Source organism: Psittacula echo (assembly GCF_963264785.1).
Source record: "Psittacula echo genome assembly, chromosome: Z".
NCBI lineage: Eukaryota > Metazoa > Chordata > Aves > Psittaciformes > Psittacidae > Psittacula > Psittacula echo.
Window position 1 is genome coordinate 40,908,824 of NC_137742.1, and position 72,089 is coordinate 40,980,912.

Consider the following 72,089-nt stretch of genomic DNA (forward strand, 5'->3'; position numbering starts at 1 on the left):
TATGTCATCAATAAAGATGTAGTGTATTTCTTTTTTAGGTAGCAAGATCCATCTTCCAGATTCCTTATATTCTACAGTACCTATTATAAAGTTGAAGTGGGAGAAAAATACTTTATGGATAAGAAAATACAATCAATTACATACTGGATGTTTGCACACAGTTACTTTTTTAACTTTGCTTTTGCAGTCCCTATCTGGCAGTCCATTACACTCACATTGACATTAGTAAAGAATTTGCTCCTGGTCCTTTCAGTTTCCAGGTGAAGGGTACGGGCTTTTCAATCTAAATCATTCAGGAATCAGGCCTGCTGTCACTGATTCACTTACATATATCACAAGACTGCTGTGAGGCATTAGTTAAAATACGTAAATATAAACCAAAAGAAATGTTCACAGAATTTCATTCTCTACCATCCTTATCTTAGATGAAATGCTTTTAAATATAAAGAAATACTCTTGAGACTGACCTCTGTCTTTCCCTAGAAAATGAGAAAACATCTTTAAAGTAGTATAAGGTGGCACTTAGCAATAAGCACAAACATTTCAAAATATTCTAAACACAAGACAAAATATGCTTATTTACAAAAACAAGCATCCGTTCCTCACACTGCAACTGGAAGAAAAACAAAATTGTCACATTTAATACTTCTCTGTATCAGTCCTCGATGATGATAAGTAAAATCATACTGAAACTACAGCTATTCACACAGGGAAAAAGTACCAACATGGGTTTGCTGGTATAGAAATTGTGAAGAAATCTCAGCTTTGTCTTAATATTGTACTGATAGTATGCACCTAGCATAAAAAAAATTATTTCCCTTTCAGAGAAATTACAATAAATAAATTACATTTAAACAGAGGAAAAGTAAGGCAACAGATTTACAGTAATTGATTCTGTTGGTTGTGCATGGTTTGCTGATTCAAGTGTATATTGTACTCAACTGCTGCTAAAAACCGTCTCAACTCTGTAGACAGGGTAGGTGTACTCAGATCACTTGGTAGCACACATATACAAGTGCTGCTGGAACTGCTCCAGATCAAATGCAGATCTTAACAAAAATAAATATACAGTTTGATTTTAAGAAAAAATTTGACATTACTTAACGTGGCAGGGACACTTTCACCATATTAAATATGTACTAATAAAACACACGTAGAAGTTTATAATAATTTAACATTTTTTTTCCTTAAGGTTACTCTGGAATTAAAATCAAAATAGCTTAAATTGTTACATAACTTCATACTATGCAACAGAAGAGAATGAATAATTCAGCATATGCAAGACAGTTTTTTCTTGGCACATCAACTTCATTTACTTATAACAAGAAGAAAAGAGCATCTGGGGAGACAAACACCCACAAATGAAGTTTATTATACCTAACTGTAGAAAGTATGCGATGTTTCTCAGAAACCTTCTATCCAAAACTTCTTGGCACATTTCAGTGTGATTTTAGCCTACATACCTTTTCTCTTTCATCCACATGAGGACCACATTTGCACTGCCCCTCAATGGTGCCATCTCGACTAGGCCACTGATGTTCAGTGACCACAGGATGAACTAAGCCCACTATGCTAAGAAACCATTATAATAAAATACAATTTATTGCAGCAAAAACATTATATTAGAATATTGAATTTTGACACAATTATAACTTACAACAGGTTTTTTGCATGGACTAGCCTCCTTGCAGCGAAACCGGAAGTAACTGGCAATATCTGACCACTGTTAACGGTGTCAAGGGAGAATTACTGAGAGGAGTAATTGTTGTAGGATTAGCCAAAGGTTTTATTAAACAATGATTATATGGCAGTAAAACAATCTATTACTTCCTACATGTCAAATAATCAGCATATATACAATATTCTTTTAGATCTTTTAGATCATCTCACATGGCAGCGTCTGATGCCTTCTAAAGGATCTGTCAGCCTTGAGAGGTAACTTTGAGAGGTGTCCCTGCCCAAGAGATCACCATTCAGCCTGCTGCCATGCAGGAGAGCTCAATAGGCTCTGTCTGCTGCACATATTTGTAGCATCAAGCGATTAGCTTGTAGTCAGACTCCCTTTGGTGTATGCTCAGGTGTGCAACCACAGCAATTTTTAGTTCTGTATAGTTCCAGCTCAGACATGTGTATGATGGTTTTGGCTCAGAGCATTAGTTCCTGATGAGATGTGACTTAGTGCAAGTTTACAAGGTTTGCACAGAGAGCTGATTTCAGTCATGCCTGTCTGTCAGTGATGCCTGAACCAAAGTACTGTTAACTCAGTCAGAGTGAGTATATCCATCGCAAATGAATGGTGAAAATCTTTTTGCTTGCTAGCTTGAAATGCAAATGTATGCAGAACTACTAAGTATAAAACTGTATGTGTGCACACCCAGTATTTTTGGATGTTAAACAAACATCACTGAAAAATCTGAAGAATAATGCTAGCTATTTTATGAAAAAAAAAAAAAAATGTGCTGTGCCTTCCTGCATTCCCAAACTATGTTCATAATAAATAGCAAAGCAAGGACAATGGTGATGCAACTCTTCTCCTGTGGCCATGCAATATGGCCTATTTAGAAAAATCTTAGGCATAGGAGTTCACTAAGATTGATGTGCCCATTTTCCTGTGCACTTGTTTCCACTTTCCCAAAGCGGAGGACAGTTAGCACTGTCAGGGGTTTTCACACAAAACATACTTGTTATCAGTAGCATTAAGGTCAATTGTTCATAGAGTTGCAACAAATACAGTATCTGAAGGGCATAGAAACAAACCAACAAACCAAGATCATCAGACAGACTTTGCAAAGGTGGCCATGAAGACATTAACAATTATATTTCACACCTTCTGAACTGGATCTAAATGAAAGCATTCTAACCTTTTAGTAATTTATTAAGGTAGGCTTAATGTAACAGAAGTTTATCTCACTTTATATAACTACAAGGATATCTTATTCTGTACTCATCACAGAAGAACTACCTCAGTTAATTTGTTTCCAAAATTTTTGTCACCTCTCCAGATGTCATAGGAATGGATTACCCAGGGAAATTCCTTTTTGGTGAATAAGAGATATAGAATTCTTAGATTATTTAATTACGGTGTATTTTCTGCAGTTTATTCTTATGCCATACGTGAAAATTACAAAATAATATTTTCTGAAACAATTACAATAACCAAAATTACAGCAAGTCAGTATGCTTGGCTGACAAATTAATAAACACTCCCCCAAATGACTGTCACTATCACGTACAATATTAATACCAATGTCCACCTTATAAGCTTTGACAACATGTATAAGTACTCAAAGTATACAATTTGAACACATATTTAAATAAGAATAGCAATTTAATGTTCAGTTCTCTTCAAAAGGCATACACTGTATGTCACCGGTTATTTGCACTATTCTAAGTAACTAGTTTTACAGCTTTCAAATATATCAGTAGTTTCGTAACAATTTTCAGTACATTCAGAACAGAACTTTGCATTGCTATGACCAATTTTCACTTGTATCCAATACTAAAACTAGAAAAAAAACCCAACCAAACAAACCAAAACCATCCAGCCAAACAACAACAACAAAATAAAGAGACTTTTAATCCACTGAGTAATTTTGCCATGATTAATGTAATTTTAAAGGTGTTCCTTTTAGGTCTAATTCACCAAAACTTCCTTACAGAGTTAAAACTTCATGTATAGCAGGATATGTTTAATTCATTGCGTTACCTGACTGAAGTTAAATTTGCTGCTTTTAACAAATTTGAAACAAACCTGTACACTGAACAAATTGTACAGGACAAAGTGAGCAGGCAGTAAGTAAACCTGAAAAGATATGCTGTTAACTACCTTAATAAAGTTGGCTTACTCCTTTAGAGCAAGGCACAAATTAAAAATTTTGGGTTATAGTAAACACAACAATCAAAGTTATTGTGAAAAAACAGTTTGGGTTTCTCAGCTAAAATTACCTCTCAGTCCCCACCAAGAGTTCTAATACCTTTTCTTATATTTTTATTTTTGCTTATGTGGCATGCAGAATGCATCAGCTTGCCTCAATAATCTCAGACACCATACATCATCAGATACCAAAATGCTTCTCCAACAACCCAGGTTCTATGACCCTTCTCATTTTATACTTACTGCATACACACATGCCATTGAACAGGTTATCATTGGAGTTATCGATGGAAATTTGGTAACTATGGTTCTTCATTCCTTTCTGCAAGATCTTTAAATCATTCACTTAATAAGTAACAAAGATATAAATGCGGGTTTGACTAAAACCATCATAACATGGACTTGCATAACATGGACTTGCATAACATGGACAGCATGGGTCTGGCAGGCAGTAGTATTGAAAGTCTGGCTTCAAGGTTGGCTTCAAGGCCAGGCTGCATGGGGGTTTGATCAAAACGGTCTAGTGGAATGTGTCCCTGCCCATGGCAGTGGGTTGGAACCATCTGATCTTTAAGGTCCCTTCCAACCCAGACCATTCTATGATTCTATGAAATGGCACCTGTACAGTCTATAACGTGAATAAGAAACTGCAGCAGCACATCCATATAATCCAATTACCTGAAATCAGCATTATTTAATCCAAGTTTTCCCATGTAATACATGGGCTATTGAGAAGGCTACGTAAAATCTCCCAGTTCTAGTGTTCCAGTTCGGGGTTTAACACACTGGACCTTCAATTAAATCTGTGTAAGTCCTGTTTTGTGAAAAACTGCAATCTTTTTAGACACCTATCACGGTGCCATATGACTTTGCAGGCTTCTTCTCTTCTTATTTATACAAAAAGATTTACTGAGTTGCAGCCCAAACGAGAATTAAAGCATCATTTCTTTTCGCAACAAATGCAACAGAGCAGATCAATTCTTCAGTACTGAGAAGACGGCAGGTCGAATCTACCGCATGCTACTGCCGCTCCTTTCCCCTGGGCACGCACGGGAGCATCTCCGCCTGCGAGAGGCAGAGAACCCGCCCCGCCCCTGAGGAGGGGCCGAGGAGGGAGGTGGGAGCGCGGGCCCGCCCTGCTCCGGCCCTCCCCGCCCCGCTGCGCGTTACCCGCGGCTCCCCGCGGGCCGCTGACCCGGAAGTGCTCTGCCCGCCCGGCGCGGCGGTGCCGGCTGCGGCGGTGGAAGATGGCCGAGTCGCTGGAGGAGGTGGCGGTGCTGGTGCAGCGGGTGGTGAAGGACATTCGCAACGCCTTCCAGCGGAACCCCCACATGTGAGTGGCGCGGGCGGCTGCCGTGCCGAGACCGGGCGTGCTCCTCGACCGCTGGCAGTCCCTCCCCCTCTCCGCCCGGGGCGTAGCGGTGCCTGTCGGGGCCGGGGGCTGGGCCCAAGGTCACGCCGAGAAGGGCCGCGGGGACCAGTCGGGTTTCCCCGTCTGGCACCACCCCACGGGGTGCTTGGCTACGAGCGGAGGGGGCCGCGCCGGCCGGCTTCCACGGCAGCTGCGCTTCGCCGGGGCAGGTTGCTGGTTCCCCGACGGTGTCCCTTGTGCTTTCCTGCTGCCTCGTCTTATGGGTACCGCCGCGCACTTGCCTCGGGAGTCTGGGTGCTCCCGGCTGGCGCGCGGCTCGGGAGGCGCAGCCTGCGGCAGCGCTCCGACTGGTGGCGACTCTTGCGGCGGTTTGTCGTCCTGGCGGCAACACCAGGCTCATCGGCGCATGGTACTGAGCTGTGGAAACCAGCGGGGGTTCTAAAGTCTGGAAGCGATGGATATCTTTTTAAAGATAAGTTCTTAAATGAACCGTACTCGAATTCGAAGCTTGACGGTGTTAAACTCACAGCGTAATCGAGATGGGATTGACCTTCGCCTGCGGGCGGGTCAGGCCTGCCAAAGTCCCACTGAAGGCAGCAGGGTCTGTCTGTGTCTGAGGCACAGCGTTAATCCTTGGTGGAAGCACATCTTCAGGGTTGAAGCCTGCTGAATTGCACCCTTGTACAAACAGCATGATTTGATGAATGCCATGTTCAAATCTATCTGTTAATAGAAGTGCTAGTACTTTTCATTGTGCGGTAGGAGACGAGAAGAATGACTGTGTAGATACAAACTACAGTTATTGCTGTCTTGTGAGAGGCAGGCTTTTCTAACAATCTGCGGATCAGATGGTCAGTGTTTCATTTTCAGTTCTGCTGACTACCACTGAGACCCTCATTTAGGCACCTCCTGTATTTCTGTTTCCTTCCCTGTCCTTAGCTGTTTTAAGACACAAACTGTTTAGGGAAGCATCATTCTGACTGTTTATGCAAACTCCATATTGGTCATGGCATATGAGGTAGCACTTAGTGGATAACAACTTCATAACATCAGTACAGTGTATTTGTGTCAGTCACTAAGGCTGCAGTCTCTAAGGTGGTGGCCTATTAATCTGTTCCAGAAAACGGTACACTAACCAACTACACAGGAAAATTTTACAGGCGCTTAATTTGCCCCATTGCTTAAAAGAGAGGGTTAGAGTGAATCCCCTCCTGAATCCCCTCCTGAATCCCCTCCTGAATCCCCTCCTGAATCCCCTCCTGAATCCCCTCCTGAATCCCCTCCTGAATCCCCTCCTGAATCCCCTCCTGAATCCCCTCCTGAATCCCCTCCTGAATCCCCTCCTGAATCCCCTCCTGAATCCCCTCCTGAATCCCCTCCTGTCTCTATAAATGTAGTAAGCAACTTGGGTGGGTGGCCAGGTTTTAAAATACAGCATATGGATGCTGTGTGAAAAAAAAACCCAACCCTACGTTTTGCCATGCAGCTTCATTTTTAGGTTGTGAGGCTGTAAACAGCCAGTATTTGTGAATGAATGTTCTGATTCTTCTTAGTTCCTATTCCTTTGCCAGATTTTTCATTGCTAGCAAACTTCAAACTTTGTTTTGAAGAATATTCCGCTGTTGCCGTTTTCTTTCAGAGGTGCCATCTCAGAGATGAAAGTAGACTATGAGATTTATTGCTTGGAATGGATGCACTGTGCCATGCTTCGAGTGAGGAACCACAAGCTAGTGCTAGTTTGCTGTCTGCTGGATTTCTGAACTGCAGTACTTGAAGAGGGTCTATGCACAGCCAGTGTAGACTGCATGCCCTTTGCTACGATGCCTTTCTACCTCTAGAGCGCTGACTTGCGGCTGTGCTGGCCAGATACTCTCCAGTATATCGGAGACATCTTGTCTTCCTGCTGATGGTCAAGACAGTGGTAACCTGCTGTAGTCCCTGACAGATGTTATGCTCTTGAATAGAGTAGCCTGTCTGTGCTACAGATCTAGGTTTGAGTTCTTTTACATGGTATCCGCCAGGTCCTACTGAAAATAATGGAGCTGATGTGCATAATGTTTCTGTTCACATCTCATTTTTTATCCCCTACTCATTTCTCTTTGAGCATTTGTTGTCACTTGTCTTTGACTGTTTGTTTGCTTGCCCCCTTTGCATTTGTTGTAATGAGTGTTTTGTTCTGGAAGGTTCATAGATCTGTAGGTCTTAAAGGGGCATTGTCTCTGGTTCACAGTAAAAAGCATGTAAAAATACAGTTTTAGACTAAGTAGAACATTGAATTGTTGCTTCTTTATTCTTTTCTTCTTTTTTTTTTTCTCTTTTTTGTTTTCCCCCTTTAAATTTGCAGTAAGAATGTGCATATTTTTAAGATGAGCTTACTTGTAACTAAATATACAACACAAAATTCTTTTTGCCTTGTCTCTGATAGCTCCATTTTCTTCAGTCAATTAACTGTGTCGCCATGCTAGTTCTCAATTTTCTAAGGCTGGAAGATATTTTTACCCAGTCTTTCAAGCATAGTTCCTGATAAAGTCATATACATGAGCTATGCTGCTGGAACTGAACAGATCACCAGCAGTGAGCAGATCAATGTATCTTTCTTTTGTAACTTTGCTGTTCTTTAGAATGTGAAGTCAAACAGAAGGAAGCTCACTTATCAGAAAAGTACACCAATTTGGTACACATAATTTGAAATATGAAGTCTTAGATGGTAGCCCAGGTAATTGTGTACAAAATCTGAGCATACTATTTATGGTTTTCCAAGAATCATTCATGTCACTGTAGCTTAGATAATTTTTTCTGTCTCAATTCATCTCATTCTTAGTGTAGTAAAAATACCACACTATATTTTGTTAGATTTGAAACTGAATCAAGGTTTCTACTGGTGTGATTGCAAATTTCAGGGGATCCGGAAAGAGACATACTTGCTTAAGTCTTTACTGTACCTGAGTATGAAATTTGTCTTGCCAATGTTCTTTTTGTTGAATTAATACTTTTGTGCATCATTGATACTTGCAAATAAGCCAGTAATAAAAATAATTTTCTTGTAATACTTAGTGAGAAGGATCATCAGTGCAGAACTTTGTTATTGCAGCAGAAGTCCAATCAAGTGGAGATTAATCTGAAAGCAAACAAAAGAGAACCCCTAGATATGAAAGCAGCACATCTAGAGCTTCTTTAGAAGTAAATAGTGCATAGAAGTACTTTGGATTTCCATACAGTATATTACTGTTATTTCATTTATTAAATATTTTGGTTATATCACTAAGATAATGACTAATCATAGAATACTTAGGGTTGGAAAGGACCTTAAGATCATGTAGTTCCAACCCCCCTGCCATGGGCAGGGACACACTAAACCATGCCACCCAAGGCCTCATCCAACCTGGCCTTGAACACCGCCAAGGATGGAGCATTTGCACCCTCCCTGGGCAACCCATTCCAGTGCCTCATCACCCTAACAGTAAAGAATTTCTTCCTTAGATCCAATCTAAACTTCCCCTGTTTAAGTTTTAACCTGTTACCGTTGTCCTGTCACTACAGTCCCTGATGAATAGTCCCTCCCCAGCATCCTTGTAGGCCCCCTTTCAGGTACTGGAAGGCTGCTCTGAGGTCTCCATGCAGCCTTCTCTTCTCCAGGCTGAACAGCCCCAACTTTCTCAGCCTGTCTGCATACGGGAGGTGCTCCAGTCCCCTGATCATCCTCATGGCCTTCCTCTGGACTTGTTCCAACAGTTCCATAGTGCGCAAATTAATTAATTAGTTGAAATTCTAAAAGAGAATTATGTGTATGATGCACTGCACAATAAGGGAAAAAAAAATTCAGCTCTTCAGTTCAGGCCCTCTCTTCCCTGCTGTACAGTCTATAAATGTATAAACACTGTAAATTCTTTAGCCATGTAGTCATTTCATGAGACTTACTTTAATATAAAAATATACACGTTTCCAAGTTGTCGTGCTCCAGATTGTCTTACAGTATTAAAAGCTTTTTGTAATTGCAGAAATATTCAACTACTTAGGCCCAATCTTTGTTGTCAGTAGAATTGCAGTTGCTTCATATCCACCAGATATAGATCTCCCAGCCATTATTTAATATCCTCTGTCTAATCCTCTGGGGAGAGGTTGGCTTATTTTAAAGATGATCTTCCAGGAGAAAAAACAGAAAAGGTCCCTTCACATTGGGTGCCTAAAGCTGAAGACCTGTCACGCTCCCATCAGAAGAAATGCCTTCTTCCCTAGTAGTACTGAGATACTGTGGTTCTGTGAAAGGGGGAGCTTTTTGTATCATCGTTTTATGAGTTTAAAGTAGGTTGGCTAGGGTTTATTTTGAGGAAGGCCATTGAAAGGCTGAGACAACAGACTAGGGCTCTTGAAGCAGGTCCTGCAGCAGCTTGCCAGTTACTGTTCTGTCATGGCTGAGGTTTGCACTATGGACCCTGTCTGGGTTGTGCAGCTCCATGGTCTCCTGGGTCTCATCTTGCACAGCATCTCCATTTTCAGCACAGGTTGGAGAAGCTCTGTAATGGCTGCGTACTTCATGACAACTCAGCTAAAATCTTCCACTAAGTTTTGGCTGCTTCCATGGTATATTTTAGGAATGTGAACTAGTGTGGTATCCAGTAAATACGGAGATAACTCATGCAGGTTTTGTAACGTGACTGTGGTGCTTGCTTTGAGGAAAATAAATAGCAAAGCACAAAATAACTCCTAAAATTCAAGAGACAGAAGACCTAGAAGTTTAGAGAGAGAAACTGAATCATACTTTAATAGTAGATGGTGCTTCTGACAGTACAAAATCCTGACAAACAGTAGCCCTCAAATGGTGTCTCCTTCAGTATTGTCAGCAGCATTCACCTGTCACTTGACCTAAATGTGGCATCCTTCATTCTGCAGTGAGTTGAGGTAGTCCTGTCATATGAACAGGCACATCTTTTTCAAATGGCGTGGGGCAATTTGTACAAGATGGAGGGTACTTCAGTCACTTAATTTTGCATTTCAGTGCTGCCTGCATGTGAATCCTGCTGCAGAAGCTTTCTTTGGATAACATGATGGAGCAGAGGCTGCAGACATACTCAGTGTCTCCTGGGCTGACAGACCTGTCCTGTTACTTCAGGAGCAAAAATAGATGGTGGTTGAATTGTTTTGGCGGTGAGATAGGCATCTCATCTTACATAATTCTGCCCTACTGGTACTTTACATCAGGAATTCTGTTGGTTCTCAGGAACTGAGTGCACATGAGACTTCTGAACCAGATGGATCATCAGAAACAATGTCAGGGTGTGGAAACATGTTGGAGACAATATTTCTACCAACTGAGAAGTCCTGGTTTGCATCTTAGCAAAAACTGAGTTGTTAGCAGATAAACAATTTTTTGTATTTCACTGTATATTGGTGAATGTCATTATGCACCAATCTAGTCCCCTGGCAATTTCAGCTAGCTGAGTTAGTTTTGGAGTTGGGATGTTTCAGGCAGACTTGTCAGCTCTATGCAAACCCTACCTGTCTGTCATTTTGACATGTTTAAAGCACTATTGTGGAACTTAGCTTGTCTGTGTCAGACTTTTTGCGTTTGATAAGAAGTGAAGGTGTGAATGCATGGTTGGGTTTTTTTTCTCTCTTTGCTGTTTACATTTGGTGTATTGTTTGTAAGCAACAGCTAGTAAATTCTTGCAGTAATTAATAGAGTTAATTAGCAAAGCTGTGGGTGACAGCATCTTCATTGCAGGTGGGAACCTGTATGACCCTGTATGCAAGGTCAGGCAATGTTTGACTAAGCATGAGGTTTAACATTCATAAGAGGGGGAGTCTGCAGTAACTATAAACTTCATGCTATAAGGTGCCATATTTAAAGAAGCAGGTGGGAATGTCATTTTTGGTCTAATCTGACTAGCTTCCTGAAGGGCTTGTGTTGAGTGCGGCAACAGAAAGGAGCATCTTGCTTTAATACCATTGCTTGAAATTGGTGGGGTAAGAAAGTGCTGTTTTCCCTCTGTCTTCAGATGACCAGAGATGGGTAAAGGACCTGGGTGTATGTTTAGAGACAGAGCCAGGTGATTTGCAAATATCTTACCTTGAGTTACTTGTGCTCTTTTTGGCTTGTGATGTATGTCATGGTGTATGGAGGATTAAGTCTCCTTTCTGAATAAACAAACATATTCTTAAATAATCAAGTCACTTTTTATTATGTTATTAATAACCCACTGAGGGTAGAGAACTAAATCAGTACACTCAGATTCTCCAGTAACAAAATTCAGTAATTTGTTCAGCAGACTGTCTTGCGTAGGAGAAAGAAAAACGGAGCATGTAGAAACATGCATGTTGCTGTCTGTGTAACTTTCTTTTGTGCAAACTTTGGTTTCTGAGCGCCTAGTCACACTGCTGCAGGAAATGTATGGGTAGCTTTGAGTTAGTCAGCTGCCTGTATGTTTTATGTGTTTTGTTTCTCTTGCAGTAGCAGTTCCTACATCTACATCACAAAGGTAGGAGTACGACTACTTGTGTTAATTCATCTGAGTTAAACTGCTTAGATGATAATCTAAACATACAGAAAAGCGGACCTTCTTCATTTAGGTTCGTTGGGAAAATAAAATAGAACTTTTCAGTTATCATAAGGTAAGAAGATCCAGAATCACCAAAAGGAATCTTCCTAGAGAACTTTTAAAGGATTTTGAATTCATTATGGATCATCTAATAATGACTATTAATTCCAGATTCTTCAGCAAGTCTTAAAATACTTCTGATTTTCAGTTGCTACAGCACTGTTTAACTAATACAAAGTTTTTGTAGTACTCAAAATCACAACTGGCTTTTATATTGAGTGTGAATAAATTTTACAGAGGTAAAATACATTTATGTTTTTTGCTCAACTTAAATCTTTATTCACGCCTTAAAACATGTTTGAATAATTTATTTGCCAAGTTAATATACTGCATGAGTTTTGCAAAGAATAGCTTTCTGAAAATGCATTTTTTCATACCTGCTGTTCAGCAAGAACCAAGAAAGTGAATTTAGGATAATGACTACAGATTTTTGGTAAAAATGGGGGAAAAGATGGGTGGGAACTGGATGGGAAGCATTGCCAGTCTGCTCTATTGAGGAGAAAAGTTGGCATCTACTGGAAATAAGTTTAATTATATTTCTTTCTGGTTGTTTTTTTTTTTTTAAGAGATGAAATTGGATTGATACCTTGTCCTGAAGCCAGGTATAACCGGAGCCCTATTGTCCTGGTAGAAAACAAGCTTGGTGTGGAGAGCTGGTGTGTCAAGTTTCTTTTGCCGTATGTCCACAATAAACTTCTCCTCTACAGACAAAGAAAACAATGGCTGAACAAAGATGGTAAGTTGCCCAGAAGGAGAATTGCATCTAATTGCATCTAGTGTGATTCTCAGTGCACATTTTTTATTTATCGTAGAATCATTTAGGTTGGAAAAGACCCTTAAGATCATAGAGTCAAACCATAAAACTAACACTGCCAGGTCTGCCATTAAAACATGTCTCTAAGTGCACATCTACATCTTTTAAAATATCTTCACGGATGGTCACTCAGCTGCTTAGCTGAGCAGCCTATTTCATTGCTTGACAACCTTTCGGTGAAGAAATTTTTCCTAATATTCAATCTAAGCCTCTCCTGGTGCAACTTGAGGCCATTTCTTCTTGTCCTATCGCTTGTTACTAGACACCCACTTTGTTATAACCTCTTTTCAGGTAGTTGTAAATAGCAATAAGGTCTCCTCTGGGCCTTCTTTTCTGCAGACTGAACACCCCCAGTTTCTTCAGCCTCATAAAACTTGTGCTCTTGGCCCTTCGCCAGCTTTGCTGTCTTTCTCTGGACCTGCTCCAGCCACTCAGTATCTCTCTTGTAGTGAGGGGCCCTGAACTGAACAAAGGATTTGAGGTGCAGCCTCACCAGTGCTGAGTACAGGGGGATGATCACTGCCCTGGCCCTGCTGGCCACACTATTTCAGATACAAGCCAGGATGCCATTGGCCTTCTTGGCTGCCTGGGTACAAGCTGGCTCACGTTCAGCCGTCAGTCAGCACTCCCAGGTCCTTTTCCACCGAGCAGCTTTCCAGCCACTCTTCCCCAGGCCTGTAGTGTTGCATGCGGTTGTTGTGGCCCAAGTGCAGGACCCAAGTGCAGTTGTTGAACCTCATACAATTGTCCACAGCCCATCAGTCAGTTTGTCCAGATCCCTCTGCAGAGCCTTCCTACCCTCCAGCAGATGAACACTTCCAGCCAACTTGGTGTTGTCTGCAAACTTACTGAGGTGCACTTGGTCCCCTCATCCTGATAATTTACCTTTTTTGACACTATGCTGTCCCTTAAAGCCAGTTTAACTGTTCTGAAAGAACTGAGTGTTAGTGGCGGGAAGGGCAGGCTTTGGATTGTGCATCTTGACAAGCTAAACAAGTTGTAGGGCTGCTTAGTTGAAAAATGTAAATTCGTTCTCTCTTGCCCAAGCTGGAAGGGTGAGAGAGAGATGACTGATTTTGATTACTGATTTAGGGAAATGATGTTAATCTTTACAGACGAAATTTTGTCCTGCTTTCCTGAGTTGGAAGGGAAACTGTGGTGATGTGTGGATCTAAAGAAAGAAACAAGTGCAGTGTCTTTCAGACATAGGGGTGCCAGAAATCATTAGTCCATACAGCTTGATAACTGTAAAGCTGAATTTCCTTTTTTATCTTTTTATCTTGGTTTGGATTTTACTTTAATTTACTTGCATAAAAAATACTTCAGTGTGTATTGTCTTTGTTAAAGAATTATAAATGTGTGTGATGTGAAAGATATTTGACTGCTTACAAAGTGTCCTATTCAGAGTAAGAATAAAAAAAAGTAATTCTGAAACTTTAAGAAACAATTTTTTTTGTTCACGGTTTCAGGTATCTTCTAAATAGTCAGCATAAAGAGTCCTCTTATTCTAGGCTTAGGGTCTTACTTTTGGTGTTTATGCATGTTCTTTCTGAGGCTTCTTTCTAGTATCTTCTACCTGCTGTGGTATTTTTCTGTCCTAGAAACAGGGATATCTTTCCCATTGAAGAGCACTTTGTGACTACTCACAGAGTTCAGATCTTTAGTATAACATCCACTAGAGTTTCAGTTTGGGAGGCTGAAGACTGCTGATAGCTGTTAGCTAAAGGGCAGCTGGGTGGCTAATGTGATGGCACCCTCCTGTTTCCACACTGATTCACGTGCTTTGTTGCAGTGACACTGTGGTATATGCCAGTTCTGCCTGGATGATATGGTGTAATGACTGCTTGAAGGATATCTCTGCTTCCTTCCCAGATGGAGCCTTGCAAAACCACTTTCTCTCAAAATACAGATCATAAAACTACGTCAGTAAATACTGAGCAGCATGAAGTTTAGATTGCTGCCTGTTTGTTGAGACTTTTTTGGTTTTCTTTTGAGAACAAAGCTGCATTCTCCTTTGTTTCTAGGGTTATAAAGTCAGTTCAAAATGTGAAGAGGTGATCTACAGCACCTGCATATTAATAATGTGTTTGTAAAGCAGGGTGCAGCTTACAGAGTTGAGTATGTTTTACTGTAAGTGAGTTTCACAATTTATAGGAAATCTTAGCAGAAACTGAGCTCCGATGGTGGAGGGAATGAAGGTGGAAGTCTTTCCCGGGTAGATTTACAGAATTGTCTCTAATGAGGCTCAAGTAGGCATGTACTATCAAGAGATGTTACAGTTTCTATACATTTGACATACCCTCAAGGGTTTTCCTGCAAATTCCTTTTTGTAGACAAAAGTGCATGCTTAGAATTTGGCAAGGCAGTAGCTTTCTTCTGAATGTAGTGAAGGAATAGGTTTGTGTATTACTGCTGCAAAACTCAATTGTATATTCAGTTGATACTTGTAATAAACTGTGATTGCAAATGTAGTCTTTCGTTACCTCGTTTGTGTTGTTTGAATTATTGTAAGCCATTTTAAATAGAACAGAGAGAAAAAATGGTGCTGATTCAAGTGCTAGTTTTCAGATGCTGTGTCTGATATTTTCTGGCAAGATCCTGGAAGAAGGAAGTGCTTTGTAGTCAGTCATTAATAGCTTACTGTGACAGATGTTTAATTTAGTTATGGTTTCTTTTGGATGGTTGGAATCTAGAATCATGACTACTTCTCGTTATTGTTCTAGTTTAGAAATCCTAATTTTGCAAAATGCTTTTATCCTTTCTCCAATATTTTAATTTATGCATGCATATTACTTGAATTATCACAAGATGGTTTTCTGAAATTGCCACAAATTTCCCTTTTTAAGCAAAGTATTGTTGTGCGTACTCCCGGAATATTCTTACTTCCCATAAGTCTGTATATTTCCACTTTTACAAGTCTTCTGAAAAGCACATCTTGAAATCTGGATACAGCCATATTTAAAGAAAAAAAAAAAAGAAAAGAAGAAAGAAACCCCAAAACCATATAAAAAACCTGAAAACATATTGTCTTGTTCAGCCTTTTGCAGCTGGGGAGAATTTCATTTCTAAGAGGACATACACATTGTGAGCACCTGTAATGCTATAGTTTGCTTAAAATGTATCCAGCAGAAAGTACTTTTAAATTGTAAATAGAAGATGCCATTTTTGTTACTAACATTGAGGGAACTAGCTGCAGCTACTATCGCTGTGTGCCAGATCTGTCATAAGACTTTCTATTGAAAATTGGCTGAAAGTTTACTAAAGTTGTGTTATTTGACATCTCTGGTTCAGAATCCACACTTCATGAAATCTTAATCTGTTACTTGTTACACAAAGCATCAAAGAGCATCAACATTAAGGGGCTGGGTATTGCTTTGAGATTTTCACTTTGTCTGCTGCTTTCCTTTGGTAATGTTCAGGATACAGTGAACCCTTGTAATGGGAAAACACAATAATGGTAGACAAGCTTCTCTTTAAATTGGCTCGATTTAGTGCTGTTCCAGACTTTTGACATACCAGAGTAGTCATGTTAAGTGCAAATCATGATTTAGTAGGATAAACAAGCTATATTGTTATAAATAGAGTCGTGTAGACTACGAAAACTGTTTCTAAAAAGTATTCAAAAGACTGAACTAGGCTGTAATAAGCTTTTTCTGAACTGTCTTGTCAACCATAGCATATACAGAGGGCAGTACCTAGCAATTACTAAAACCATTATTGTATTTAGAAAATCAAGCGCTCAAAAGTTCAGAATTTCTTATTACTTAATTCAGAACCTCCTCTAATTGTGTTCTTTGTTGCAGTGTTTTGCTGTGCCTCATTTTCTTCTTACTCTGCACTGCAAAGTTTCATTTACATTTCCCTCCTGTAGCAAACAACTTTCCCTCCTGTAACAAAAGAAGTCCTGCAGATATCTCCATTGCACAGTTCTGCTACATCGATACTTAACCATGGTTGAGCATTGGAGCCTTTAGATGCAGCCCACTGACCTCTTGACAAAGTGATAAGCATCAGAAAATAAAGTTCACCATAGGAAGTGTCAGTCCACCTACATTTGGTGTGCTGAACTCTTCATAATATGTTTTAAAAATTATATTAAGCCATCAATTTTCTGGCAGTCTTGATTAACTATAACTTAAAACAAGCTTAAAAGATATATGACTCTTTTGACTAGGGGAGAAGCTAGTATTAAACTCTTTTTTGGGGGGGAGGGATTTTTTTTGGGGTGTGGTAGTTTTTGTTGTTGGTTGGTTTTGTAGATAATCACCAGTTGGAGAGCAGGTTGGCTGAATGGGGTAAAAATGCAATTAACTGAGTGAAGGTGTGTAGACTAGCTTTATGCTAGCAGCAAAGCTCATAATTTCTGATTTTTGGTTTGGTTTTTTTTTCCCCTTGAAGAAACTCTCAGTTGCCAAGTGGTGGCTACTGTTGATTTGACGTACAGAAGATTTATGTTATCTTAGAAGAGTTACTTTTAGATCTTGACCTATTACATTTTGTAGGACAATTTGTGTGTGTTGGTTATGACAGAAGCTAATTACAGTGGAATAATCGGCACTTTTAATTATGTATATTCATGATATGTAAAATTGAGATATTCTAAACGTGCAGAATAACTGCTAGTATTTTGAGAAGGCAAAATGGAAATCAACATGAAACAATATCACCTCACAATTTTAACTTTCGATCTGTATAAAACTCTTATTAAATGCTGCCAATGAAGTTTTTGAATGTAAAATTGAAACAGTAGCTAGCAAAGCACTTACTAAGTGTTTAATTTTACCTAAGGCCAGGCTGGACAGAGCCTTGTGTGGCATGGTTTAGTGAGAGGTGTCCCTGCCCATGGCAGGGGAGTTGGAACTAGATGGTCTTAAGGTCCTTTCCAACCCTAACTATTCTATGATTCTATGTGAGTAATGCTGGATATTTCAATTGGGCAATCCACCTGTCTAAAATTAAATATGTGTTGAACTACTTTGCTCGTTCAGTGATTAAGTCAAAGAAAAAAACTTCGTACATGCAGGCAGCAAATTAGGAAGCAGCATTGCAGATATGAGACATATTCATGCCCTAGCAACAAAGAGAGATTTAAAAGGAAATTTTTCATTAAAGATAAAAAAAGAAAAAAAATCTTGACTAAAACTCATGAAATTAGACAGAAAAGTTAGTTCCTTGAGGTAATTTCTAAAACATCAATGTAACAGCTTAGTGCAAAATTGACAGAGTACACTAAAGAATTTTTTTTTTACCTCACTGTGTCATGACATCCTTATCTCTAAATTGGAGAGACATCAATTTGATGGGTGGACCACTTAGTGGATAAAGAACTGGCTGGATGGCCGCACGCAAAGAGTTGTGGTCAATGGCTCGATGTCCGGCTGGAGACCGGTAACGAGTGGTGCCCCTCAGGGATTGGTGTTGGGACTGGTCTTGTTCAACATCTTTGTCGGTGACATGGACAGTGGGATTGAGTGCGCCCTCAGCAAGTTTGCCGATGACACCAAGCTGTGTGGTTCGGTTGATATGCTGGAGGGAAGGGATGCCATCCAGAGGGACCTCGACACGCTTGTGAGGTGGGCTGATGCCAACCTCACGAAGTTTAACCATGCCAAGTGCAAGGTCCTACACCTGGGTCAGAGCAATCGCAGGCACAGCTACAGGTTGGGCAGAGAAGAAATTCAGAGCAGCCCTGCAGAGAAGGACTTGGGGGTGTTGGTCGATGAAAAAATGAACATGAGCTGGCTTCAGTGTGCGCTCACAGCCCAGAAAGCCAACCGTATCCTGGGCTGCATCAAAAGGAGCGTGACCAGCAGGTCGAAGGAGGTGATCCTGCCCCTCTACTCTGCTCTCCTGAGACCTCACTTGGAGTATTGTGTGCAGTTCTGGTGTCCTCAACACAAAAAGGACATGGAACTGTTGGAACAAGTCCAGAGGAGGGTCACGAGGGGACTGGAGCACCTCCCGTATGGAGACAGTTGAGAAAGTTGGGGCTGTTCAGCCTGGAGAAGAGAAGGCTGCGTGGAGACCTCATAGCAGCCTTCCAGTATCTGAAGGGGGCCTACAAGGATGCTGGGGATGGACTCTTCATCAGGGACTGTAGTGACAGGACAAGGGGTAACGGGTTCAAACTTAAACAGGGGAAGTTTAGATTGGATATAAGGAAGAAATTCTTTACTGAGAGGGTGGTGAGGCACTGGAATGGGTTGCCCAGGGAAGTTGTGAATGCTCCATCCTTGGCGGTGTTCAAGGCCAGGTTGGATGAGGCCTTCGGTGACATGGTTTAGTGTGGGGTGTCCCTACCCATGGCAGGGGGGTTGGAACTACATGATCTTAAGGTCCTTTCCAACCCTAACTATTCTATGATTCTATGTGAGTAATGCTGGATATTTCAATTGGGCAATCCACCTGTCTAAAATTAAATATGTGTTGAACTACTTTGCTCGTTCAGTGATTAAGTCAAAGAAAAAAACTTCGTACATGCAGGCAGCAAATTAGGAAGCAGCATTGCAGATATGAGACATATTCATGCCCTAGCAACAAAGAGAGATTTAAAAGGAAATTTTTCATTAAAGATAAAAAAAGAAAAAAAATCTTGACTAAAACTCATGAAATTAGACAGAAAAGTTAGTTCCTTGAGGTAATTTCTAAAACATCAATGTAACAGCTTAGTGCAAAATTGACAGAGTACACTAAAGAATTTTTTTTTTACCTCACTGTGTCATGACATCCTTATCTCTAAATTGGAGAGACATCAATTTGATGGGTGGACCACTTAGTGGATAAAGAACTGGCTGGATGGCCGCACGCAAAGAGTTGTGGTCAATGGCTCGATGTCCGGCTGGAGACCGGTAACGAGTGGTGCCCCTCAGGGATTGGTGTTGGGACTGGTCTTGTTCAACATCTTTGTCGGTGACATGGACAGTGGGATTGAGTGCGCCCTCAGCAAGTTTGCCGATGACACCAAGCTGTGTGGTTCGGTTGATACACCGGAGGGAAGGGATGCCATCCAGAGGGACCTCGACATGCTTGTGAGGTGGGCTGATGCCAACCTGATGAAGTTTAACCATGCCAAGTGCAAGGTCCTACACCTGGGTCAGAGCAATCCCAGGCACAGCTACAGGTTGGGCAGAGAAGAGATTCAGAGCAGCCCTGCAGAGAAGGATGTGGGGGTGTTGGTTGATGAGAAAATGAACATGAGCTGGCTTCAGTGTGCGCTCGCAGCCCAGAAAGCCAACCGTATCCTGGGCTGCATCAAAAGGAGCGTGACCAGCAGGTCGAAGGAGGTGATCCTGCCCCTCTACTCTGCTCTCGTGAGACCTCACTTGGAGTATTGTGTGCAGTTCTGGTGTCCTCAACATAAAACGGACATGGAACTGTTGGAACAAGTCCAGAGGAGGGTCATGAGGATGATCAGGGGACTGGAGCACCTCCCGTATGAAGACAGGCTGAGAAAGTTTAGGCTGTTCAGCCTGGAGAAGAGAAGGCTGCATGGAGACCTCAGAGCAGCCTTCCAGTATCTGAAGGGGGCCTACAAGGATGCTGGGGATGGACTATTCATCACGGACTGTAGTGACAGGACAAGGGGTTCAAACTTAAACAGGGGAAGTTTAGATTGGATATAAGGACGAAATTCTTTAGTGTGAGGGTGGTGAGGCACTGGAATGGGTTGCCCAGGGAGGTTGTGAATGCTCCATCCTTGGCATTGTTCAAGGCCAGGTTGGATGAGGCCTTGGGTGACATGGTTTAGTATGAGGTGTCCCTGCCCATGGCAGGGGGGTTGGAACTAGATGATCTTAATGTCCTTTCCAACCCTAACTATTCTATGATTCTATATAATGTCATAGTATTTCCTCTTCAGCAGGAATATCACGAGAAACACAAAATTCCTTTGTTGAACATAAATGAACAAGCAGTCTTACAGTAATATACAAGGGTATTACGCTTTTTGACCCATTTAAATGCTAACTTCTCTAAGTCTTGGTTACCAGCTACATGAAGCCATGTTCCTTTGCATTTCAAATTAATATGCTGTATTGTTGTTGCATTTCATCAGTAACTTAAATTTTAATTTTACAGTCATATTAACTGCAGTAACCAGAGGTCTAGTTCCATGAGATACCCTTTTTCTCCTTTTCCCTTTTTTTTACTTTAATTTATAAAGTACTGCTTATTTGCTGGAAACCACCTGGGGTGCAATCTAGCATGTTAAATGCAATGTGATTAGGAGAAAATGTAGCCCAAATTTCTTCGCAGTACAAGCCTGGATAGTCTCATTCAGTTTTGAAGCAAGTTTCTTCTTGCTCAGTTGCAAAACTATCAGGTAAATTTAAGGACTGTGGTTGCAGGACAGATTAACTTATATGTTGTGTCTCCTGAGAGAAAAGGTTAAGGGAGTCAATGCAGTGACAGTCCTTAGTATCTCAAGTTTAAGTAGAGATGCCTCATGAATCCCCAGTGTCACCCTGATGGGACGCAGAAATGCTTGAATGGTGCAGTGGGGTGTAAAGGGAAAAGGAAAGACTAGGTTACAGTGAAATTACTCTTACATTCTCAGCAACCATATACCTTGGTTCTGGTTTTATGACATTGTTAAGAAATAAGTGTAATACTTATCTCTGTAGTCTGTAGTACTTAAATGCACGGATGCAAGCAAATGTTCTGTTTGTTCTTTTAGTGAATTAATCTTAAAATGTCAGTCTGAAGCAAGGCTGTCACTTCAGAATGTATTTAAAGTTTTTTCTGTGCAGCTAGTAGAGTTATTTTGTGACCTTAATTCATGATTATGGTGTTTTATTTTCCTAACTACATTTTTTTTTAATAGTATGTGTATTTTTTTCTAACAGTATAGTATATGGTGGCTATCTGCAGCTCAGAGTTGGACTGAAATAGTAGGATATATTTTTAATGGTACTTTCTTAAAAATTTTTGGGTTTTCTTTGAAGAATTCTCTATGTATGATATACACAGTGTGTCTGCAATTTAAATCACTAAATACTCAAGAATTCTATGCGGTGGCTCTCCCTTTTTGAGGGCATACCGCATGTTTGGTTATAGCACTACAGGTAAAGGTCAGAAATTTCCAGCTTCAAACCTCTTAGATGTGAGTCGTTAGCAAGACAGAATTCCATTATTTTAAATAATAAAGGAATGCTGTTGTGTGTACATCGTTACTAATCCTTGTGCCTCTTGTTCAATCATTCTAGAGCTGATAGATGTCACATGTACCTTGCTGCTGTTGAACCCTGACTTCACCACTGCTTGGAATGTGAGGTATGTTGTACTCAGTGAAGGACATAGAAATTACTGGGCCTTATGTCGGCTGTAAGCTGTGTTTTCAGAGATAATTAGTGACACACTAAGAGCTATTCAGCTAAGGAGTGCTGAGGGAATGTTAGAAATGTCTTCTGTCATACATGTCTTGCAGATGGTTTCAGACTGCCTTTTCTTCTTTCTGTAGTTTTTTTTGTTTGTTTTGGTTGGTTTTGGTTTCCTCGTCAGTGCAGGTGAAAGATTACACCGCTGTATGTGGAAGCACATGTTTGGCCCACATTTATGCAGGATGTAAGTCCTATTGAACTGCCAGTCCTCTTTATTCTGTAAGTTAAGGAAGTCCATGTGTAGCCTTTAGATGGGCATACACTTTTCAGTGAATCATGTAGTGCCCAACTGATGTCTGCTGTCTCTCTTCACTGTTGTAATTTTACCACTATTTGAATATTCATACCTGAGTCCTCTTGAGATAATGGTTCAATCTGATGTCTTTACCACTGCAGCTTTTCAAAGCTGAGTGGCCCTCAATAGGTACAGTGCAGCTATCCTTTATTCCAGATAGATTCTCCCCCACCCTGCTCCTTTCTCATACCTGTCTGGATTAGTCTCGTGTCACCATTGGTCATGCTGCATCATCTGTCCAGGAGTCATCATGGAGGAGAAGGAGGAATTTACCTCCTTGCTCTTAATGGAGTCCAGAAGCAACAGTTCTTTGCAAGTCTATAGTCTGATAATTTTTGTGTAAATCTCAGAGGTGGGGAGAAATTCTCTTCCTGCTGCCTGGGTAAGACTGGAGACAGGCTTAAAGGAATAGTTTTAGAAGGGCTGAAGGGCTTGCAGAAAATTATATGTTAGTATGTAGGAGGGCTGTCATTAAAATAGTACTTTCCTTGTTAAGATGCATTAGAAAAATTGATTGCAGTATGAAAAATCAACAAAATAACCTAGAAAGATGATTGCTGCATGTAGCTATCAGCCCTAGAGAGAACAAATTCAGCCTTTTTTTTTTTTTTTTTTCCCACTGCTGGTGTAGTTCTGAAGGATTCTGCTGTGATCTGTAACTTTCTAGCATCTCAGGTGTAAGAAAGGGGAATGAAATTGACAACAAAGATCTTACTGTCATGACAATGTATATAGCTTGAGTAGTTTTCAAGTGCTCAAATGGAATTATGAGCATGTATAAGTACTAGAGCTACTACAGTAATGTAATCTTGTGGTACTTAAAGCTGAATGCAGGTTTTTTGTTTAAGTTTTGAATTATTTTTTTTTTAATGCGAATGCATCCGTGTTTACCAGTCTAGGGATTTTTTCTGCCTGACAGCTGAAAGAGTTTGCTTTTATGTGCCTGAGAAGAATAGTTCAAAGTTCTAAGTAGAATTAAAAATGTTCAGGAATATGGATGAGGATTTTTTCTCTTTTATGGTGTTTATAGTTTACACAAGTATACAAATTACTACAGAAGGTGGCCTTGCTCCCCAAATTCTCGGTCAGTGTCCTGGCTAAGTGTCTGTCATTGAAGCTCTGTTTAGCATTCATAGAGAAATGGTTGTTATACCAGCCACTGAAGTTTACCATGGAGCCTGCTCTAGCCAAGGGGCTGCTTTGCTGAATCTGACCCTACATCAGTTTATTCTGCAGCTGGGAGTTTGCTCTTTTGAAGAGTAAATTTACTTTAAATATGTGTGAGCCTACTTATTTACAGTTAATAGTTTATTATAGAAAGAGCAATTTATTTATGAAGAGTTTAGGTTTTGGGACATAGGTGGTCTGGTAATCTAAATCCTTATTAAATATGTACATGTATTTATTTTGGGTATTACACTGATCTAGGCTGCTTTTTCATTGCCTATGTAGTAATTAATTTTTACCAAAATGTCACCTTGTGCATTGTAATAATGGAGCTATTATTCCACCTGCTTCAGTGTTGACGTTCCCTAAATATTTCTCTTGTCTGCTTTGCAAAAGTCAGCCCACTGGCACTGAACAGTCTAGTGAGTCTGCAGCTCCTGGCTGGTATGCGTGAATTTCCTGTTGAGTCCTACTAAAAGCATCCAATCTGAAGCATGGTGCAACTTTATTTAGATAAAAACAAATGTCCCTTGAGGCATGTTTCTGATCTCTGCAGACAGTTCTTTACTAACGTCACTAAATACCAGGAGGAAAACTTCCTTAAGGAACTATTTTCAGATGTACAGCATGATCTCAGAGCATAATATCAATAAGGAATGTTTAGTCATATGTGTAACCTTATTGGCAGCCCTTGTATGAAAGGAAAAAAAAAACAACAAACAACCCCAACAACAACAGAAAAAGAAAACAAATGGAAAAAGCACTGCCTGTTTTATTAAAATGCTTTTAGAGTGTTCAAATAACAGGCATTGCATATAGTTCCTTGACTTTCAGATTAGCAACAGAAATTGTGATTGAGAGTCACTCTCGAATAGAGTTGACAGTGATTTTTGGGTAGGTTTGGGAACCAATATATGTGTTGTATGTGTTCAGATTAAGTTAAAGTTCTTTGGTCGGAATTTATTATATTGGCCATGGTTGAATAGGGTGGGTATGTGTACATATATCTCAATCAAAGTGGAGTAGGTTTATGCGCCAAAGGCTTTTTAATAAACTGTAGTTTGACAATGAAGTTCTGTTGCGATACACAGGAAATGCCATGCTGTTCGCTATTGGGATGTGTGTTTCGTTTTCAGGTTACTCCTCTATTCATACAAATTTATTTTATTTTTTGTAGGAAAGAATTAATACTGTCTGGCACTTTAAATCCACTTAAAGATTTGCATCTTGGAAAACTGGCGTTAACCAAGTTTCCAAAGAGTCCAGAAACATGGATTCATAGGTTTGTTTACCTTCTGTTCTGTTGCCTCCCCAATTTAAATGTGCTTGGATTAAGGAGAGACATTGTTGGCGGACATGTAGAAATGTACTGTATTCTTTGAGACAGTTGTTTTAAAATACTGTTCTTTGGCTTTTGATTTTATACTTAGAACTAAAATCACATGCACCTTTTTCTCTACTTATTATTTTAATGAACTTTGGAGGTGGGATAAATTTTCCTAAAGGTCCGTCATGTCTTGCAGCACCTAAATTTTTCAGCCTGAGAATTCTGATTCCATGGATAGTATGTTTTTGAGCATTGTGGGTTTCTCCTTCTTTCCCTGTTCCAATTTATCACTGTATTGCTTGTCTACACACATTTCAAACAAGAATATGTAAAAGCTAATCTTTATAACAAAGATTGGGTTCTTCTGCGTTCCAAGTCTTTTTGGCTTAGTGAATTTATTTTTATCATTTCTAACTTAAGCAATGTCATTGTCATCACTGCTAAATATTAAAATAACAGAGCACATTTTTGGAAAAGGTAACTGCAGAATTACTCAGAGGCACAAAGCTAACCATCTCAAGTCGTGACTGAGCGTACATAAAACACCTGTGGCACAGCCAAGTGCTGTATCTGTTGCTCAACTTTGTTTTTTTTTTAAAAAAAGGAAAAAAAAAATCTTGGTATATGCATGATTTTTTTTTTCATGCTATATTTTTCACAAGATGACTCATCCTTTTAAACACAGCCTTAAAGAGATTTGCATATGTAACACATTAGAAAGCAGTTCACAATGTTTGCATTCCCATGTCCAGAATTAGGACAACTGCAAAGTTGATGCCCCAGTGATGGACTCTTATCAAAATCACAAATAAAACTTCAGTTGTATTGATAACATGAATTTTTGGAAGAGGGAGTCATTGGTAAACTCTTCTTTGTGACCACGTGATCTTAAAATTCTCAAATTTAACTTAGAATGTAGTATATGAAATACTCCTAGGTGTTTCTTAGCTTATAAGCACCTACTTAATTTCTGTTAATTTCTTTCTTGGTAGCAGTGATAAAACAACAGCACTGATGAATTTCTATTTTTATGAAGTTAGAATGGTAGGTTCTTGATATCCATCTATATCTTGCAGAAATAATAAAAAATTGTGTCTAATTTCTATGCAATCTTAAATTGTGACTATTTTATTTAGTGTTATAATTTGTTCTTCCTTGTATTTGCCTAACCCATAAGAGTATATTTGAGGCTGATTGTAAAAATGTTTGGCTTGGATTTGGACATGCTGACTGTGATTGCTCATCTTATTTGCTAACATGCAGAAAAGAGTTTCTTTCTGCATCAGCACAGTGATTAATGTTTTCTCTTTCCCCATTATACCGAATTTCAGGTGGAAGTGCAAAAAAATAGAATGGGGGGATTACAAACTTCGATAAAACATACCCCAATTTTTATTTTTATTTTTACACATGGCAGATATATTTGCTAAACATATCGAAGTACCTTTCATACATTTTGCTCTATGGCCTTTTACTATACTTCTGGGCAGGTTCCAAATAGATCTTGTGCATATACAGTCAGTATATTTATTGATTGTGCAGTTATCACCAAATAAGCCTGCGTTCATTTGCAGTAGTAATTCCAGGAACTGCATTAGTAATAGGAACATACATACAGTGACAGAACAAATTGGATTTCTTTTTTCCAGCTCTGTTGCAGGAAATGTTTTCTTAAAACATTATTTCTCTTAAATAATACCATGATATTCAACAGGCACCCAAAATACATTTTAAATCTTCTGAGGTTGTGTTGGTCTTATTCTCCTTCCATGCAAAACGTGTAGAAAGTAGTTCAGATTTAATTTTATACTTTTTTTCTTTTGTTGTAGTGACAGAGCCTATAATGGCTCTATTTTTTTCTCACATGCTCCTGTATATGTAATTTATCTTCATTCCTTATTTTGTAAAACATCCTTATTTTAAGAAATGGAGATATTTTGGGGCTCAAAATAATTTGGCTTTCTGTGATTTTACTAAGAAGTCAATGTTAATGCAATATTTATCTTTTGTTAAGGACATGTCTCATTTACTCATTTATCTTTCTTGCCTAGACATTTTTAAGGTCTAACACTTCTTGCAAGTCTGCTGATTGAAGTGAAAATATACTAGGTGGTGATGTTTGGATAAAAGACATTTTTAAAAAGCAAAAATAAAGTCTTCAAATTTACCACATTACATAAAATTACCAATAGTAAAAAAGCATGGTATGTTTGGCTGTACATCTTTAGTTAAAACAATTCTGACATAGGAAGCCAGTATATGAACACAGACTTCAATCTACTGTTAGTGACTTCTGCTGTGTCTAATAAATTCTTATAATTATCATTAATACTGTCTTCCAGTAGTTTAAATCTTTTTTTCTTTAATAACCAAGAAAAAGACACAATAAAATAAAAATATAAAAAAATAAAAATGTAAATAAAAAACACCAGTCACCAAGAATATTATAAATGTTTTAAAATGAGAGAAAAAGCAGATGAATCACAGCACTTTTTTAAGTGAGTCGTTAGCTTACTGATTTTTTTGTTAAAAATGTGTTTTTATATATATATGCAGTTTTACATATTATTTGCAAATCCAAGGTTTCTTTTTAAAGAAAATAATATATTATTTTTAAGTATTATTTTCTTTTAACCAGGAGTGACACCTTTCTGAAAGTAGCAGTTAATTGGTTTTGGTCCGATACGAGCCAGTACAAACCAGAAAACCTCTGTGTCACACACCAGAGGATAGGATATCCAGGTTTCCAGAACATTCTACAAGAGCCCTTTGCAATTCTCTTGACACATGCTGCTACATGGAAGCCTACACATATTTTCTGGCTTCTTTTTCAGGACTTTTTTGTGTAGGGTCTGCAGATGCATGTTTCTGCAGCATTAAGGATACATCTCAAAATAATAATCTACAACAGCTGCTGAAATGCAACTAAAAGTCATTCCAAAGTAAAATTACTTCCCTGCTTCCCCCCACACCCACCCCCCCCCCGTGTGCTTATCTTGGTCACTTAAAATTAAATATGTGTAATTGAGCAATAAAAATTATTTGTTTTGCTTATACCTATAGCCCTTGAGACTGTGAGTCTTTTGCACTTCTTTTCTGCTGGTGATGTACAGAAACTAATTTGGCTTATTGTGTGCAGTGCTGATAAATATAAAAAATACAAAGCACAGTTAATTTTTTTTATTGACTCACTTCTTTCTGTCTCATGTTGAATACTTTAGTGCTATACAAGTCTCTGAAAGAGGAGCTCATTAGAAATCGCATGCAGTCAGTTCTTGCCTTTTCTTTTTCTTTAATTTGCTGTTTCTTTCTGCTTTCTTTCAGTATGCTGTAAGTAGCCATGATGATTTACAGTGAATGAATAGATACAGCTAGAGTTTAATTATTTTGGAGTGTGATAGTAAAGTCATAAAGTATGAGAAGACTTCATATAGTTAGATTTAGTACTTACTCAGCATCTAGTTATAGTTTAGTTCAGATAATTAAAAGAAAGGTTTGATTTATATAAATGAAAAAAACCCTTTTTTTTCCCTCCTAAAATTGCTCTCTCACCATTAACACTATACATCGTTTAACTAGACGATGGGTGCTGCAACAACTAATTCAGGAGAACTCCTTGCCCAGTCTTGTGACTAAAGGAAACTTGGGAGCAGCACCTGTGGAGAGAATTCACCAACTAGTGCAGGAGGAAATGAATGTCTGCTCTGAAGCTGCTGGGAGATACCCAAGCAACTACAATGCCTGGTCCCATCGCATCTGGGTTTTACAGCATTTGGGAAAGCTGGCTGTCAAGGTATAGTATAATAGTGAATAAATTCTTGTTAGAGAAAAAGATAATACATGGCAGATACTATTTTGATAATGTAATGCAATGTCTCATTTTGATAACCTTATTCAGCTTTCCTGTGGTTTCAAATATTAAAAGATTAAAAAAAGCCAGCAGGAATTTCAGAGAAAGTGTAGTAGTGCTGGTACCCTGTTTCTACAACTCCAGTGTTATCTTTCAGTAGCATTTAAACTGAGGCCTGTGTCCTGGTTTAGCAGTAGCAGTCAGTTTTTCTACTGGTGCAGTGCTGTGTTTTGACTTTCCGCCTGGGAACAGAGCTGATAACACAGATGTTTAGACTGACCAAGGACTTTGTGAGTCTCATGCTCTGCCAGGGAGGAGGAGAAGCCGGGAGGAAGCAGGGACAGGACACCTGACCCAAACTAGCCAAAGAGGTATTCCATACCACAGCACGCCATGCCGGGGGATGTAACTGGGAGCTACCCGGAAGGGCACGTTCTCTTTTTCGGTCGGACTCTCTTTTCCGGCAAGCGGTATCGTGTTCTCTTCCCTTGTTATTTCTCTTATCGTTGTTGGTGGTGGCAGCAGCAGTGATTTGTGTTATACCTTAGTTACTGGACTGTTTTTATCTCAACCCGTGGGAGTTACATTCTTTCGATTCTCCTCCCCATCCCTCTGGGGGGTGGGGAGGGAAGTAGACTGCGTGGTTCTAATTTACAGCCGGGGCTTAAACCACGACAGCCTGATCAAGCTATTTCAGTACTAGCAGGGACATTTGTGGTGGCACGTATTTCAGATCACATGGTAGTATCTAAAACATGGAGACCTGCAGCAATTTGAAATATTTAATGTGATGTGGTCTCAAATTATATGAGTGGTTTCATGATCCTGTGTTTTCTAATCTGTTAGGTGAATTCCCTGTGAATATTAGGCTGCTACAGTGACGTCACATTTTTAATGGAAGCCTCTGCATTCTGCCATGCTGTAAAACATAAGGGAGTGAGGAAGGAATTTAGTGGAGGTCTTTGAGTCAGTATAGCCATTATTTTTGTATTATGGGCCAGCTACTGCTAGCAACAGATATTGTTTGACTGATGTTTCTTGTTAATTGTCACGTGAGAAACTTTGAGAATAGCTGTATCAGCTTAGTAGTAAATCACAAGTATGTTCCAGACTCCACGAGGGATACAGACCAGAATTTGGACTTCTCTGCCTATCAAGTTTATGTCAAGTTATCAAGTATGCTTGTATCAAGTAGGTGTGTGGTGTAACCTAAGCCAGCAACTAAGCAGCACACAGCTGCTGTCTCACTCCCCCACAGTGGGATGTGGGGAGAATCAGAAGATTAAAAGTGAGAAAACTTGTGGGTTGAGATAAAGACAATTTAATAGGGAAAGCAAAACCTGCACTCACAAGCAAAGTAAGACAAGGAATTAGTTCATTGTGGGCAGGCAGGTGTTCATCCATCCCCAGGATAGCAGGGATCCATCACGCATAATGGTTACTTGGGAAGAGCAGTGCCATCATTCAAAATACCTGCCTTTCATTCTTCTTTCCCCAGCTTTATATGCTGTGCATGATGCCATATGTTCTGATGTCTTCCTTGGGGCAGCTGGGGTCAGCTGTCCTTGCTGTGACCCCTCCCAGCTCCTTGTGCAGTCCCAGATCCTTGCTGATCTGTGAGGAGCAGAACTCTTGAGGCTGTGTAAGCACTGCTCATCAGTGTCCTGGTTTAGCAGTAGCAGTCATTTTTTCTACTGGTGCAGTGCTGTGTTTTGACTTTCGGCCTGGGAATAATACTGATAAAGCCGATGTTTTCAGTTGCTGGTCAGAATGTTTACCCTGACCAAGGACTTTGTGAGTCTCATGCTCTGCCAGGGAGGAGGAGAAGCCAGGAGGAAGCAGGGACAGGACACCTGACCCAAACTAGCCAAAGAGGTATTCCATACCACAGCACGTCATGCCCAGGATGTAGAACTGAGAGTGGCCCGGAAGGGCTGGAACACTGCGGGGTGGGGGCGAGGTACCAGTTGGTGAGCGGTTGTATTCTCTTCCTTGTTATTTCCTTTATCATTATTACTATTAGTGGTAGCAGTAGTGATTTGTGTTATACCTTAGTTATGAAACTGTTCTTATCTCAACCCGTGGGAGTTGCATTCTTTTGATTCTCCTCCCCGTCCCTCCAGGAGCAGAGGGAAGAAAGGTGGGGGGGGAAGTGGACTTCGTGGCTCTGATTTACGGCCTGGGCTTAAACCACGACAATCAGTAACTAAAACATCTCTGAGTTATCAGCACTGTTTGCACCACAAATCCAAAACATAACCCCGTATCAGCTACTATGAAGTAAATTAACTCTATCTCATCCAAAACCAGTGTGTTTGAATATTTTAAAAGCATGTTAAATTTCACTGAGCTGCAAGACTGGGACTGTGCTGAAAAAGCAGCAGTCACTATGACTCTGTAACCATTTAGTTGTTACAAGACTGACTGAAATTAGGATATTCTGTATTATTTAAGGCCACATATCTGCTTTAATGCAAACTTTGTTTGAGGTAGTATTTCTTATGGTGTACAAGGAACAAGGCTCAGAAACATAATGTGTATGTTTTATTATCTTTGAAGTAAGATTTCTCAAAACAGGTTTATCATTTTGAAATCCTGCTTTGAAGGATTTCAGGGGTAGGTTGTTCAATAGATTTGTTTTGTGTGGTTTGTGTGGCTTTTGTTTTGTTTGGTTGATTTCTTGGTTTTTTGCTTGGTTTGTTTGGTTAGTTTTTTGGGGGTTTTGTTGTTTGTTTTTTTTTGGTTGGTTGTTTTTTTGTTTGGTTTGTTTTGTTGATGTTTCTCCTTTGGTTTGGAATCTCAGTTCAAACTCTGCGAAGAAGGTGCAAAAGGAGAAAGTTAAGGCCCTGTTGTCTTCTCACAGGATACAGATAATTCTTCTTTATTACAGAATAAAAGAAATCTTGTTTGAATATAGGAATTTGGATTTGTTTTTCCTACAGAATTTGAACCACATTAGCAAGTTTACATAGCATTTGAATAGTGTTCATTAAGATCAGCTGAGGATTTGTCAATAATAGATTGCTCCAAACCAACCTAATCTTTCTGGTACTGGAGTAGTTGCCTCCATAAAAGACAAGACTTGACTTCAGCTCTTTCATGTGATAGTTCAGTAAGCTAATGGGGGAAGAACACAGGCTTAAGATACCTACTGGTAGGCAGATGTGAAATTAGTTGGAGAACCAGAGTAGGACAGTAATATCAGTGTAGTCTGTAAAAAGTCATATACATTGACACTTCAGAGAAGTGTCAGAGAAACCATGCAGGTACAAAAAATAGGATGTAGTTCAGCAAGAACGGACAAACTTTTTTGTTTCCTTTAGATAGGAGTACTCATCTTCAGAAGCATGGTCACTGACCAGGCCCTACCATAAAAAGGCAAGCAAAGAAACAAGTGGTGGGGTGATTGTCATAAGGCATCACTTCTCTTGTGTGATGCCAGGAAAAGAGAGGTATGTTCCTAAGACGCAAAGTAATTTTTTCTGTAGACATCACCAATAAGGCTGTGGCTTTTTCTTAGATGACTGGACCTCCAAAGGCATCTTTTGTGTGAATGGAAATTGCCATATTTATCCGGTTATCCCTGAAAGTTTTTTTCCCCATATGCAGTTCATTTTCATTTCTCCAGTGTTCCAGACCAAGGAGGAAGCTTTGGGCTGCCCATTATGGTGCGTAAACACTTTAAAAAGCAAGCTCAGGATGAGGGAGCATATAAGAGCATGTGCAGACCCACAAGCTGAGGCAGAGGCTAGTGAGTGGATGTTTCCTATTCTGGAGTGGGATGCCAGTTCCACGGTGCTCGGCCCACCACTGAAAGTAGGAGAAAGCCCTTTGTAAAAGGTGGTCAAGAGTGGGGAGGGAGGTGTTTTCATATAATTTCCTCTTTGCTTCAAAGAAGAATGGCAAAGGGCTTGTGCTTTTTGGTGAGAAAATGGAGAAAACTGGCTTGGTAAGAAAGAACCGCTGCTGGAAGTCAGATGTTAGCTGGCTTTTTGTTTTATCTCCAGTTGTTTGAGGCTTCTGCTACTGTTACTCTGAGGTTTCTAGAGGGGCATTTTTTTTTTTTTTTTTTTCCCCTGTATGTTTCACAACATGTAACGGCAAATCTGCTGTCTTGCTCTTATAAAAAAGGTTTTCTAGTTCAGGTAGAGTAATACTGGGAATGATTCTATTTTGTGCAGGGAGTTAAAATGCATAATTACACTATTCCCCTGTGATTTTTTAATTCATAAACATGTTAGGATAGTGAACCGGATTGTTCGGAGATTTAAGTTGGATATAATGTTGTCATGGTTTAAGCCCAGGCTGTAAATTAGAACCACGCAGTTTCTACTTCCCCCCCCACCCCCCAGAGGGATGGGGAGGAGAATCGAAAGAATGTAACTCCCACGGGTTGAGATAAAAACAGTCCAGTAACTAAGGTATAACACAAATCACTGCTGCTGCCACCAATAATAATAATGATAAGAGAAATAACAAGGGAAGAGAATACGATATCGCCCACCGGAAAAGAGCCCGACAGAGAAGAGGACGTGCCCTTCCGGGTAGCTCCCAGTTACATCCCCCGGCATGACGTGCTGTGGTATGGAATACCTCTTTGGCTAGTTTTGGTCAGGTGTCCTGTCCCTGCTTCCTCCTGGCTTCTCCTCCTCCCTGGCAGAGCATGAGACTCACAAAGTCCTTAGTCAGGGTAAACATTCTGACCAGCAACTGAAAACATCGGCTTTATCAGTATTATTCCCAGGCCGAAAGTCAAAACCACAGCACTGCACCAGCTACTAAGAAGGAGAAAAACTGACTGCTGCTGCTGAACCCAGGACAAATGTGCATAGTGCCATATCCAGCTGAATAAAGACTGATCTGATTTTTCTGATGTTGTTGTTGAGCCTTAATTTGTTTTTAATAGGCTTTTAAATTTTAGTGCTCGGAAATCTAAAATAGTAAGCGCTGTCCTACTGAGAATAGAGAAGTTGATACTGTGGTTTAAAATGCAAACTGGAGATGGGGAGGTTTAGTGCTCTTAAGAATACCCTGTGGGCTGTTATTTAATAGTGCACTTCAATTTGCTGATCTGTAAAACCAGGATGATGCTGGTATCTCTTGGCAAGACCTAAAAAACCACGTTGAGTGTCTCAGGGAGAAGGTGCTGTTTACGTTGTTCGTATTTGTTATCATATTTTTTACAACAGACACACCATAAAAAAGGTGTATAACTAGCCTTCCATATTTCCATGGTTTTCTTTGTGAGAGGCTGTGCCTCTTATGCAGCAGGTTTAAAAAGAAATACTTGTACCTATGAAAGTTGCTTTGTATCAGCTGGTCATGTTAAGTGGTGTACATAGCTTAGAAAAGAGATGAAAAGCAAGATTATAACCAGTAAGGTTATATCTAAAGTCTTTAGAGGTAAATGAAAAAGGTAGTTTTGATCTCTGGAGACAATTAAACTCCAGAGGAGGTCAATGTGAGGAAAAAGGTTAAAGCTTTTAAATAAATATGCCCATTACTTCTAATAAAGAAACTAAAGTAAAAGAAGCTTTGTCTGGTACCCAATCTCACCTGTCTTCCCAGAAATAATTTTTGAGGGTTTAAAAACAGTAAGAGTTAAGAGAAAATTTCTAGGTTCCAACAGTGTTACCAATACAACTGTACTCACTGATGTAAGTATTTAACACAGTTATTGTGAGAGCTTTTCTGGGAGTTTGGTTTTTTCATCAACTACCAAGTCAAGCAACTTAGTTACGGACAAATAGTTTTGTATTCCACAGGCTCTAGGACTTGGAACGTTGTGTTAGTGGTTGACATTGTTTCCTGGAAAATGAAAGTAAATTATTTTAAATCCTCCTCCTTTTTTCTTTCTTTTTCTTTTTTAAAACTCACTCACCCTCTGACACCCATAATGCACTAGGCAAAAATAAAAATACTTTTAACTAATATCCATGTAGTGTGTTGTACCTTCCGCCTCCTCTAAATAACTATTCTGAGATTCATAAACCACTGCTTATTTCTCATCATTAGTGGTTTGGGTTTTTTTTTTTCCCCTTCATCCTGTGGGAAGGTTCCTGAGACACCTGCCTTTTCAGAGTTTGGAAGAAGTGTAATTTCTTTTGTGCAGGGATGACAAGGTACTTGCTAGCACACAGTAGAAAAAGCTTAGTGATACTTCATTTTTTTTATGTGTGTTTTTAAACCATTGCAACAGTGGCTGAGATTCCCAGAGAAGAGGTTGCTTTAATATAGAAATGGTGGTAAATTTCACCTTTATGCTGATTGATAACTGTCACTGCTTTCTGTTTCAGGTTCTCCTTGATGAACTTTCATCCACTAAGTATTGGGTATCCATGCATGTCTCAGACCATAGTGGATTTCATTACCGCCAGTTCTTACTCAATTCCTTGATAGGCAGAACTGTGACTGACAATAATTTACTGTTACAAAATCGGATGGTAAATGTGCAAAACCCTAGCCTTCTAAAGGAAGAGGAGAGTGCAGGGGCAGCAGCTGCCTGTGCGGAGGAGCAGAGCGTGGATCTCCCCCGCTGTTTAGAGGAAGAGTTGGAGCTCTGCGCTGAACTGATTGATACTTACCCAGGGCATGAAACCTTGTGGTGTCATAGGTAAGAGGACTTGGTCAAAAGAGTGTCCTTCTGTTTGTGGAATTTTCTTTGCCTGATGTTTCTAGACAAGTTATTGCTCTGATTTCAAAAGGTACCACCCAGGAAAAGAGTTACTTGTTGATGTAAGCTCTACTTGACCCTATAGTTTGTGCAAGAGACATAGAATTACTGTTGATCAGCCTTAAAATGTCTAAAAGGCAAAAGATAGGCAGAAGATGGATAAACTGCAGAAAACTGCTGCGTTGCCAGCTACATTTATGTGCTTGAGTAGGTAACAGCAGATTTGCCAGAGTGACACTGAGTCCTTTTTGTGTAGAGTGTGAGCAGTGACTGCAGATTTTGTCTTGGGGGTGGAATCTGGAAGGGTGGCAAATGAACTGAAGCAGTTCAGCAGCAACAGGAGATTATTTTCAGTACATGACTTTTTATTCCTTTTTTTTTTTCCTTCCTTCCTTTTACACTGAAGAAGGTGTGTGTTCTACCTTCAGCACCACCTAAGGAACAGACTTCCTCTTCTGAGTGCAGTGGTATCATCTGTGGGCAGCAATGATGAAACATTGAATAATTCCCACTACAGTCCTGCAATAAGTCACATGGCACAAGCTATGGATGTTGATGGTTTGAATGAATCCAGCAGCAAACAAGTTTATACCCAAGAAACAAAACGCCTGAAACGTGCTCCTGTGCAGGACTCTTTTGGTCCAGAAATGGAATACCAGTTCATTAATGAAGTGTTATCAACTTGCAGGGATGTGGATCAAGCCCGGTTTGCTACTGCTTATAGGAAATGGTTAGTTACTTTTTTAGGTCAGTGAAGAGAGTGTTTAAAGCCTACAGGGTTCTTCTTTTAGTGCAATATTCTCTTTTCAGACACAAATGCATGTCTTGATTGCAAGTGTTAGCTAACCATGTGTTTTCCACTCTTTTAATGGTCAGTCTTAAAGTTCATATTCAGAGTAGAAGTCTGTCACTTTATTTATTAAAGAACTGGTGTACTTTTTTAGTAAGCAAATACAGTTTGTTTCTTAATATTTTCACCAAATCATTCTGTGTCAGCTTTCTACCGTGCCATATTCTTATTTCTTACTTCTGCATTAAGGTGGATTCTGAATCATTTGGCTTTAAAACAACAACAACAATAACAACGAGGTGTTAGAGAAAAAAAGTCTGAAATGCTTTTGAAACAGTGTCTGGAAAAAGAATAAGAGGATCTCTCTGTATCACCTAAATGTGTTTCCAGGTTGATCCTCTTTGCTGTAGTGGCGCCTTGCTAATACTTTATTGGATTCAAACCGTATGTGGTGTGCGCTGTTACTTTTGGTTTAGCAACCTTTGGTAGAACACCAGACTGCAGTATTTCTTTCTCAAGGCTCTAGTAATGGTATTGGAGCCTTCTACTATGGTAACTGGGTTTTTGTTTGCTTACTAGTTCTTACATGAGTTTGATAAGAAAGTCTATGAAGTTGAAATCATGAAAAGCAAATACAGGAAAATGTGGCAGAAAATAGTTCAAACACATGTTCACTCTTACATTCAGAGCTATATTTGAAAATAATTTTCTTAGACTACTTTACCTTCATTACCTACTTGGTATTTATTTATTTATTTTATCTCAACAATCCAGAATTAATGACACTCGATGCACATTTCTGAATGTATTATGTACACTACAGAATCTCAGCCTGCTAAATCACATATTGCTAACTTGTCCTTAACTAAGACCACTTAAGTCAAATATATGATGGAGTAAAAAGTAATTCTTCTGACTGGTCACTGTACAATCCCAAAAGTAGTCAGCAGGAGGGAGCTATCTCTTCACTTTTGTTGTCTTCCAGAGCTTCAGTCTTTGTTGGATTGTTTTTGCATTTTTGTTCTGGATTGTTTGTGGTTTGTTTTTTTTTTTAACTCTTCCTTAAAAGCACTTCTCCAACCGTACATCTCTGTTTACATAACTGTAAACTTTAAGGGAATTTGAAACACGTTTCTAGTCCAGTGAAATTAAACATGAATGGTTTATTTTGTCATTTCCTTGGAACTTGTCTATATAAGGGATTTTTTTACACTAACTGAATGAATTGTGCTTGTCCAAAGACCCAGGGGATAAACTTTGTACAACTGTAAAAGTTTGTGTAATGGTAACATCGCCTGTGTTCCAAGCAGACTATTCACTGGGGATTAGATTTTCAAGCTAGACTCTTCACCAAAATTGCTGTATATTTCTCCTGCCCAAAGTGCCTCCTGACAGTGCTAAGTTTCAAGCTGCTGTTTCTGATAGGTAGAGAGAGCAACAATGAGGGAGAAAAAACATAAGGTATTATTTGGAAATTAAAAAGGCACTTGAAATGTGCAGTTCCAACAGTTCTAAAAAATTTGATGGATGGGGTTACTCTTGCATTTCAGAATGAACATAGGCCACCTCTAGTCTTAGAGATTATGTTCATAACTCATTTCAGGCACCAGAGTAGCTAACAAAGACATTTCTAAACGTACAGGCTTCTGTTTACAATACTTAGATGACTGACCTAGGCTTGAGTATCTCCATGGCAAAGCTTTCTCTTAGTGGATATCCACACCTGCCTCTGTATAGCTAGGGACCTATTACATATGGCATTTTGGTTTGAGATGCTTTGGGATGTTGTTTTGGTTGATGGTTTTAGTTGCAGAAGAGAATAGTCAATACATGAAGAAGATGTGGGAATGGCTTCAGACGCTAATTTCATCATGTTGTCTCTATGACCACTGACAAATGGGTAGGTTCAGTTACAAACTGGAGCCTGAACTTAAAAACTTAACTAGAGCAAGAACTTTTACCCAGTCCAGAGGACTTGATGCGTAGCATGTATGGTAGCCTGGGTCAACTTGACTAACAGTATACCGTTAATGACTAGTATGAACCTGGGAAGCATGAAGTCAGCTGGCAATGTATTGAGGAATCATGCTCTTGGTCCCAGATTACTTCAACAGTAACACAGTTGTATGTTCTGTTTACCCTAGCAGAACTTACATGTTCATGAGAAAAATATTAGTGGCAGGAGCAGGGTGGGAAGTGGGAGCAAGATAAGAAATATTTCTTGAACTGTGGAAGGGAAGAGATGGTCTCTTCATGCACTAGAGGGATTGAGGGGTTTAGAGGAAAAGATCTGTGTTAGAATCTGACTTGAAACTATATTGAAAATATATTTCTTCCAGACTATTAGCTGGAGGCTTAGGTAGCTTTCTTAGAACTGTATCATGGAATACTGTGCTGTTGAATTTTACAATCTTGCCTTCATAAACAAATCCAGCAGCTGCCCTCATAAACATTTCTGCAGTTGCTATTCATGTCAGCACAAGTTACGCATGCTTGTATGAAGACAAGATTTGGTCCTGTGTAACTGAACAGAGCTGCATTCTATTTTCATACTTGGAAAATGTTCTGAGAGCTCTGATTAGAGTTGGTCAATATTACTTAATTTTACAAAACATGGATGGCTGCAGTATGACTCTTAACTACGAGATTTTCAAGTCTACACCTAGGGGAAGTACTATTTATTTTTTTTAAATCCAGTGAGAATAGCTACAGTTAGAAATGTTTGCAAACCAGACTCTGCAACACAGAAAAGTGAACAATAAAAATGAAAACAAAACAAGTCTCATCTTTCCCTTTGAAAGCAATACAAACAATAAGCTGTCAAAATCAAGCTTTAATTTTTTCATTATAACTATAGATTATATGAAAGAAGAAAATATGTAACTAAATTACTTCAAGCTGTCAATGTCCTGAAGCCACTTACATGAAATGATTGAAGAGATACTTCCCACAAATTACATTAAGCTCACAACTGTGGGATGTTCTGGAACTAAGGTCTTTGGAACATACCTGTCTAACCATTCAGTATTAATACAGAGTCCCACTCGGGCAGTGCTGGAAGAGAAGAAAAATGGTTTCAGGCCATTGGTAGTTACACACATTGCACATAAAGGTGATCGAGTACAGCTATCTTAAGTAATGAATTGCAGTTGTTTTGTGTTTCAGAGGCCAGAGAATTATAATGTACTCGGTGAACATCCTTGCAGAGAAAGTGTCCAACAGAAGCTGCAGAGTACAAGTCTCTTACTCTGTGAAGTTCCTTCAAATATAAAATCAAGCTTTTACATTTGTAAAAGGCTTTATATGAAGTTCAGCATCTTTACTGATTTTGTCTTCTGCTGTAGCGTCATTTGAATTGCTGCAAATCGGTTTTCTTCACTGAATTAGTCTTTGTAGGTATTTCTTTGTGCTAGAAACAAAGGGTTTTGAGGAACAAATGTAATTTGAAACTACAAATATTAGAATAGAAGGAATCACATTGTTAAGAAGTTGAATTCTTTGCTGCTAAATACCTTCACTGTTATTTCCTTGACATTTGGATTATCTTGTGTCTTACAGTCACTGGAGCAACACATGCAGCATTAAAGATAGCTACAATAATAAAACTTGTTTAAAGTTGTTATTGGAATGCTTTACTATAGCTGCTCTGATTAATATTTGTTAATCTATTCATGCCTGCATATTAGTGTTTTGTTGACTTCTTACATGTCCTTTATACAACTAAACCCTTGTGTCATTTAAAGAGGCAGAAAAGCAAATTGTTGGTTTATTGTGTTTGATTAATTACCTTATATGGAACTTACTTAAAACAAATAAGCAAATTCATACTATAGTGAGAAAGCTTAGATTCTGTCTTACAAGCAAAATTTCTGGCATTTCCAGTTTTGTGTTAGTGCTGCTTAATTAAAATGTGTAGCTAGTCTGTATGGACAGGAGTAAGTTGTTTGTTTGTTTGTTTTGCCTAGGTAGAGTATTAAAGAATTTTTAAAACAGTGCAGTATGGTACTGATGAGTAGAAATGAAGGGTTTTGGAAAGGCTTGTCTGCATAGCCGGACTCAGCGAGCATACTTCTTCAGAATAACATAATACAATGATCAAGATGTGGCTACCAGAGAACAATTTAAGTGATGAGTCTTCAGAGACTTGATGAATTTTTTGACAGGGTTATTTGTTTAGTTTTGTTTTGTCTTCTGTGAGGCAAGAATGTTCCTTAGTTTTTTTGATTTAGTAAGAAGTGAACCATTGCACTTATTGGGAGGGACAGAGAGGGGAACCCTACAGTTCCTGAGTTGTATCTTTTAGAGCAATTTTGGAAAAAGAAGCAGTGAAGTGAAATGCAGATGTGACTTTTGTCCTGTTCTCATTTGGTGATGAGAGGTTTTTACAATTAGATCTTACTGTTTTATGAATGTCAGATACAAAGGAAAGAGGGTAGCTCACCTATTCTCAAAGGCACTTAACTTTAAATCGGTGTCGAAGAAAGTTCATTGTCCCTGTCTAACATAGTTTGCCCTTTTTTCCCCTGTGTGATCAGGGGTGTGTTTACATCCCAGCCTCCTCTCTGTTCTTCTAACCAGCAAAGAAGAATGTAGCAAAGCATTGGTGAGGTGGCCTCATTTTGTGTTTAGCTAGCTGACTACCTCCCAAAAAGTAGCTCTCATTGATGTTCTTAAGTGAAGTTCATCAGGCTTAGTTTTTTCAGAACCTCATACTAGGCCTACATCCTCTTTATGGGGTGAAAAGTAAGAGCTTTAGCTATGAAGCCATCTAGTTTCCCCAGGAGAGTTTAAAGGAGAGGAAAAAATAAAAAATAAACTCTTGTAGTTAAGGTTGGGTAAACTAGAATTAGCATAAACTTTCATTAGTATATTCCTCTGAAAAAGCAATGCATTGCTGAAAAATGGAGGAAGTATGTGCTTCCAAGAAATTCCTTGTAGACAGCTTATGAATTATAGACCAGACACTTTCTAGTGGCTTTTACTAGTGTGTAATGCTACTTCTCAGGGCATAGTATATTGTAGTGAATTAAGGTACATTTTTACGGTTTATAATTGTCGATTTAAAGAAAAAAAACAACAAAAAAAGCTAAACATATAATAACCAGCTTTTAAGGTTTTTGGTTGTTTGTTTTTTTTTGTCTAGGAAAGTGTTTTATATCTACCCATATGCTAATACTGTACCTAATGATTCACACTAGACCTTTCATTCATCTATCTCATCTGCATAGTATTGTTAGTCTGTATATTAAATTGCTGTTTCAGTCTTACGGGAAGCTCCTGATAGTTGCTGGGTTTCTTCTCTGAGTTCCCTAGTACTATTCAGTAGGGTAGTCACTGTCTCACAAAGACATAAGTTGTAATGATGGGGAGGCTTTTTATAGTATCTCTGTTGATGCACTATGTATCTTAGATTTATTTTTTTAACGAACTTTTGCTAGGAGTGTGAATACAAAAAATTGCAAAAGCTTTTAGTTGTTGCTAGCTGGCAGATGTTTATGTACAATATAGCTATTCTGAAGAGTAGGACTCAACTGAAGTCTAGTTTTATTAACCATCTTTATCTGCACCATTTGTTAATCCTCCTGTATATAGATGTAGGTAGGGAGAACCCACAGTGAGGTGTATATTTTCTTCACGGTACGCTTTCTTAACAGAATATATTTATGGTGAAATTAAGAGCATTTCTTGGATAAGGTACACTTGTACATTTATTGTGAATAAGGATATGAAATTGGTACATCATTAATACAGTAAGATTTCCTGAATGCCTGTGTAGAATGAGTAGATAAATGTTTGGGTGTTTCTAAAAGAATACTACCTGTAATTGAAAAAATGACATAAATGATACAAGGTACCAGAACTTGTTTTACAAGACAAAATATATTTATACCTACTGTGTTCATTCCCTTTTGTTTTCTTTTTTTGAAGTGGCTACATTTAAAACTGGGTAGTCATCTTGAAAAGTGTGCTTAGGAACGTTGTCTTTAATTTCATGTAATAAAAAATAGTAGGTGTCTTAAATGGTTTTAAGTTCCAAGGTAGTGACAGCACTACGATGTTCAAGTGAGCCATTAAACACTAATTTTCTAACACTCTCATGTCCATTAAAGTACTCTTCTGTATAGAGAAAAATGCTTATTTTATCAAGATACATGAAAAAATATATAATTCTCACAGCTTTCATATTAGGGGAAAATACAGTTGGTTTAATATTTTGCAATACTTTTTCTATGAAAAATTCTCAGATACATAGTTGTGATCACTGTAAAATTTATGTAGATTTCCAGTGCAGATAAACTAGATAAATGGTAAATTTTGTGGCAGGAAACATAAAATTATGGCAGGACAGTAAGACACTGGAAAGTAATCTGATAAACAACCAGTGTTCCACAGGATAGTGAATGTAAAGCATTAAGTTTGTTTTCCACAGGTCTTACTTTGTCATGTGATGAGTCCTTTTTAGAGGGGGATTGTTTTACCTTTTTTTTTTTGTTGTTCAGAGGGGATTGGTTTATTTTTTTTATCATCAGTAGAGAGCTTATCTGTGAATAAATTATTTATATTTATTCTCCAACAATAAGTGTTCATGTCTGTTTGGGTGGATGGATACTGGGTGGCGGAACTGTATTTGTGTCCTGTGAAAAAGGCAAAAATCTCCTGCGTACGGCTATATTCATATAAAGCTGGTGATCTGTGAACAGAACTCTTCTGTGGAAGACATGTCCTAAGTCTGGATCTAGCAGGATCATTGCCAGTGTCAGGGTTTTTGCTGAAAGCTTCTCCTCACTGGCTTACTTTGCCTTACTTTCATGATACTTGGGCCAGAGTGTACATACCCAAACGAAAGGATTAGTTGTGTTTATTCAGAGTGCTTAAAGGGAGTGTTTGAGATGCTGAACTTGCAAGCTGGGAGAACTGGGAAGTGCTCAGCCAGTGTTCTACCTGGTGGATACCTTTCAGGAATCCCTCAGGAAAGAACAGACAGGCATATTTTGGATGAAAGTGCTTATACATCACAAAAGATTGGGAAAAGTACGTCAGATACAAACTAGCAACTGAAATTGGTATTCGAATACAAACAAGTAGTCTTTCTGGTACTTTATGTTCAATTTTTTTTTATGTACTTTTTACAAAAATGAATCACATTAAAAAATATTTTCAAAGTTACTCATAAGTTTTAATGCCTTCTTATTTTGAACTAATGGATTTGAGAGCTCTCCTTAAAGGGCGAAGTTTTACCGGAAAATGCTAGTACCTTTCTGTCTCCTATTAAACAGCGTGATTCATTCCTAATTATCTAAAATGAGCACTTAGAACCACAGGGCATTTCTGAACATACTGCTCATCATCTTAAATACAAAATTTAAAAAAGCCAAGGACATGTTCTGCTCATACAGGCTAGGTTGGTTGGGCTTTTCTCTTTTTTGCGGTTAGGGTTTGGTTCTTGGTTTTTGTTTGGTTTTTGTTGGTTTGGTTTTTTTGGGGGGGGTTGTTTGTTTGTTTGTTTGTTTGTTTCATTTTCTCGTACTAACTGGTAGAACAGAAGGTAGAATACGTGAGAAAGCCCCGAGTCAGTATGTGCAATCTTGGCTTACTTAATTTGGGGATTCTTTAAATCAGAAACCTTGGTATGAACAAGTAATAAACCCTCCAGAGTCCTCGTACAGAAATAATTTGCAGGATCTGGTCATTAGTTTGTTTCTGTTCTGAGTGCTTGAATTCTACATCTATTAAAATGAGTGACAAAATTCCCAATCGCTTAGGATCAGGCCATGCTGCAGAGAGGATATCAGCCGCTATGTGGTAGTTTTGGCATATCTAGTGTGCTGGATTGTAAGTGACTTCTTGGTCTTCTGCAAATGGTCATATTCATGGCTTCAAGGAAAAAGGGTTGGGTAGTATATATTTATTAGCAGTATGGTTGAGGAGAAGCTGTTATGGTTGTGGAATATGACAGGTTTAAAAGGGCAGTTAGAGAGAAACACCACTGGGTATAAACAGCTAAGAAAGCTTCCTTTTTTCCCTTTCCTGCCCTCCTGAACTTCACTCCCCCTACCTTTACTCCCCTTTTTTCCACTTTTTCCATTCTCCCCTACCCCTCTCATTTTTTTGTTTTTTTTCCTCTTTTGCAGTGGAGAAAGGTTTCATACAACATACCTGTGTGCAAACCAGGCCCGTAGCTTATTTTGAGTAGTATTGTGTATCAATAGCATGTAGGTCAATGCCTGAGTTTTACGCAAGGTATTTGGGGATGAATGGAAAACTTTTAAGTGCCATGTGATAACTGATGCAATATTGAAGGGAGAAAGTCTTAATAAATAGTGAATGGGTTAAGTGTTGCTGTTCTCCAAGCATTCTGTATACATTTTATGGTGCAACTGCACATTTGTCACCCTGGCATCTCACAAATGCTTATAACTAGGCAACAGCTAATTTCCTTTTTTAAATGCATCTACTTAATGATAATTTGAGATGTTCTACAATGATTTGTTATCTAGTATAATTTTCTCCACACCTTTAATCCATTTTCAGTGGAACCTAGCCAAGTATAGATTTTCATGGTTATAAATCTAGTTTTGATGTGAAGGGAAGTTGAAATTCCACCATATAAAATGTTCAGTTGTCTGATGTCTACTTAGAAACATAGGGGGGCATCCTAGCACTGCTTTACAGTTGTGCACACTGAGTTTTACCTTATTCTATCTCAGATTTTTGTATTGCATGTTAATGATTTTTTATATATCCTAGTAGTACAACAAAAAAAAATAAGTTGAAAAAACAGGACCCCTACAGCCCTCACTATTCTATGCAGATGTCTTTTAAAATTTACAGGTACAATTTTAGTGGTGGTGGTGGTAAACAGATTTATTTTTTTTCCCCACTTATTTATTAGCAGACTTGTTTTTTATATACATTAGTGACAATGGACTAAGCACAGCTGTAAGTTACTGTATTTCTGTAGAAAATAGAAATAGTGTAAAATTGTTTTTGTTAAATGTTCACAGTTTTTAAATAAACTTTTCATCTCCTAAAAAGCCTCTGTTTTCTTTGACAGTGTCTGGTCTCTGATATGTTTACCAACAGATATCCTTCCTAATTATTGCTAATCTGTGTTCGGTGATAAGCTTCTCTTCGCAGGAACTTCATCATCTCTTATGAATTCAGGTGATGGCAGCAGACTTGGCTCTGCTCTATTTAAACATCAATGGTTAAGACTTTTTCCAATTTATTCCTATGTCTTTTGTTCAAGCTTAGTTTGTGAAAGGATAGAGAAGAACAGCAGCTCTTCTGTGTCAGAAATTTCTTTCTTGAAATTTCTAGAAGCTGGCTGTATTGCTGAGAGTTGCAGAACTTGGGCAGCTAAGTGATGCTTATGCTTCTGTAACTTCTTTAAGTTTCAGCATGATGTTCAGTGACGTTCTTGCCTCTTTTAAAATCTGAAATCAACTGGAATAGTTGATACCGGCTTCCAGGGTCCATACATTTTTCTGTGCTGTTACAATTGAAGGGAAGATATTTCATGGATCTTAAAAGCATTAACTGCCCTCTTAGTTAAAAAAACATTCTTTCTTTGATTCATATGAAAGATGTAATACAGAAGCATGGTACTTTGCTCCTACTTGATTGCCTTTAGAACACAAATTTTGCTGCATAAATTTTATGAGACTGGCTGAATAAGAATCATCAGGTGACCCCTAATCTGAATTGGATGAAAAGATGCTCATTGATTTGTTGTCTAAACTTTCTAATTATGCAAATACATATGCATTAACACCTGGACTTAGTCTTCAGGTTTTAGATCTGCAGTTAAACTCAAATAGCATTCTGCTTCATTTGCTTTAATTTATCAAAAATTGTTCATTGTTTATCAAAGCTGACTTATATGTTAAGGTACCTTTCACAGACTTGAGTTAATACTGCAGTAAATTTGCTTCCAGTCTTTGTATATTAGGACAGTCAGTAGCTCTCTAAAGAGCTTTCATTCCAGGCTGTTACCCAAATAATTCTGACATTCATGCAATTTAAATATTTAACAATTTAATAAATTATTAATATTAAAGGATATTGAATTATTAACAATGTATGGTTGGACTTGGTGTTTTTATCTAAAGCAATGGCTAGGGTATTTCAGTGTAGCAGTGTAAGTAAAAATCCTTCAAATAATGTTAGGCAGTTTTACATTTTATATATTTTACAGTGCATGATTGGAATCATAGGTTCAATAACTCTCAAGTTTACATGTTTTTTTTTGATTGTCTTCTCATCCTCATACCTTGTTCATCAGCTACACATGTGAGGTAATGAGCTAACAACACACATGAAAAGAGCCTTGGGTGACATGATTTAGTGTGAGATGTCCCTGCCCATGGCAGGGGGGTTGGAATTTGATGATCTTAAGGTCCTTTCCAACCCTAACTATTCTGTGATTCTGTGAAAAGAAATTAAAAATGCAATGTGTCTGCATGGTTGTTCTCCTTTATTTTGTTATGGTTATTTGTTCTTTGATATAGGACTTCAGATCTTCCACTGGTTTCCAGTGCCAATAAATATAAATTTTCCCCAGCTACTAATAAGCATATGAAAGCCACTAGAACTCCTTTGCTGGATGCCAGAAAGCAGTAATGGCATTGCCTTTTTTTTTTCCTGAGGCACAGAGCATCTGTCTGTTACTCTGCAGTCTGTTTGGGGTTGCTATGCCTTTGCAAAGCAAGCAGTGGGTTTGCCACTTCCCTTGTAACCAGAAGCTCCTGTGAGAATTTACTTCAGTGCAGTATCCGGTAAAGAAGTAAAAGGAAGTGGAAACGTTACAGCAAGATACGTCTCAGTAGACAGGGGTAAGTTGGGGGGCACAGCATGAAAAAATGCAGGACAGAAGCATGTTTGTTGTTTGGCTCTGTTTTGCCTACATGAGATGTATCTGACGTGGTGACAAGCTAGGAAAGTGGTGTCTAACTGAGGAAGACAGCCTTTTGAGGACAAGTGTTTTTTGACATCTGGAGTGTTCGCAAGGGAAGTTTTCTATTCTGCTGTGTGATGGGTTTTTTTATTTCTCTTGGATATATTCTCAACTCTGACATCTCCTGTAGTATCCACATTACTTTTGGCAAACATTTCCTGGATAGCCTGCAGCTCAAAAGACAAGGTGGATCACAAAGATGCTGCAGAACCTATGGGATGTCCAAGGTCTTGCTTGCTTTCTCCATATGAGCTTGCTTGTTTAAATGAAAGTATCTGCCTGTCAGTAATCTGCCTAGCATCTCCATCTGATTGGAAAGACAGAAATTATTGAAGGTGCCAGTTAATGGTTTCCATGGCAATCAGCCATTACCAAAGGCGTTCATTATCATTATCCACCCTGAAGCTAAAAGCATACATCTTTAGTTAAACCCACACAGGCATGAAGCAAAGTAAAACAATAAGGCATTCCTGTTCTATAGTGTCATTTCAGGTTAGCATACCTGTTTATGCATGTTTAGTTGTATGGGAGATAACTGGTTTTGGCCAGAGAGATTTATCAGAGCTGCAGATAAAGCAGTGGAGCCGTGAAAAGTTAGTAGCCACTGATAAACTGTTGACCTTAATTTCTTTCCTCATTGGAGTAGCTTCACTACTGAAGAGCAATATGGCTTTTTCTGAGGAAAAGAGAAACAGGACCAAATCGGTTAATACAAATTGGTTAGTACACTGTCACACAAGAATCCTCTGGAGAAGGCATCTGGGACATGGCTGTCTGGTCTGGCTGTTCATAGTAATCAGTCACGCACTTGAAGGAAATAAATTCAGCCTGTGTGGAAACTTATTTTGGATGGAGTGATCTTTGTATTCTCATGTTTTTCAATAATACAAGAACGTATATATTTATTTATTTTTATTTCAGTGTCCAAATTCCACAAGAACAATAGATGGACAGTGCTTAGATTCATGAGTAGCAGACATTTTTACTAAGACTGCAATGTTGAAATTGTAGCAAAGAATTCATGGCATTTTTGTGATGTATCACATATGAACCACAGTATTCAGTCCTAGTATTGATACCTTTTATGTGAAAATATTGCATATAGAAAATCCTTTAATAGCTTAAACGTTTAAACTCCTACCTACCACAGTTTGCTTCAAAAACTGCTAGTAAAATGAATTTCCACACATACTGTTTTCACAGCAGCCTTTACTCAGGATGGTCTCTAACACCAAAAACTCTGGTTTAAAACACTATTTCCCTTTTCATGTCATTAATTACATTGTAACAGTTGAAATGCCATTTAGAAATGGGGAGCAGGCCTTGCTATGCATTAATTATGGAGCATGTTCTTGTCAATGTAGATCAGTATAAAGAAATAATACCATACATCTACAAAAATGGGCTTCATTTCAATTAAAAGTTAATCAAAAAAAAAAAAAAAAAAAAAAGCTTCCCTCTTCACTCTTCTAACAAGCTTCCATTTAATCCCATGGTGACATATTGTAAAACCATGAAAACGCAAAAGAATCGCAGGAAAGTTCAGAAATGTTAGACTACCTTCAGCTGAAATTAAGCTAAAGTAAAACAAAGAGAGTACTCATGACTGTAACAGTTGGCTACATCTTTAGAGCAAGACTAGCTTTTTGTTTTTAAGGGAATGCTTTAAATTTGTCTGTACTGATTTGGAACGTGTCTGTGTCCTGTAACTCTTCTAAAAGGGACAGAAATGTAGAGCTAGGATCTTACTCCTGTGTTCCTTTGTTGTGAAAAATACGGTTATGTGTGAACATACATTTATGTATCTATGTACATGTTCTGAGCAGGGATGAAATTTCCTCACCAAAGTAATCAAAGGTCCCATTTCTTTAGCAGAAGCCATAAGGCTGCCTTTCATCTTAACTTGGTTCATATGGCAATGTGAGAACATTTCTCAACTAGCCATCCCCTGAGCCTGTTCACTCACTTCTACTGCCTGCTCTTTTCACCTCTCCAGATGACAGTCACCGTTAAACATGACCCAGCAATCTTGCTATGCAAGAGGAAAAAATCTTATTGGAGAGGAGCTGTGTATGAAATAATACACATCATCCATCAAATCTGCTGGACTGTACATCATATTTGTTGCTGCCATCTACCATTTGATGGCTTGTGTTTATGCACAGTCCCCCCCATTAAGTGAAGCTTTTCCACATAGAGGGTATAAAGGAACATAGCAGATATATGTGAACTTGAGATACACAAGCAGGCCTCCTCCTGGGCTAATTTACTTTGACAAGGAGGATGTTCCAATTTTAGCATACAGAGTAACACAATATTTGGAAGTTGATTTATCTCTATGCTTCACCATCACCTTAAAAGTCGTGTTATAACAGACTTCATATACATTAATAGCTTTTGCTATTTGAGTGAATGCAAATATTAGCATAAACACAAGTCTAGACAGGCTATTGTTTTTCATTTAGTTTGTTGCTTCTGTGTTCTCAGAGAACATGAAACTCTCTCAGTTTTCTGCAAGGCTTTATTATCCAACTGTAGTCATCATTAAACCCCACAAATAGCCCTGAATTCTTTTTTGACAGCTTCTCCTGTTGGGTCAGCTAGCTCTTGTATATTTCAGTTGCTTCATATTTCAGTAAAAACTGTTGACTTTTAATTCTTGTATTTGCTGCTGTGGTCTGAATGCAGGCCTGCACCTGGATGATTTCCTCATTGATTTGCAGTAAATTAGGCTGGGCTGGGTTTTTGGTTTTGTTATTACGTATTTGAGCTTCGGACAAGACACTGACTCCCTCAGACTTGCATTACATTTCTCCTATCAACAAGGCTCAGGCATTGTTGATAGGGACCACATACAATTAGTGGCCGTTAAAAAAAACCTAAAAGGATGGGTTTCGTTGGCACTTCTCTTTCAAGCATTGCCTAAAGGAACACTTCCAGTCCTGCCAGGTAGTGTGGTAAGGCCTAAGATACAGACTTGACCAAAGGGCTCAATCAACAGGTGTGATAAAATGTGGTATAGGTTTCTGCATGGGAGACTTTGATGCAACATTGATGTGCTTCAAAGAAGAAACATTAAAAGATCACACCTGATATCTGTCATGAGCTTCACCTCGAAAAAATAAGATTTGCAGTGAGTCTGAAAGCCTGAATGTGCAAGCAATGTGCTGGATCCAGTAGATTGCTAGCAGGAGGGAGTTTGTGGCTCTGGGGATCCTTCACTGGGAGTATCTCCTTTTGCTCTCTTTTGGACTCTTTGGGGCTCCCAGGGGAAATGCCTCAGCTGAGGTTCTTCCCACGTGCTGAAATCCAAAACCAAAGCTGTTGTGAATGGTACTGGTGCCAAGTCATTAACTTAAAGCCTGAAATTGCACGCAGAAGGCTATGGATTTAAAAACTGTAGCTGAGCCTAATTCTAGCCTGGTTTTGCCAAGCAGTTGGGCGGATGCCATGACTGGTTTCTATGGCACCACATGCAGTGCTGGAAGTACCTGACTCCAGGAACCAGCCCACCAGTAAGGGTATTATTTGTCTTGCTGCAGAAATGACAAAAATTTCCCACCAAGAAAATAATCCCATTGCCTGATTAATGATAGAGTCTTCTGGGCTTTTTCTTGTTCTGTAGAACAAGCATTCCTACTCTCTGTGCTCCCTGTAAGTGTCCTTGGCAAGGGCTTCCCCTGCCTGAAAAACAGATGGAATAGGCACTGACCCTGCCAAGTCCTATGCTTCTTTTAACCTTGCAAACCACGCACCCCTGCTGCCTTCTCCAAATTAGGCTTTAAACTCTCTCACATCTCCCTCCCCGAGACACCTCAGAAACTGCACTGTAATGGAAAGACAAACCAGAGGTGAAGCTATTGGCACAGCTAGAAGACACAGAGACCAGAGCATCTCTTTTAACTTTATTCCCTGTATAGATAAATCTGAACTGCAGACTGGGACTCTCCAGAGTTTACTGTTAGAGAAGGTCATTTGAGTGGTTTGACAATGTTCTATCTCCATCTGTTGTTAGGTCTTAGATGGAGAAGATCAGGGCAGTGCTGAATTATCCCATCCACCCTGAAGATCTCACAAGCAGGTAAATGAACATATAAAACTAGCAGTGGAGCGATTTGGTGCATTTTGGCAGAGTGCTGGCAAAGACTGCTGAGCAAAATAAATCAGGTCTGAAAAGAAAGGCCTGGAAAACAGGAAGTCAGTGACATACAAATGACATTGAAATGTCCTTGCTAATAAGCTTAGCACAAAACGCATTCAGAAGGAAAATGTTCATACTACAGGAGTTCTTGGTGAAGGCAACAAGAAGTCATTTTCAGCAAGACCTTATTTCTTACCTCTTCCATGAAAATGCCTTCGTACCACACAGCCACTGGGAGACAATGGCAATGGCCGTGGTTATCACCAGGACCCCCAGACTTCCACTCCTGGTTCCAGCAGCTGCAAACCATCAGGATGCTGCCAACAGGTCAGCCCCTCAAAATCGCATGTATGGAGGTATACAAGGAGTGTAAGGTAGAGTACATCAACTCAGTCTTCTCCAAGCTCCCTTTCCCACTGTTTGAACATGCTGGCTCCTGTAAACCTACTAAAGATCTATCAGCATAAAACTACAAGGGTAGCTAGCATATTTAATATAACACTTTTATTCCTTCTGAGAGGCTCCCAGTGTGTAAGTTTTGCTAGAGATTCCCTTGTACACCCATATGGAAACTATGAAAAATCCCAGCTGGATGTACTAAATGCAAGATACTCTTTCTGAATTCATTGGCTTTGGGAAATGTAACATGCTGTTCAAGACTGCTGTGAGGAAAAACAGCCAAAGAAGTATGAAGCCAGGTATTTTACATAAATAAATTCTCCAATCTGATTATAAGTCAAGTTCTTTATACTCACTACACAGATACTTTTTCCAACTGCTACACCTGGAAAATACATTTTATTTTCCACCACTGTGGTCATTAAAAGTCCTAGGGTGTTCATGTCATAGTCTGAATATATTATAATCATTAATACAAAGGAGATTTCTATCAAATTGTCTTTAAACTGTTACAGCTTTTTAGAAAAATACAATTTTGGTTTATTCAACAGTTCTATATAAAGAACCACAATCGGCTTTATTGCTTATCTATGCTTATGTCTCAAAAAAACCCTGTAAAAATGTTACAATAAAAGTGACTAATTCACTAGTGAAGCAGAAGAGTGAAGCAAAATTCTCTACAATGTGTAAAATTGGGGCTAGTAAATTGAGAGTGAGCTTCAAGCAGATTACACTCCTTTTTCAGATTTCCATACTTTCAAAATCGCCTACTTCAATGTGCTGTTGCTGAATTTCTCAAATACTACCACATATGATGATATTATCCATATGGCTGATTCCTGACTGGTTATTTGTTCCTTTTTATTATACCTCAGGCTGTCAGAATTTTTTTATATCTTTGGGATTTATTTTGTCATTAAGCCTATTGCCTAGTGTTCTGGAGGGCACAGCAGTTTTACTTTATTATACCCTGAAGAGCTTTCTCCTTGCCAGCTGTCTGTTTAAGGCCCTTCCATAGATGAGGCTGCATGCTTTATAATTCAAATTAATTAAATATTTAGTATACGGCCCCTCAGGCAAGGTAAATGCTTCAAAGCATAACTAGTGATACATTGTCCCCTCAGATCATTATAGCATTAGGAAACAGAGACAACATGTTTTTACAGGCTGTGGATGGGCAGGCTACAGTAATTGCAATCCAATAGAAGTGAAGTTTTCTCTTTCAATACAGGGAATGCCTCCTCCAAAGCTTGGCCAATGGGATGATGGAAATCAACAGAAAATAGGATCTGTAGAAATCTGCACTGAATTTTTTGGGAGCAATGACCAGTGCTTGAAACAGCACTCGAAAACTTCAAGGGGTGTTGAATCTCAATTAATTAGGGGCTACCTTGCTGGCATGTCATAAGATACAATCAAAGAAAAGGGAAAAGAAGCATTTACTGAATAACGCCTTAAAATATTACCTTACCTACTTTAAGGTAGTGTCTTCCAGTACTACCTTAAAGACTACACCTATTCAAATAAAGAAAATGGCAGAGGTCCTCCTTGTGCACTTATCTAGTGTGCAAGAGTGCTTGAAGATACGTTAAGGTATCATTCGCTGACATGGGAAACCACTTTATGAAGGAAAAGGCCAGTGGAACCTAGGTGTTTGCTAATGAGTGACAGACTGGATGCAGACACACACAATGAAATATTACAGGTATATTATATGCGAAGTCAGAATAGTTGACAATACTGGTGACTTCTAGGCCTGAAAGCTGTAGATCTGGTTTTTAGATCTCCATACTCCCAACTTAGCTATTTCAGACCAAGCTAATCAAGGAGATGAGCTGGCTGATTTTATTTTCTGAAGTAGATTTTATTCAGAAAAATGTCTTCCTTCAGTTCATTGGTCCAATATCATAATTTTAAATACTTTACATTTCTGAAAGCCACCTACTGCAGTACCAGCAAGTACCTCTGAAACAGAAGACAGTCTTCCAGCAACAGGTAATTCACACACCACTAGAGTCAGAGATTAATGCTTTTTGACGTATGAAAGCTGTAATCCCAATCTTTCAGACAGTGAAAAGCATTCATTTCTGTCCCTCATGGACCTTGAGCTATTTGACCTTAAAACTATGCCAAGCTTGCACTGGTCTTTTCAGCCTGTGTGAGCTGTTTTCCCTTTGGCCCAAGGCTGAAAGTAACAACTCACAGACCTAAAATCATTGCAATGTCCAATTCCTGAAAATACATACAAGCTGACTAGATTAGTAGGCTAATGTAGTAAAAAGGGTCTGAGCTGCCATGCCCAAGGCTTTTATCTAGGCTAATGGGTATATAAAAAGAGGTGGAGTGTGAATACAGTTAATGTGCTTTAGAGAGCATAGGTTTTTCCTGAAAAGAGAAACCTTAAGCATAACTTCTTTCCCTTAGAAATATCCAGGCTCAGCTAATGAGATGTCTGTATGAAACCTGGGCCAGGCTCTTCCCTGTAACATAGATGCTCTGCTGATACTCACACAGCACCTTGTGCCAAATGACCCTAAAATATTACAAGAACAAAGGCAGACTGTAATGTTGTGCAGCAGATTTATAAACTCCATATGACACTGTCCATAAAGCCCAGAGGAGCAATGTGGGTATGCAGAAACTGATGCAAATGCTTGTCTTTAAACTGAAATACAGGGAAGGGGTGGAAGGAAACTATATACAATGACCCCCTGTGACAGGGACACTTTCCATGAAAACAGGAGGGGGCTTTGAGCAACCTGGTCTAGTTGAAGATGCCCTTGCCTGTGGCAGGGGGGTTGAAACTTCATGATCTTTAAGATCCCTTCCAACCCAAACTGTTCTATGGTTCTATGAAAAATGGGTTCAGCATAAACAGCACTATTTATGGAGCAAGAGTGTCTGAATATGCCAGAAGCTGGCCAATTTGCATTTGTTATGGTCACCACAATGGCTTAGAAAACTGTCACCTTCACAAGGTTTTTTTTTAGCGCCCAGCAAATTGTATAGATTCATCCACAGCATTACTTCATTTCATAAATGTTACAACTTAGACTTGGTCCTTTTGATACAAGTTTTTCAGTCAAGTTTTATTTACTGTATTTAAATGTGAACCCGTCAGTTTTAAAAGGGCAGTTTACATTTGTCCAGGACTTTAATTTAATCAAACTTTGGTTTTTCAAAACTCAAAATTTGTTCCTACATTTTCAGAAAGAGCTAGAACAAAACTGTGCTGCATAAATGAAAGGTTTACCTTGAAAACAAACAGACCATGATTTCCACCATTTTAATTGCAAAAATTGAAAGAGAAAATAATTGACCCATGATGATTGTATTGAAAACATGCAAGAGCCTGAATGCCAATACTAATGCATCATACTAGTACTGTTGCAGTGACAGCAGCATCTCTTTAGGTTCACAGACAACTTGTGTGCTAGAAGACCTGTCATGGTGAGCTATGAAATAAAATGAGGCATAGTGGAGCTCTGGAAGAAAAATTTATTTAGGATATGGAACTTGTAAGACTGTAACAGAATAAGGTGTGTCGGGAGGGACCTCTAGAGATCACCTGGTCAAACCTCCATCGTAAAGCAAGGCAAATTTACATCACATTGAGGCCTAACTTTCTGGGGCCTTCATCGTTTTGAGAGGCCGGACAGAAAGAAGGAATTTAATCACAAGTGTTTTATCTAACGTAACTACCCAAAAATCAATAGCTTTGGAAGTCTCTCACAAGCATTCTATACACCCTAAATTCTGGTAACCTGAAGCTGTACCAGGGCCATATACACAGGCCACAGAAAAGAAGAAGGGAACAGAGATCTCCTCCAGGTTTTGTTATTTTTGCTACAAAAGTTGTCAAGCTGGAAGATGTCCCCATGATAGGAGAGAAAAATGTCAATGAATAAACACTATTAACAAGGGAGTAAAAAAACCCAAAGTGTTGCAATGTATTAAAAATAGAGGAAAGGATTTTAGTGGCAGTTGTCTAAGCAACAAAAGTCACTCACATTTTCTTAACTTCTTCCTTCTTTTTCAACATTCTTTTTTTCACAGTCTCATGTTCAATGTCTTCACTTGCAGAGTACTGCAGCAATTTGACTGGGATATAAAGACTCAGCTGCGCATACATAGTGGCTGAACCATATCATAATGGGGGAATAGTCACTAGCCTGTTTCCAAGAACCAGAAACTGTCTTCTGGGTATGTTTTTGGGAGGGTGAAACCAGAATTATATCGAAAACTAACACTGTGTTATCATAGTAATTAATTACAAACCTTTATATGTACAGATTACTTATGACAGTTTGTGATGGGGTATGCCTGAACACTTCACAGATGCTTACCACATTCTCTGAAGAGACAAATTCACAATACTGTCAAAATGTACCAGTTTGGGTTGCAAATACCACAATTTTGCATTAGTTGTTCGGGACCTTAAAATCTCCTACCCTTTTTAAAATGGAAAACTGATCAGGTATCAATCTTGCTGGAAAAAAAAAAAAAAAAAAAAAAAAAGGTTTATTTCTCCTGACAGGTTTATTTGGGTTGTGACTGTCCAGCCATATTGATTTAAACACCTTAAAGCGGAAGCCACTATCTTGAGAAATTAAGGACTTCGCTTGTATGTGTGCAATCTCAGAGGCAGTGAAGTGCAGGTCGCAGCAGCTTGGAGAAGCAGCTACAAGATTCCATAGCTGTTACATCCTGGGCTGTAGATGCAGCGCGAGGACTAATACACCTGAAGACTCCCGTGTCTATGTATGCGAACACGGGAGCAGGCAGCCTTCTTTCAGGAAGAAGGCAGTGGCAAGAACGTTACAGGCCATCAATAAGCCTTCACGGAGGCTGCTCGCACACTCTGGTCGGGCGCGCATTATATGAAGGATGCCCAAGGCTGGCTGACAACTGTTCGGGGCCCACGGTGCGGTAGCACATCCCACCTCGCTGCCTGCTGCTCATGGCGGCGGAGCCGAGGCTGTAGGCCGGTGCGAAAGGTGAGGTGAGGAGGGCCAGCGCCTGGCCTGGGCCTGGGCCTGGGCCTGGGCCCGTTCCCGCGGTACCTCCGGCGCCGCAGCGCTCCGGCTTCCGCGGGGCCTCACCTGGGCACCTCAGCGCTTCACCCCTCCTCTGCGGCCCTCCCCGGCTCCTGCGGCGGGGCGGGGCGGGGCGAGGCGAGGCGGGGCGGGGCGGGGCGAGGCGAGGCGAGCGGCCGCTCTGACGCGGGGAGGGCGGTGCGGTGCCGGCGGCGGCAGTAGGAAGATGGTGGCAGCAGGCGGAGCGGTTGCCTGCCGGGCTTTCCGCCCTGCGCTGCGCTGCCCCCCCCGCCGGAGCCGCCCTGCCTGCTGAGGAGGCGGCGCGGACCCGCACCAGGTGCGGTGGTTGGAGTCCGAGTGCCTGCGCCGCGGGGTGCCGGGGAGGCCGGCGGGTCCGCGGGCGGGCGGCGCAGCGCGGGGTGAGGTGAGGTGAGGTGAGGTGGGTGCCCGGCGGGGGGCGGCCGGCCCGCTCCCGCCCTCGCGGCGCCTCCCGGCTGCGGGGGCTGCGGCCCGGGCGTTGGCGGGGGGCGGCAGCTCCGTGTACTCTGCGTGGCAGTGCAGGCACGGCGGTGCAAGCGGCGCGGCTCTGCACCTGCCCCGAGCGGCAGCCGCCCGCGGGCAGTTGTGGGGCTTTCGCTTGTTTCGCCTGTGTGATCGCTGTATTTAACGTTGGTGGAATAATCTCGCGCGGAGCTGTGCAATACCGAACGCACTGGTTTGCTGGGTTTGATTTATTTATTCTTGTTTTACCCACCCGGCATCGCTTATTTGGCGAAACGGGAAGGGAGGAGTGGGGGAGCTGTGGAGATTTTCCGTCCGCCGATGGAGTGGCCGCGGCAGGACGGGCGCAGAGCCCGCTCCCGCAGGAGGTGGTGCCGGGCGCTCTGGCTGCGTCCCGGTTTGCGGAAGGGAGCCCACTGCGGCCTGGATCTTGCCATCCTCTCCGTGGGGTGCAGCGGGATGCCAGCTCCGCTCTCCATCACTGGGCTCTGTGTGTGTGTGTGTGTGTGTGTGTGTGTGTGTGTGTGTGTGTGTGTGTGACATACGCTGCCGTCACGTACCGGTGTCAGGAAAAGCAATTTGGCATAACGATTTGCGTAAATCACAGTCGCGGTCAGTGCAGCCGTATACGCTGCATCTGCTTTCTGGAAGGATCAGTGTGAAAAGGAGCAATTTACCAAGACTTCTTTGCTTGCCATTATCTATAAACCTACCTTTTAAGAGGCACGGGAACTTGGGGCCTCAGCTGGAAAACTACAGCATCTTTTTGCCTTTCCCTGTTGTAGCTTTCTGTGGGCTGTGGAATTGCAGTCCTCTTTGGAGAGCGGGTTGCAGATCTGGCTGTTTTCATAGCTGCTGAGGAACTAGAAGGCAGAGATGTTTTCCTGACTCTGCATATATTACGAGTGAGCTAATGTGGGTGTAGGGCAGATCGGGCACGTAGCGCTTTTCGTTTCTGACACGCATTGTGTCATGCCAGCTGATAAGAGCACACCCGGGTGGCTGCAATTTTACATCAGCTCTGTGATTGTGGCCCGTGGGGTCCCAACCAGCTTGCCTGGAAAATATTCCTGTCACAGTGCTCCAGGTTCTGCTGCATTGCTGTTAAAATCTGGACTGACTGCACCTGCCTTTGCGGCCCACGGCTGGAGCAAACACGTGATGCCCAGTTTTCCCTAACACTGACGGTGACATAGAATGGGTTCATTCTCTTAGTGCTATGCAGACAAACAGAAGTGAGATGCATGTTTGCCTTTTGCTGTAATGGGGACAGGGGGCACAGACTGCCCAGAAAAGCTGTTTGGGAGTGAAGGAGAACAGTTACTGTTAAATTCTGTGCATTTGTGTGTATTTATAATGAAAAATCAAGAGGAAAAATTAATTGGAAAATGTATTCTGAGATTGAGAGATTTATGAGCTTTTAGGCCAAACTGTTTTTTTACAGAGTAATGGAAGTTCAAGGTTGACTGTGTAGGATGAATTGTGTAATTCAGTAGTCTAAGTTTTCTTGGACGTTTCTAGTCATAGCTTGAAGCAATACATTTATCTTACATTATCCTAATTTAAAATAGCAATTTTTTTGGCTACTATGCTAACAGACTCGAGGCCAGCCTTGTGAGAGGCTATTAAAATAAAGGTATTCACAGATTAGCCCTTTACTTATAAAATGTAATAATGCTAGGAAAGTAATTTGGTACATCTAGGTAGATAGCAAAGATAGTTTTGCTGTGTTGGAAATGAGGAAGAGACACCAAATCTTACACAATGCTTTTCACAGTTTCTTGTTAATAATTCAATTCTCAATCACAATTTTTTATTTGTTAAAACTGTCTTCATATGTTTAAACCATAGGAAAGTAATGCTTTGGAAGAAATGTGATGCTGGATGTGGTGGTGTGGTGGGTGCCAGAAGTGAAAATCTTGGGGCAGTCCATTGTTCCCTTATTCTTGTGCGTCAGGGAAAGTGGGTATGGAGTTCTGGAAATAAGCCTGAGCATCTTGTCTGCTCTATGTGGATGCTTTGAAATCAGGGACTACTAATTTTGATGCTAAAGTTTGTCATCTGTCTGAGAAGTAATAGTAACCAGAAACCTGAATTCTTTGCAAATGAGATTCGAATTTATTTTAATTGTAGCAGGAATTGGCTTTGGACTTCTCTGATACCATTTTATGCTACAGTCATATGCAACACTTATATTCTTTAACTTAAAATATGTGCAGTCTGAGGATTACGTGCATCTTTGAAGCATAGTTAACATTTTCTGTTTATAAGCAGTGCCTACCAGCACCAGAGCTGACATGAAAGACATGTGGTGCAAAGAAATGGAATCTCCTATTCAGCTCCTTATTGTGTATACTTAACAGGGGAGTGTGGGTAGTTATTTGCAGTGGCTTTGTTGTTTGGCTTCAGGTTGTCTCAGTGTGTGGTAGTACTTTTGGCAGGCAAAACCAGGGAAAACATACAGTAAATCCAGAAAAGGTGGCTGTGAAAATACACACTGCCTTGGTTCTGCATGTCTGCAAGGTCAGGGTTAGTATCAAAAACTCATGATAACATTAGAAAAATTAATTATAAAATAAACTTCGGAGTCATTGAATAGACAAAGTGAAGGGGAAATCAAATAGCTAGGACCTCTAACTTGCATCTCATGGTCTAGATATTTCTGACCAGATTCAGCATGTTTTTCCCTTGGCACATGAATTGTCCTGCTATTGATCATAGCTTTTCTAGATTTACATGAGATTATGAATTAGAAGAATCAGACCTTTTATGCTCAAAAAAATAATAATACAAAAAATAAATTCTAAGTGCTTTGGATAGTTTAATACATGTACCCCATAGGCAGTGCTGCTTGATTAGTTGAAGCTTAACTTTGAACAAGATCCTATTACTGTAGTTTTAAGTCAAGCCTTGATGTTCCAGTAATGCACTTTTTAATGTGTTTTTCTGGTTTCACAGAAGGTGAAGATTCCTGCTTAATGAGATATCTGGCAAACGACTATCTGCTTATTTATTTCTAATAGAATCATAGAATAGTTAGGGTTGGAAAGGACCTTAAGATCATGTAGTTCCAACCCCCCTGCCATGGGTAGGGACACCCCACACTAAACCATGTCACCGAAGGCCTCATCCAACCTGGCCTTGAACACCGCCAAGGATGGAGCATTCACAACTTCCCTGGGCAACCCATTCCAGTGCCTCACCACCCTCTCAGTAAAGAATTTCTTCCTTATATCCAATCTAAACTTCCCCTGTTTAAGTTTGAACCCGTTACCCCTTGTCCTGTCACTACAGTCCCTGATGAAGAGTCCATCCCCAGCATCCTTGTAGGCCCCCTTCAGATACTGGAAGGCTGCTATGAGGTCTCCACGTAGCCTTCTCTTCTCCAGGCTGAACAGCCCCAACTTTCTCAACTGTCTCCATACGGGAGGTGCTCCAGTCCCCTCGTGACCCTCCTCTGGACTTGTTCCAACAGTTCCATGTCCTTTTTGTGTTGAGGACACCAGAACTGCACACAATACTCCAAGTGAGGTCTCACGAGAGCAGAGTAGAGGGGCAGGATCACCTCCTTCGACCTGCTGGTCACGCTCCTTTTGATGCAGCCCAGGATACGGTTGGCTTTCTGGGCTGTGAGCGCACACTGAAGCCAGCTCATGTTCATTTTTTCATCGACCAACACCCCCAAGTCCTTCTCTGCAGGGCTGCTCTGAATTTCTTCTCTGCCCAACCTGTAGCTGTGCCTGCAATTGCTCTGACCCAGGTGTAGGACCTTGCACTTGGCATGGTTAAACTTCGTGAGGTTGGCATCAGCCCACCTCACAAGCGTGTCGAAGTCCCTCTGGATGGCATCCCTTCCCTCCAGCGTATCAACCGAACCACACAGCTTGGTGTCATCGGCAAACTTGCTGAGGGCGCACTCAATCCCACTGTCCATGTCACTGACAAAGATGTTGAACAAGACTGCTTGCGATAGATTGCTTGCAATACGTGCTGTATAGGGGTTAAAGGTTTCTGAAAAACAGATTGATTGGTTTTGCTTCATAGTATTGATTGATTTGATAAGCCAGCTGCTCAGAGCAGTGTGATGGTATTTTTCTGTTCACCACGTGGGACTCTGTTCTTCTGCAAAATCTGTATGTTTGTTGCTTTACTGAAGGGGCCTAGGGAAACACCTTTGTTTGTTCCTTTCATCTGTATGGGCAAAGAATGATGATAATATCTGTCCTAATTCTGAATAAATAAATACAGGAGCAGTGTAATGGATATGTGACAGCTGTGGATGGCAGGGAGCTTGGCTGAGGATACTCTTAGGACCACAGGGTGGTATTTTTCCACTAGACCCTTTCTGTTGGAGAGGTTCCATCTTGACATGGAGGGAGTAGTGGAAATGAAAGTGCAAATCTGTTTCTAGGGAGCCAGTGTTTTTGGCATTTCCCAGTGGCATCTTACCTGGTCCATCCTGTTGTCCTTACAGGATCATGCCCTGCAAGGTGTTTCCTGTGATGTGTTCTGTCGAATGGCAAATACTTACTGGGAGAAGTTTTCATCATCCAATAAACCTGTATAAGCAACTGTTTGTGGATAAGCAGTGTGATTTTACATCATCAGCAAAAGTAGTGAAAGAAGTGGATTAGAAGTATTTAAAACAATAAATAGTCTAGGTGAGGTAGACCACAATGGGAGCCTCTGCTTTTCCCATTGCATAGCAAAAGGAGGAGGAGATGATTTGTGACATTTAGCCAATTATATCAGAATGTTTAAAAAATTAGAGTGTTTAATGTTTTTTAAGACATGTACCTTCCCTCCATGGTGTCCAACGTGTTCTTGGATTATCTACTTGGTCTGTCAAATCTTGCTCAAAAGCCAGCAATCAAGAATAACTTGCTTTTCTTTTAATGAGCACTTCAGTAAGAATTACTCTTGGTAAGAAGATGACCACCTTGTCACCCATCTGAGGAAAATGTGAGTGCAGGGGAGTGAGAGACTTAATTAAAACTCTGTGGGAGAATGTGACAGATGACAAATTCCATCCTTGGAATTTGGACTGAATCCTTTTAGTGGTAATTTCTCTTTTTCAACTAATTAAACTCTTCTGAACCTCCATGGCACCCTCTTTGTGCATCAAGAACATACCTTCTGACTTTGATGAGCAAACTTTCAGCTCAGAAAGATGAGCACAGATCAGGAAATCACCAGGACAGCAGAGCAATGGAGTCCTAAAAACTTGGCCGTCTACTACCAAGATCAATTGAGCAACTACCCTACATTAACTCACTGTTGCTTCATTATTTCTATGCTGGGGATATACACCAGGAAAAGAACTGCCTTCCTGTGTATGTGTGATTGAGGTACTGTGTGATTGAGGTACTGGTTCAGTGTCTTGGAGATACAGGTTTAGAGCCTGTTTTGATCTGGGTAAATAATTTTATCAATTTTGGAGTATGTAAAAGTAGGTAATTTTAAACAGAAGGTGGAGGAAGAAAAATCAGTACATAATAGAAGATTTAAAATATACGTGAATATGACTTTTTTTTTCCCCCCGGAATATATGCTTAGGTTTTATTAATTTATTTTTTTCAATTTAGTTTGCTATATGAGTTCTGATAACAGTGTTACCATGACCATATATTTATATGGTGTCTGTTTTGAAGGGGCTTTGATCATGTTTGAAATCTTGATGCTTAGAAATTTTAAATGTAAGTCTTCTTTAGGCTAAATAAATTTTAAACGTTTTAAAAAGAACAGCTGAGTAATGCCCAAAAAACCTCCTGCCAGAGGAGGAAGCAGAGGGTAAAAGCTCTTGCCCTAGGTCTTCCCAAAGCTAATGAAAGCTGTAGCTTACCATTGTTCAAATCCAAGTAACAGGCAAAACTAGTAGTTTTCTATATGTTAGCTGTCTCAGGTGAATTTTGGGAACGTGGGTACTGCCTCCCCTATTGGAAGAAGAAATTAGTATGTTTTGTGTGATGTGTGTGGGGAGCTGAGTTTTTTTTTTCTTCTTTTTTTTTTTTTAACAGCTTTCTCACACCAGCTTTTTTATGATCACAGAGTAACTTGAGTTGGAAAGGATCCCTAAACACCATCTGATCAAAGCTCTGCTCAAATCAGGTGACTAAGGCGAGGGCTGCACATGCCATGTTGGTAGCCCTTGGCTTAACTAAAGTGTGAAGCTCTGCAGCAGAAGTGCTGTGCCTCTCGTGGGCTTCAGACACAAGGGTGTGCAGAAGATTTTGCTCACTGCCCTGGTGAGATGGCGCATGGCTGCTGGAGGCAAGCTTTCCTCCAGCCTGCCCTCTGGTCTGGCTGCCGTGCACAGAGCTGCTTGTGCTGCTACTGGCATTGGGGCGACTCAGTGTTGGGGTTTCACCATTTGAGCGAAACAATTATCACCTCCTGATGGCTGCTGGTTTTTAAATCCATCTCACCACAGTTATTCCACCCACGAAAGGGCTGAAATACGGGTGTATTAGCTTATCCATTGATCGGATAGATGACATATAGAAATAACATCCAGAGAAGACTTTTTTTTTGTGTTAAATTGTGTTGCAATAGTTTTAAAATTACAACATTATTAAAAAAAAAATGAAAGAAATTATTAAGGATTAAGCAACATTCCTGCTAATTATGTGCTGTCCAGTTACCTTTTACCTAATGAAGAAAATCTCCCCCAGTAGCTTTGTGGTGAGCTGACAGAAACTCCAGTTAAATAAGAGTCAGTGAAAAACTATTGTATAGCTTTTTAATTCCATTGCATTTTCAGTGGACATTTTACATATCCTTTCCACAAATGTCACATGTATTTCTGACATCCACAGCTATTGTGCTTTTTGTCTCAGAGTAGAAAATAGAGATGAACTCAGGGTTCTGCTCTTGCTCAAGAATTATCTTCTCTTGCTGATGAATGATTAGTGTAATCCACTTATGAGATTGCCATGACATCATTCAGGTTTTGGCATGCTTAATTTTATTTCATAACAATGAGAAAATCCCGAAGTCCTTGAAAGCTTTCCTGTGCAGGAGGACATTGTTAGGGCTGCAAGGCGTGTGGGGAGACATTCGAGCTTGATGCCTTCTTGGCAAGGAGTTGAACATCAGTCCAAGGGGACAGTGCTCTACTTGATAATGTTGGTTCTGCATTAGCTTCAGTATCCAGGCTTTAATTTAACTACATCCTTGTGATAATTAGTCTAGCTGCTCTGGTTTAGTCTTGCCCAAGTCAGGCAGTGTTAATGGGTTGTATTTTGAGTGTGGTATCCTTTAGGCCACACCAGTTTGGGAATCATCAGCTTTACTTGCAGTTAAAGTTGAGTTAGGGACTTAACACACTCCCACATATCTTTTTCTTTCTTTACCTAAGAAGACTGTGAAGACTGAATGTCTTTATTTCAGCTTAGGTCAAGCTGCTTCTGAATGCAAATGTAAAGGTAATTAAGGCTACAGAAAACACATCTGTAATTTTAGAAAATACACACAATTAATGCTTTGACAATACATCAAAATATGTTCTGGATGAAAATCTAACTACTTTATTAAAAAGAACTAGAAGTAGTATTTCAGGTTAGCTACTGATTTGACTTTTTCTGGTTTTGCAACCAAGATACCCACCTCTTAAAAAAAAATTTGTCTCAAGGAAAGTCAAGTTAGTATGGTAGAAGGATAAGAGTCAATTGATTAGGATGTCCACAAGCTGCATGGTACATGCTGCTTATTTTAGACAAAAAGTAGTCTTGGTAATGTATCAGGTAACTCTTTGGGTTACTTTGGTTATCGCAGGTGACATTACCTGAAGTCTTCTGCTGCACTGGTTATGAGAGTGCCTATGTCACTGGGATCCAGTCATTAGCTGTCATCCACCAGGAACAGCAAAACATTTCCTAGAGGGGATCTGGTTCTCTGTCAGACCCCTTCAGCATAAATTATCCCCTGATAGCTAACAGAAGCATTTTTGACTGAATAGCAGTGTAGAAATACAGTTGCACAAGAAGTTAAAAGCACAGTGCTAGTTTTTATGCAGTTACTATTCGTATAGTCAATTTTCAAAAAAGTAGTAAATTCTCCACCCCGAAAGTGATTGCCTTTTGGTGATTCTCTAGGAATTGAAACTACAATGAACAGCCTTTTTGTGCATGGAGCAAAAGCAATTTTTATATGTCACATTCCTGATATGCAAAATTGTATTTTATTGAAGATACTTTTTCTCAGTATCCATGAAAATAATGACTTCTTAGGCAAAGGTCCAAAGATATTTTTGATTTTTTTTTTCCTTCCAATATATAACTGTGTTGAAACCTGAGCAGTTCATAACCCAATTTTGATCTGTGGTGTTAAACTCTCTATTACGGTTTTGTAAGCAGTGGCATCCACGGGCACTGTGATGCAGGTTTATATGCATACACTAGATATGCTCTGGATAACGAAATAGCACAAATAGCAGTAAGGTAAGAATTCCTTTTTTATTAAGAAACAGCATTTCATTTATTTGGTAGAGAATTACTTTTTCAGCTACCTGTCCAAAAACCTTGTGTTTTCAAATGGTAGAGCGTATAGAATGGTGACTTTTGGGCCATTGGACAGGCTGAGGGATATGTATACTTTTGTAGGTGTCTGAAACCAGAGCATGAAATTACCTGGAAGGAATTCACAGGGTAGGGTGAAGTAATTCAGGACTTCTTGCGATGCAAGGGCAAGAAGATATTTTTTCAGCCAGTTAAAATATTTTTAAAGTCAGTCGGAAGGTTTATAAATCATATGAACTGCGAGGACTTAATGACAGCACACAAAGAAGCTGTTATTCTTCCATTTTTATAATATTCTGTGTCTTAGTGTGTCAAAAAATCAGTCACATATCCCTTAAAGACTAACCTCCTCCAATTATGTGCACATGTACCATCACTTTATTTCCTCTGCCTTTCAAAGGCTTACCATCTCTCCAGTGCATGACAGGAACCCTGTGGCTTCAAGGCCTTTTGAGATCTCACGCTGACAGAGTGGCACAGAAACCTTGGTGGCATTCTTTTTGTGACTTTTTGGATGTAGTGAGGTACTGAATAGTGGGCGTACCTTATAATCTGGATAAAACTCCTCACTTTACTCTCTCTGAGAGGAATCTAATCAAGTCTTTGGGTTGATTTCATTGATCTTCACCTGGCACTTGTGGGGGTTCATCCTAGAGAGAAGACATGTTTGCAAATACAAAGTCATTAGGTCTTTCTATTATGGTGTGCTGTGAAGTCACTTGTAACTATTCATACTTGGTTTGAACGGGATGGGAGTGCTGGCTAAAATGCCAAAGGGATTTAGGAAGGAAGACAGCTTGCAGAGAAGAGTCACGCAATGTGAAGCAGCTGTCTGTTGCTGCAGCTTCACTGGAGACTCACCTGTTTTTCACTGGTGCCACTAAGAAGCAAGAGGCCTTGCACCACTCTTGTGGTCGGTCTGTCCATCAGCAGCAGTGACATGTGTGCACAAGGGGGGAGAATACGGGAAAGACAGGAATGTAGTAATTTTTTTTTACCCTAAGAAGACAAATTGGCATGTTGGAAATGCAAAAAGTATTGGTCGTCTGTTAAGGCAGTGTCAGTGAAGCTTGCACGAGGGTGGTGGCAGGAATGGATTATTTGGGAAAAAATCAGACTTGCCTGAGACTTTCAGTTGTGCATAGTTCCATGTTCACCCTGGTCAAAACAGCCCGTCCTGACCCCTCACAAGCGCTGTGTCAGTACAGCTTTGTAAATGGTTTCAAGGTCAACACCAATTTCTACCATTACTTTTGACTAAAGCAATTGAGCAGTGATTACACTTTGGCAGGTAAGTAACTATGAACACAGCATTTTCAGTGTTGGTGCCTGTCATTGCTCTTTAAAAGTTGCATCTTGTTTGGAGGAGCGAAGTGGGAAAGGGAAAAGACATTATGTAAATGGAACATCCATCTGGTGCATTTTGATGATGCGACATATTAGTAAGTTATGTCATATCTGCTGTAACCAAGCCAATGCCAAATACATAACAAGGGTTAGCATACAGTACTAAAAGCACTTGCTGTTTTATCTGAATATCTCATATTCAGACTGTTTTTATTTCTCAAGTCTTTTTATTATTGTACGCTTGCTTGATAACTGAATCTTTTGAAGACACCTTAAGATCCCATGACCAGAGCTGTTTAAGAACAATGTTCATGAAATACAAACATTTTCTACCAAGGGGAAGGAATCCCCAGAAAGATCTCCACCATACCTTTCTAATCCAAAAAGCAAATCTTCTGGCTGCAGTCCTGTCTAACAAGAAAATGTGTGGATCAACATGCTAAGCTTCAAAGGTGCAAATCCAGAAGCTGTTTGCTGCTGAGGAGAGACTAAAGCCTTATAAGTTTAGTCTTTTGTTCGGTTGCTCACCAGCTGTGATACGCTTTCTGCACAGGCAGTGATTCCTGAATTCTCTTTTAGTGGCTCCCAGATCTGTTCTTTCTGATGTTTATAGTTTACCAAGCACTAACACAGGGAACTGATGAGTTTTTTGACACTCTCACTTGTGAAGAGGCATTGGAGTGTCAGAGGCAAACATGGACTGAAAGTACACCCATTTCAGTTTGCATTTTATGAGATGGCATTGGTGCTCTTGCAATTTTTTGTCTAGGGACTCAGGATGGTAGCAGTGTTTTATTTCTATTTCCAGAATTATCTTTATGACTGCAGTTCTTCAGTCTCAGCCCCAGGTACCTCAGAGGAAACCTTCCTATGTGCGAGTTGTAATTTTATCTTTCCTGTCCCAAGTGTAGCATGTGAAAATTGGATTCCTTCTTATAAGCATACCGTTGTCACCCTTCAGCTCTATTTGAATGTGCACCACATTTGTGACAAGGTCTGTAAGGTAATCTCATTTACACATTTATTTTGCATCTGGTGTGTATCTGTTCTAGTTTTGCTGAGAGTACTTTGTATTTTAAATGCCTTACCACTGTATGTGGTAAGGATTTAATCCTCTTCTTTTTTCTTTTCCCTTCCATCTGTGTCTGATTTGTAAGTTATGTCATCATGTTTTCCACTTGTTCTTCTTTGTCCTGAGGAGGCTAATACTTCTGCTTCTTAATGTAGCTGCATTAATGAGTTCCCGGTATGTGTAACATTCCCCAAGAAAAAGCAATGATGTAATAGTGGATTTTTATCTGTGAGGGATTGAGGTTAGAAAAACGCCTTTGAACATGTGAAAAACACGCGGGGAGACAGTTAAGTAGTTCGAGTCTGAATGTGCATTTAATCTAGAAACATACATATGTTTCAGGAAAAAAAAGATCCAATTTTATCTCTTGGAAGTTATAGCAAAACCATGGACTGGGTTAATGGGAAAACCTTAGAGCTTAAAAGTTGACAGATGCTTCACCATTGTGATAGAAAAAGCTTCACAGTCCCCAGTTTTGAGCCAGTGACAAACATTGTCTAAATAAATCTTTGTCTGTTCATGCTAAAGACTTGGCAGTAGAGAGTTACCATTCTGCATAGCTCTGACACTTGTGGAAAGTCTTTCTTTTTGTTGTGGCTTAGTGAATATATGGTCAAAGAAATAAATTTTTCTCAATTTTACATTTTTTTTTTTAATGCTCAATATATTGTTGGGATGTTATCTGTATGCACATAAATAAGATGACATCTGGTTTTCTTCTACCACACCAAGAAAGTTGCCCAGTGAGTCATGGAAGTAGAAGACCTGCTTGTAAGAGGTTTCTCTTGTTATCATCTGCATATCAAGTACATGGCACTTCTGTAGTGTTTGGTTACCTGTTGTTGCTGCTGTGATTGTACACTGCTTTATATGAGAGTTTGTGTGGGGTTTTTTATTGATTCGTTAGGGACAAATGTATTCCTGGATTTCAGAAGAAAACTTTCTCCATTTTATTTGGTAAACCTTGTGCTGTCAAGAAAAGAATTACAGTAATTTTGAATAGAAATTGGGTTATTAGTCTACCCTGTGAAGATTACATTTTGCTTCTATGCCAGTAAAGGCAGCTTTTTTTTTTTTTTTCCCCCAACTCCTTGAACTGAGGCCAGTTCAAGAATTCCAGGGTTAGTGTTTTTTAATGTCTATTGTGAGAAAAAGATTTCACTCTGCCAGTTTTTGACCTGTTGAAGAGAGACAGCAAGGAGTTACAGGGACTGAGTTAAGGGCAATGTTGAATCTAATTGCAGCTTTCTAGTATTGGAGCTTAATTTGCCATTAAAGCTCTTTGCTTCAAAAGAACGTGTAAACTTTTGATCTCTGCCTTAGTTGTGTGTCTCTTACGGTGTGGGGTTTTTGTCTTGAAATAAATAACACAAGGATATTCAAAGGGTAGGAATGTTTCTTAATATATGGAGAGGACTGAAATGTTATCTTCCTTTTATTAATAAGGAAGAATAATCTTACCTCCTAACACAGCAGGAAACAAAGCTATGTATGGTAAGGATGTAGTAAATTATTTTCCATTCCACTTTTGCCCTTGAAGCAGCATTTCATGACTCTTTTAGTGGTCAACTGCTTTAGTAGTTTAGGATATATAAAGGTTGATTGAAGTGGAGTAAGGGTTAGGAATGAACATTAGTGTGTTTGATCCCTGCAAAAGAAGTTCAGATGTTATTGGTAAATCAGTATCACTTGTCTCACAGGTGATTGTAGTACAATTGCATATGGTCATGCTTTGTAGTCATTGTTTTATTCCTTTGCAATTGAGTGGAATGCTGCTAAGAAGTGTGCCCTATACCAGTGGGTCTATGTTTGATGTAATTCCGAACATTACCACAATGTATGCTACTTGCCTTTCTTCCTTAAAAAATACAGGGAAAGTAAAATCTGTAGAAAAAACAACTTAAACTGTAAGGATCAGATAGAAGCACAGTGAGTGCTAAAGGGAGTGCAGTACAGATGCTGGGCAAAAGGAGATTAAGAGAAAAATGGTAATACTGTGCAAGTACCCTTAATGAAATAATGCCCAGGGGGTTAGTTAATTTTTTTTTTAAAGTGGTAGAACAAAGAAGGATGTTTGGGAGTTAAAGGTGTTCGAAAAAATAATTCTAAAAGTTAGGAGAAATTGTGATGGTAATGCTGGATTAACTGAGACACAGTTAAGGGATATGTTTGGAAATTATTGATAGCAATCTGGGAGTTAATATATATCAACAAAGAGGTCTTTAGGTCCTGTGTGTTAGATTTTCCTTCCAGGGACAGTATAATCTCCAGTTGAAGTGTCTTTGGCTGCCAGAGCTGGCTATCAAAAGAAAGTGCTGTGTGTTTGTACACAAACTTTTTTTCCTGGAAAGATGAAGTGTATACTGATTGCAAGATGCCTTGAGCTATTTGAAGACCTCTCTCCTTGCTTCCCACAGGTCATTCAAGCAGTGTCACTGTAGCCCTAAGGATTCTGATTGTTGCTTCTCTGCAAATCTTGTTTACTGTGCTCTTAAAATCTGGCATTGTGGCAGATGCTTATTAGTAATTGAAGACTGATTAAAGTTACTTCTGTAGACCATTGCTGTCTCTGTAATCATCGTGAATTTTATAATGTTCTTTATCATATACCCACACTTTCACCTATGACAGTAATACCTCAAGCATGCAAACTAGGCAGTGCTGCCTGCTGGGCAATCACATCCCCATCCTTGCACAGGACCAAAAGACTATAATTGCGCACCAAGCCTGACTCCATTTGGTGGTGAGGTTTTGATTGTAAATTGATTGCAATTGTGTAGAACTAGTGGTGTGGCTTCAGTGTGACTCAGAATTGAGAAAGTTATTTTACAGTATCTCACTGAATTAGTTGATTCCTTGGATGTATCTTGCTTGCAAGTGTTTAATGATCTAATTATTGTACATACTGTTTCTACTTTCCTTCCTCCCTGAACTTTTTTGCCAAAGAAGAGGCTAAGTTTTGAGTCTGAGCTGAAAAACCGTATGGTCTCCAATAAAGTAGCTTCTATAAGAGGTGTATAGAAGATACTGATGTATTTTATCTCTTTAAGATATTTTTCTTGCTCTGAAAGATGTGTGAAATCCATTGACTTGCCAGACTTTTCTGGATCTTTCGAATTGGAGCAACATTGAAGTAGAATGGAGAAGGTGGTGTGATCCCCATAGCCATGTGAAGCATATGGGTTGCTGTACTGGTGGTCTGCCTGTCAGTTGTACTTCATGACTGCTGTATTTTTCTTGTGTTAGTAGTTTGAGGAGTTTGAAGGCACACCAGAAAATCTGCCAGGGAACTATCAACATTTATTTTTGTTTTTTATTTCTAAGTTTGATAAAAAATTGCTGATGTTTTTGTTGTTGCTTCATATGTAAGCTGGATCAGAAGTCATTGAGAGAATGGTGGAATGATAGGGCAGCTCAGGTGCAGAGTCTGTGACTTCCAGGAACCTACTAAGGTTTAGAGTAACATTATCTTTTTCATAAATACAAAACATGTAATTAAACACTAGTGTGTGATGCTTGGGGCTTGTTATGAAGGCACTTCACAGTCTTCCGTGACTTCTGGTTAAATTCACTGAACCTTGTGCAAAGGTTTAACTTGTATGTATATTTTGTGAAAAGTGCTGCAAATACCTGTAAATTAAAAATATTTCCAAATGCCCTTCTATTTGTTTCTTTCTATGTAAAGCAACCAAAAAGATTGAGATGACGTTGCTGCTTCAGTGTTGGGGGAGTAGGGGTAGAAGTAACGAATTGATAATCCTCTCTACATGTGGGAGATGATCTCTTATGTTTTAAGTAGTGCATAGTTTATTTTTATAGCAGTTATTACATTGCATAATTCTGTTTACCTTTTCACTAACTGCTTGCTCTAGAATAACTCCTAGAGATGCCCCATAGGGACAAATATGCTGGTGTTTTCTGAGCAATGAGCAGGTTAGCAGAGCATGGCATTGTGGAAGCCCTGGAGAGCTGCTGAGGTTGTGCT

The 72,089-nt window shown here is 39.7% G+C and overlaps 1 protein-coding gene across 1 annotated transcript; it reads left to right on the plus strand.

The window, feature by feature from the left end:
- Window positions 1–5,083: 5,083 nt before the first annotated feature.
- On the plus strand, window positions 5,084–36,529 carry PTAR1 (protein prenyltransferase alpha subunit repeat containing 1). Its single transcript, XM_080637607.1, has 7 exons — window positions 5,084–5,207; window positions 12,409–12,578; window positions 21,860–21,926; window positions 24,673–24,777; window positions 28,402–28,615; window positions 34,969–35,285; window positions 35,752–36,529. Exons 1-7 carry the CDS (start codon window positions 5,122–5,124, stop codon window positions 36,098–36,100), a joined length of 1,308 nt encoding a protein of 435 aa, XP_080493733.1. The 5' UTR covers window positions 5,084–5,121; the 3' UTR covers window positions 36,101–36,529.
- Window positions 36,530–72,089: the final 35,560 nt, after the last annotated feature.

What these genes read in the sequence shown, in the direction of transcription:
- PTAR1 (XM_080637607.1), top strand. Translation starts at nt 5,122, where the DNA reads ATGGCCGAGTCGCTGGAGGAGGTGGCGGTGCTGGTGCAGCGGGTGGTG. An exon ending in ACAATGGCTGAACAAAGATG is followed by an intron (nt 12,579 to 21,859) that starts GTAAGTTGCCCA and finishes CAATCATTCTAG; the next exon opens with AGCTGATAGATGTCACATGT. An exon ending in TGGGAAAGCTGGCTGTCAAG is followed by an intron (nt 28,616 to 34,968) that starts GTATAGTATAAT and finishes TTTCTGTTTCAG; the next exon opens with GTTCTCCTTGATGAACTTTC.